The sequence below is a fragment of the Ranitomeya variabilis genome, chromosome 4, assembly GCF_051348905.1.
Source record: "Ranitomeya variabilis isolate aRanVar5 chromosome 4, aRanVar5.hap1, whole genome shotgun sequence".
NCBI lineage: Eukaryota > Metazoa > Chordata > Amphibia > Anura > Dendrobatidae > Ranitomeya > Ranitomeya variabilis.
The window spans coordinates 461,423,710-461,495,798 of record NC_135235.1 but is presented as its reverse complement, the minus strand read 5'-3'; the positions used below and the strand labels follow the sequence as shown (position 1 = coordinate 461,495,798).

Sequence of the window (72,089 nt, the reverse complement as noted above, 5' to 3'; positions counted from 1 at the left end):
AATAAAAAATCATATTTTTTCACAAAAATGATTTTTCGCCCCCAATATTTTATTTTCCCAAGGGTAAGAGAAGAAATTGGACAACAAAAGTTGCTGTGCAATTTGTCCTGAGTACGCTGAAACCAAATATGTGGGGGTAAACCACTGTTTGGGGGCATGGCAGAGCTCGGAAGGCAAGGAGCGCCGTTTGACTTTTCAATGCAAAATTGATTGGAATTGAGATGGGACACCATGTTGCGTTTGGAGAGCCACTGATGTGCCTAAACATTGAAACCCAAAAAAAGTGACACCATTTTGGAAAGTAGACCCCCTAAGGAACTTATCTAGATGTGTTGTGAGAGCTTTGAACCCCCAAGTGTTTCACTACAGTTTATAACGCAGAGCCGTGAAAATAAAAATTATTTTTTTTCTCACAAAAATTATTTTTTAGCCCCCAGTATTGTATTTTCCCAAAGGTAACAGGAGAAATTGGACCCCAAAAGTTGTTGTCCGATTTGTCCTGAGTATGCTGATACCCCATATGTGAGGGGAACCACCTTTTGGGTGCATGGCAGAGCTCGGAAGGGAAGGAGCGCCATTTGGAATGCAGACTTAGATGGATTGGTCTGCAGGCGTCACATTGCATTTGCAGAGCCCCTAATGTGCCTAAACAGTGGAAACCCCCAATTCTAACTGAAACCCTAACCCAAACACACCCCTAACCCAACCCTAATCCCAACCACTCGCCTAACCCCAACTCCAACACACCCCTAACCCTAATCCCAACCATAACCCTAATCCCCACCGTAAATGTAATCCAAACCCTAGCCCCAGCCCTAGCCCCAACCCTAGCCCTAACCCTAACCCTAGCCCTAACCCTAGCCCTAATGGGAACATGGAAATAAATACATTTTTTTTATTTTTTTATTTTTCCCTAACTAAGGGGGTGATGAAGGGGGGTTTGATTTACTTTTATAGCGGTTTTTTAGCAGATTTTTATGACTGGCAGCCGTCGCACACTAAAAGATGCTTTTTATTGCAAAAAATATTTTTTGGCGTTACCACATTTTGAGAGCTATAATTTTTCCATATTTTGGTAAACAGAGTCATGTGAGGTCTTGTTTTTCGCGGGACGAGTTGACTTTTTTATTGGTAATATTTTCGGGCACGTGACATTTTTAAATTGCTTTTTATTCCGATTTTTGTGAGGCAGTATGACCAAAAACCAGCTATTCATGAATTTCTTTTTTGGGGGGGGCGCTTATACCGTTCCACGTTTGGTAAAATTGATAAGGCAGTTTTATTCTTTGGGTCAGTACGATTACAGCGATACCTCATTTACATCATTTTTTATGTTTTGGCGCTTTTATACGATAAAAACTATTTTATAGAAAAAATAATTATTTTTGCATCGCTTTATTCTGAGGACTATAACTTTTTTACTTTTTTGATGATGACACTGTATGGTGGCTCGTTTTTTGTGGGACAAGATGACGTTTTCAGCGGTACCATTGATATTTATATCCGTCTTTTTCTATTCCCCTTTTTGTTCGGCGGTATGATAATGAAGCGTTGTTTTTTGCCTCGTTTTTTTTTTACAGTGTTCACTGAAGGGGTTAACTAGTGGGACAGTTTTATAGGTCGGGTCGTTACGGACGCGGCGATACTAAATAAGTGTACTTTTATTGTTTTTTTTTAATTTAGATAAAGGAATGTATTTATTGGAACAATATATTTTTTTTTATAATTTATTTATTTAGGATTTTTTTTTTTCTACACATGTAAAAAAATTTTTTTTTACTTTTTTACTTTGCCCCGGGGGAGACATCACAGTAAAGTGACAGATCGCTGATCTGTGTCAGATCAGCGATCTGACATGCACTGCTCCAGGCTTACAGGCTCTTGCGCTGAGCAGGCGCTGGTAAGCCACCTCCCTGCAGGACCCGGATGCAGCCCCGTGGCCATTTTGGATCCAGGACCTGCAGGGAGGAGACGCTCGGTACAAGGTGAGCACATCGCCTTATACCGAGGGTCTCAGGGAAGCCCGCAGGGAGCCCCTTAATTGCGCGATGCTTCCCTATACCCCCTGAACGCTGCGATCATGTTTGATCGCAGTGTGCTGGGGGTTAGTGTGCTGGGGGCGGTCCGTGTCCGCTCCTGGCACATAGTGCCGGATGTCAGCTGCGATAGTCAGCTGACACCCGGCCGTGATCGGACGTGCTCCCCCCGTGAGCGCTGCCGATCACTATGATTACTATCCCATCCCTGGGAATTAAGTCCCAGGTCACCTTGACAGGATAGTACATCAAATGGGATTATGGGGTTAAAATAGACTTTTCACTTGCTCAAAAAAGTTTAAACACTTTGCAAATATCCCCAAGATTCCCTTATCTTGCTCCATTTTTATATTTTGTGCTGTTTTTCTCCTTTGCAGAGATATTCACATTTGTTGCTTTTGAAGTGCAGTATGTGAAATCTCTGATTGTAGTGCAACTGGGTGTTTCTTCAAAGTATGCTGTGGGGACGTAGCTTTCACCCCTCCTTTCCAGAGTCTGCCAATCTACAGATTGACAGCCTCTGAGACTGGGACGGGTGAAAGAAATGTCCCCACAAAACAACTTTGAGGAAACATCTAGTTGCACTACAAGCAGAGTACTCCGAAAACAACAAATATGAATATCTCTAAAATGGAGTGACACAACACAGACCAGAAAAAAAGCATCAGGATAAGGGAAGCTTGGGAATTTTTACAAAGTATTTAACTTAATTTTTTTTGAGCAAGTGGAACGTACTTTTCAAAACCTTTTCTGATCAGATAGCGATGGAGCTCACATGCCAAGTAATATGGTAGTCAACAATAAGTCCTAGTGGAGCGGGCACCATCTGTAGATTGATGGAATGCTATCCAAAATACACGTAAAACATGTACAATTGAAAACGAGAGAAAAGACATGCAAAAAAGATTGCTTGCGCTTCTAAATTTGTGCTTTGTCTAAGCTGTTCTGTTTGCATTATAGTAAATATTCATATTGTTACAATTTAGGAAGTGCAATTCATCTTTTGTACATGAGTGTCTTTACTCTTCTGAAAAGTAATACGGAAGTCAATGTTCTTACTTCCACCAATTATTTTTAAAAATGGGTTTGTTATTTTTTTCATAAAAAGTTAATACCTACAAGTCAACTATATTCACATAAATAGGAGTGAGATGCAGTTACAAGAACAGACCTTGTGCAGGAGTGTCACTGTTTCTGGAAGTTTTTTAACCTTTATGTTTAATGATAGACAACTCACTTTTAAAAAACACTTACAGTTGTTCAGTTAAGCTGACCTTTTGCTCGTTTTTCTCGCCATTTTTCTCATTATCATGCAAGCTAGCTTACTAATATACTAATATATTAGTACTATACACTCCTCAACACTGAAATAGCAACAGCAAGAAACAAAAGTTGTGTAATTATGGCAATCCATAGACATGTTAATGACATGCAAATTATGAGAAAGGGAAGCAAAATTTTCAAAACATCTCGATTTATTCAGTATTGAGTATGACTGATACCAGCACCTACACACCTTGCCTTCCATCATTGAGGTTATTAATGGTTATGTGAAGAATGTTCTGCCACGCTGAATGCACTTGGGCACGCAAATCAGGTGCAGGACAGCATAGAGGGTGGCAGGACTGCTTGTCCCTCCTTTTAGTGTACAGGCACTTTTCTCCATGCACAAGCAAGTCCCCTGAAGAATCAGCTTGAATGAAACGCGTCGGGACGTACCATTTATAGGGAGAGTGCAGGGCATGTTATACAGGGGTAGCTGTGGACTGCCCTTGTAAGGGCAGGAGTCTTGGGGTTAGTGTACCGATAGCCCCATAGGGACTGATATAGGGATTGTCGTCCCTTCCCTCCGGACTATTCCTGGATCAGAGGTGGTCCGGTGCTCCTCAGCCTACACCTAGGAACGGGTGAGATTGTTCCTTTTTTATTATATGCATTTAGCCACCAGTGGCACTGGTTATGTCACATGTATCTGCTACTGGCAATGTATTATTGTTTTTACATGCAACTAGGTATATCATGATGCCGTGAGTTATTTATTTATCCTGACTTCAGCTCTTTTACAGGATATATCCTAGTGTTATCTTGATTTTTCTAGAAGTATATATATATAGATTAATCAATTAATCCTGTCTTGGGATAACTGGTCTTTATGGTCACCATACCAATTGTTAAAGACTCTTGTCTCATTTTTTACTCACTTGGGTGTTTGGTTTGGTTGTTTTGTGGCTTCAGTTAATAAAAGTTACGTTTTATTTTTTCCACAATTATATTCCCACTATGGCCCCATACTGGCAACATTTTCAGGCCCCCTTGAGACTCCACCCATGCCCCACCCCAGCTCCACCTCCACACCTCAAACCTTCCACAGTGACACCGTCCACTCTTGGAAAAACTTATCTTCTGCACCATGTCGCCAATATGATATTAACAGTTCCCATCAAACACCAGATCACATATATAGACAGCAGCTTTTGTTTTGGCCAAAAGAATTTTTAAGCCGCCACCACAACAAGGTAGAGTCTTTTGGCCGGGCTCTACTCTACTTTAATCTATCAGTTGTAACACCACATATATTCTGGTCTGGAGGAAAAGTGAGGGCAGTCAGTCTGTCAGAAAGACAGAGGAGAGAGGACGAGAGGGACCTTGCAGCAACGAGAGGTGCTGAAGCTCCTGGAAAGACCAAAAGAAGGGAAAACAGAACATATTGTAGTGAGAGTGTAGGGGAATTGAGCGCAGGAGAGTGAAGAACTGGGGAGTTAGCTGCAACTGGGCTACCTCCCTACTAAGCGCAGACACCGGTAGCCGGAAAACCGGGGTTGTCTCCACGTCTCACAGCAGAAACCGGCAGAACAGCTGGATTACAAGTCACCTGTCCGCCCTTACACCCGAGGACACAGTAGCGCATAGAGCCCGGGTCGTGATAGAGACCCTATAGAAAGGCTTGAGCTACCTGTCGTACCGGTATGTCCTACCAACCTGGAGAACAGAGAGAACACGTGACGACCTTGTGAGAGGCTTAATGCAGAAAGGGACTACAGCACAGCGCTAGAGGGAAGGCTTCTAACCTGGTAAGGGGGACTCCCAACTCACTTCCAAGCCAGCCAGACCATTGACACCTGTGATCCGGTGCCCTGGACTGTGGCTGCCTGAATTCATCAGTAAACCAGGTAAATAGACTGCAAACATGTGTCCTCCGTTTCTTGCTATACCACTCACCATCTTCATCTATACACCGGGAGCCCTGGGGATCCAGCTTCACCTGTGGGAAGCCATACCATCTTAGCTGCCATAACATCACCCTAGTGGATGCCTGTAAGCAGCGTCGGTCATCCCTGACCGTGAACTACAGGTGGCGTCACGAACAAACTTTATTCACAAAACCCCTTTTAGGGCATTCCCTTTTACTTGGGCGCCGAGGGCCACGGACCGGGTCATCGCCACAGTGACCTCCCCTTCAACAACGACCGGACCCAGTACTAAGTACCCCACGGCCCTGGTGGGCATTCCACAAACATTTCTTAAAATATCCAATACTCTTTTAGGTATATTTTAATTTATTTCTCTTTAAGGGAGTGAGTCGCATATATTTTTTTGAATGACCATTAATGCCACATACAAGGGACAAATACCTTAAAAACATGACCAGACCACATATTACCACCACATAGTGACCGAATACTACCACATACAAGGAAGAAATACCTCCACACCATGACCAGACCACATATTACCATGGCATAATGACTGAATAATACCACATACAGGGAACAAACACCAAAAACACAGGCAAAGGTGCTTACCTGTCTAAGCCTTGAATCAAATGCATTATCATGGTGCAGTGGGCCCAAGTAAAGATGGCAACTACACAGGTGCGATAATACCAATGAGACAGCCAGCCTGCAGTCAGGGATTGGCAGTTTGGCACACCAGTGCGCACAAATAATTGCATTATTCAAGGCCTAGATAGGTAAGCACCTTTGCCTGTTTTTTTGGTGTTTTTTCTAGTATAGTAGAGGCTTTTGCCTCTTTTTCCTCCTGTTGTGGTTTTCACATACAGGGAATAAATCCCACGACACTATGAACAGATCATATATTATATTATATAGTGACTGAATACTACAATACTGATCATTAATAAACAAAAATACAATACTAATGCTATTAAACACAGGAGCTCTGTACATAGTGTCAGTGTACAGCTAATACAGTGACCACCAGTGACATTATACACAGGAGCTCTGTATATATTGTCACTGTACAAATAATACAGTGATCACCAGTGACATTATACACAGGAGCTCTGTATATATTGTCACTGTACAAATAATACAGTGATCACCAGTGACATTATACACAGGAGCTCTGTAGTTAGTGTATAGTGAACACTACAGGTAATACAGTGATCACTAGTAACAGTATACACAGAAGCTCGTTATATAGTGTCAGTGTACAGATAATTCAGTGATCACTGGTGATATTATACACAGGAACTCTGTATATAGTGTCAGTGTACAGGTAATACAGTTATAAACAGTGAAAATATACACAGGAGCTCTGTATATAGTGTATAGTGTACAGGTAATACAGTGATCACCAGTGACATTATACACAGGAGCTCTGTATATAGTGTACAGTGCATAGTGTCAGTGTACAGGTAACACACTGACTCACCAGTGATATCTCTAGCTGAAGTCCTTCATCTTTGTTTTTCCTTTTCATGCAGCGCAGACCGCCATAATTTCTTCAGGCCAGGACTCATCTCTGCATAAAACAATACATAGTTACCTAGAGCACTTCTTCCAGAGCACATCCCACTTTTTCTTTTTCTTCTACGCTACACAGCTGAATACAGACGTGCACCCACCAATAATATATAATTAGTTATTATGCAATCCACCATTCCAAATATAAATTATAATCCACTACTACACCCCCACCAACTATAAATAGCCATTTTCCTCACCTAATAAATATATACATTAATTAGCCCCTGTACTCTTTCCCCCAGTTCATTACCAGTCACTGCATCCTCATCACTCCCCACTATGTGCCTCCCGCTCCACCGATTCATTATATTTACATGCCTCTTCAGCCCCAATTCATTGTCATGTCTTTTCTCTCTCCCACCCCCACCCTCTATTCATTATCAACTGCTCTCCACCCCACATTCAATACATCATTTACTCCCACCACCCTCAAAATTCTTCATTATTTGCTCTCCCCCAGGTCCTCATTTGCACTCCCCATCCTCCACCTTCAACTCAATTGCTGTACTCATCTCTCACCCTCAGTTCATCATTTGTAGTCCCCCATCCACTCCTCACTTCATTATTTGCAGTCCCCCTCACTTCATCATTTGCTGTCCTCCTTCCCCTCACTTTATCACTTGCAGTGCCTCTTCCACCCTCACTTCATCATTCGCTGTCCCTGTCCCCCTCACTTCATCATTTGCAGTCCCCTGTTCTCCCCATTTCATCTTGTGCAGTCCCCTTCCAATCATGTGCAGTTCCCCTCTCCCCTCTTTATCATGTGCAATCCCGACTGTTATGATCTGGTGGCCTAGGAGCAGCATGGACGAGCTCTGGAGTAGAAAGCCTCTATACTGACCGCAGACCCTGAACTTAACACCGCAACTATAAGTAGCCGTGGGATGTTCCTGTCACTCCCTCGACACCTCGTCACAGCCGGAGGACTAATTACCCCTAAAGAAAGAAACAGGAAAACTATCTTGCCTCAGAGAAAATCCCCAAAGGAAAGACAGCCCCCCACAAATATTGACTGTGAGAGGAGAGGGAAATTACAAACGCAGACTGAAAACAGAATTTAGCAAAGGAGGCCACGCTACCTAGAAAGAAAAGACAGGACAGAGTACTGTGCGGTCAGTATTAAAATACTACAAAAATCCACCACAGAGAATACAAAAATCTCCACACCTAACTAAAGGCATGGAGGGTAACTCTGCAACTCCAGAGCTTCCAGCTTGGCTGAATAAATCTTTACACAGACAAAGCTGGACAAGAAAAAACATAGCAATTCACGGAACTATAAAGTCCACCGCATGTGGACTGCAAAAACAAAGCCAGGACTTATCTTTGATGATTTGGACAATCAAGCAGGAGAAACCAAGCAGAGATGTGAATCCTCCAGAAAAACAATGGACAACTGGCACTCACTAAAGGGTGAAGCCAGACTAAATAGCCCCGTCCAAAGTGGAAGCACCTGATGATTGCTGTGAAGGACAAACAGCAGCACTACCACTTATAACCACCGGAGGGAGCCCAAGAGCAGAACCCACAACACAATTCACAACAGTACCCCCCCCCTTGCGGAGGGGTCACCGAACCCTCACCAGAGCCCCCAGGCCGATCCGGACGAGCCAAATGGAAGGCACGAACCAAATCGTCAGCATGAACATCGGAGGCAACAACCCAAGAATTATCCTCCTGGCCATAACCCTTCCACTTGACAAGATACTGAAGCCTCCGTCTTGAAAAACGAGAATCCAAGATTCTCCACAACATACTCCAACTCCCCATCAATCAACACCGGGGCAGGAGGATCAACAGAGGGAACCACGGGCACCACATATTTCCGCAACAAAGATCTATCAAAAACATTATGGATGGAAAAAGAGGCTGGAAGGGCCAAACGAAAAGACACTGGATTGATAATCTCAGAAATCCTATAAGGACCAATAAACCGAGGCTTGAACTTCGGGGAAGAAACCTTCATAGGAACATGACGAGAAGACAACCAGACCAAATCCCCAACCCGAAGCCGGGAACCCACACGCCGACGACGGTTGGCAAAACGCTGAGCCTCCTCCTGAGACAACACCAAATTGTCCACAACATGAGCCCAAATCTGCTGCAACCTGTCAACCACAGAGTCCACCCCAGGACAATCAGAAGACTCAACCTGCCCTGAAGAAAAACGAGGATGAAACCCAGAATTACAAAAGAATGGTGAAACCAAGGTAGCCGAACTAGCCCGATTATTAAGGGCAAACTCGGCCAATGGCAAGAAAGCCACCCAATCATCCTGATCGGCAGACACAAAGCATCTCAAATAAGTTTCCAAAGTCTGGTTAGTTCGCTCGGTTTGGCCGTTTGTCTGAGGATGAAATGCGGAAGAAAAAGACAAATCAATGCCCAGCTTAGCACAAAAGGACCGCCAAAACCTAGAAACAAACTGGGAACCTCTATCGGACATAATATTCTCCGGAATGCCATGCAAACGAACCACATGCTGAAAAAACAACAGAACCAACTCAGAAGAGGAAGGCAATTTAGGCAAAGGTACCAAATGAACCATCTTAGAAAACCGGTCACAGACCACCCAGATAACAGACATCCTCTGGGAAACAGGAAGATCCAAAATAAAATCCATAGAAATATGCGTCCAAGGCTTCTCAGGGACCGGCAAAGGCAAAAGCAACCCACTGGCGCGGGAGCAGCAAGGTTTGGCCCGCGCACAAGTCCCACAGGACTGCACAAAAGAACGCACATCCCGTGACAAAGAAGGCCACCAAAAGGACCTACTAACCAAATCTCTGGTACCAAAAATCCCAGGATGGCCAGCCAACACAGAACAGTGAACCTCAGAAATCACTTTACTAGTCCATCTGTCAGGAACAAACAGTTTCCCCGCTGGACAGCGATCAGGTTTATCAGCCTGAAACTCCTGAAGAACCCGTCGCAAATCAGGGGAGATGGCAGAAAGAATCACCCCCTCCTTCAGAATACCAACCGGCTCAAGAATCCCAGGGGAATCAGGCAAAAAACTCCTAGAGAGGGAATCAGCCTTAACATTCTTAGAACCCGGAAGATACGAGACATCAAAATCAAAACGGGAGAAAAACAGGGACCATCGGGCCTGTCTAGGATTCAGCCGTTTGGCAGACTCGAGGTAAATCAGATTCTTATGATCGGTCAAGACCACAATACGGTGCTTGGCCCACTCAAGCCAATGTCGCCACTCCTCAAATGCCCACTTCATAGCCAACAACTCACGATTGCCGACATCATAATTGCGTTCCGCAGGCGAAAACTTTCGAGAAAAGAAGGCACACGGTTTCATCAAGGAACCATCAGAATTCCTCTGAGACAAAACGGCCCCTGCCCCAATCTCAGAAGCGTCAACCTCAACCTGAAAAGGAAGAGAAACATCCGGCTGACGAAACACAGGGGCAGAAGTAAATCGGCGCTTAAGCTCCTGAAAGGCAGAAACAGCCTCAGAGGACCAATTAGCTACATCAGCGCCCTTCCTCGTCAAGTCGGACAGGGGTTTAACCACACTGGAGAAGTTGGCAATGAAACGGCGATAAAAATTAGCAAAGCCCAAAAATTTCTGAAGGCTCTTCACGGATGTGGGCTGGATCCAATCATGAATGGCCTGAACCTTAACCGGATCCATTTCTATAGATGATGGAGAAAAAATGAAGCCCAAAAAAGAAACCTTCTGTACTCCAAAGAGGCACTTAGACCCCTTCACAAACAAGGCATTATCACGAAGGACCTGAAATACCATCCTGACTTGTTTCACATGAGACTCCCAATCATCTGAAAAAATCAAAATATCATCCAAATATACAATCATGAATTTATCAAGATAATTCCGAAAAATATCATGCATGAAGGACTGAAACACAGATGGGGCATTAGAGAGTCCGAATGGCATCACAAGATATTCAAAATGGCCCTCGGGCGTATTAAACGCAGTTTTCCATTCGTCACCCTGCTTAATACGAACAAGATTATATGCCCCTCGAAGGTCAATCTTAGTAAACCAACTAGCCCCCTTAATCCTGGCAAACAAATCAGAAAGCAAAGGCAAAGGGTATTGGAATTTGACCGTGATCTTATTCAAGAGGCGATAATCAATACAGGGTCTCAAGGAGCCATCCTTCTTGGCAACAAAAAAAAAAACCTGCTCCCAATGGAGAAGAAGATGGCCGAATATGCCCCTTCTCCAAAGACTCCTTTACATAGCTCCGCATGGCGGCATGTTCAGGCACAGACAGGTTGAAAAGTCGGCCCTTAGGAAACTTAGAGCCTGGAATCAAGTCAATAGCACAATCACAGTCCCTATGCGGTGGAAGGGAACTGGACTTGGGCTCATCGAAAACATCCTGGAAATCTGACAGAAACTCAGGAATTTCAGAAGAGGGGGAGGAGGAAATTGACATCAGAGGAACGTCATCATGAACCCCCTGACAACCCCAACTAGTCACAGACATAGATTTCCAATCCAACACCAGATTATGTACCCGTAACCATGGAAACCCCAGCACAATAGCATCATGCAAATTATGCAACACCAGGAAACGACAATCCTCCTGATGGGCTGGCGCCATGCACATGGTTAACTGTGTCCAAAACTGAGGTTTATTTTTAGCCAATGATGTAGCATCAATACCCCTCAAAGGGATAGGACTCCGCAAAGGCTGTAAGGGAAAACCACAACGTCTGGCAAATTCTAAGTCCATCAAATTTAAAGCAGTGCCTGAATCCACAAATGCCATGACAGAGAATGACGATAATGAGCAGATCAGGGTCACAGATAACAGAAATTTAGGTTGTACAGTACTGATGGTAACGGAATTAGCGATTCTCTTGGCACGCTTAGGGCAATCAGAAATAACATGAGCAAAATCGCCGCAGTAAAAGCACAACCTATTCTGACGTCTGAATCCTTGGCGTTCAGCTCTAGACACAATCCTATCACACTGCATTGGCTCAGGACTCCGCTCGGAAGACAATGCCATAGTGTGCACAACTCTGCGCTCGTGCAAGCGCCGATCAATTTGAATGGCCAGAGACATAGAATCACTCAGACCTGCAGGCGTGGGGAAGCCCACCATAACATCTTTAACAGATTCAGAAAGACCCTTTCTGAAAATTGCCGCCAAAGCATCCTCATTCCACTTAGTAAGCACAGACGATTTTCTAAATTTCTGGCAATATGATTCTGCCGCTTCTTGACCCTGACACAGGGCCAACAAGGTTTTCTCAGCATGATCCACAGAATTAGGTTCATCATACAATAACCCAAGCGCCTGAAAAAAGGAGTCTACATTAAGCAAGGCCGGATTCCCAGGTTCCAGGGCAAATGCCCAATCCTGAGGGTCGCCACGCAACAGAGATATGACAATTTTTACCTGCTGGATGGGATCACCAGAGGAACGGGGCTTCAGAGCAAAAAACAGTTTACAGTTATTTTTAAAGCTCAAAAATTTGGACCTGTCCCCAAAGAACAGATCGGGGGTAGGAATTCTAGGCTCTAAAATGGGAGTCTGCACGATATAATCAGAAATACCCTGTACTCTAGCAGCAAGTTGATCCACCCGAGAAGCAAGTCCCTGAACATCCATGTCAGCACCTAACTCTTGAGCCACCCAGAGGTGAAGAGGGAAAAAAAAACACAACAGAGTACAGAAAAAAAATGGCTCAGCACTTTCTTTCCCTTCTTTTGAGATGCGGTTAACTCATTGTTGGCCAGTTGTACTGTTATGATCTGGTGGCCTAGGAGCAGCATGGATGAGCTCTGGAGTAGGTGGCCTCTATACTGACCGCAGACCCTGAACTTAACACCGCAACTATAAGTAGCCGTGGGATGTTCCTGTCACTTCCTCGACACCTCGTCACAGCCGGAGGACTAATTACCCCTAAAGAAACAGGAAAACTATCTTGCCTCAGAGAAAATCCCCAAAGGAAAGACAGCCCCCCACAAATATTGACTGTGAGAGGAGAGGGAAATTACAAACGCAGACTGAAAACAGAATTTAGCAAAGGAGGCCACGCTACCTAGAAAGAAAAGACAGGACAGAGTACTGTGCGGTCAGTATTAAAATACTACAAAAATCCACCACAGAGAATACAAAAATCTCCACACCTAACTAAAGGCATGGAGGGTAACTCTGCGACTCCAGAGCTTCCAGCTTGGCTGAATAAATCTTTACACAGACAAAGCTGGACAAGAAAAAACATAGCAATTCACTGAACTATAAAGTCCACCGCATGTGGACTGCAAAAACAAAGCCAGGACTTATCTTTGATGATTTGGACAATCCAGCAGGAGAAACCAAGCAGAGATGTGAATCCTCCAGAAAAACAATGGACAACTGGCACTCACTAAAGGGTGAAGCCAGACTAAATAGCCCCGTCCAAAGTGGAAGCACCTGATGACTGTTGTGAAGGACAAACAGCAGCACTACCACTTATAACCAACGGAGGGAGCCCAAGAGCAGAACCCACAACAGAATTCACAACACCCGACCCCTCCCTCACAACATCATTTGCAGCCCCCCTCCATCATTTGCAGCCCCCTCCATAATTTGTAGCCCCCTCCATCATTTGCAGCACCCACTTCTTCATTTGCAGCCCCTCCATCATTTGCAGCCCTCTTCATCATTTGCAGTCCCTTCACCATTTACAGCCCCCTTCACCAAATGCAGTCCCCTTCATCATGTGCAGCCCCTTCACCATTTGCAGCCCCCATTCATCATGTGCAGCCACTCCTGTTATGATCTGGTGGCCTAGGAGCAGCATGAGACGTACTCTGGAGAAGGTGGTACCTGTACTGACTGCAGGCCCTGAACTTAACACCGCAACTAGAAGTAGCCATGGAATGTACCTATCACTCCCTAGACATCTCGACACAGCCGGAGGACTAATTACCCCTAGAGATAGAAAAGGGAAAACTATCTTGCCTCAGAGAAAATTCCCAAAGGATAGACAGCCCCCCACAAATATTGACTGTGAGAAGAGAGGGAAATAACATACGCAGACTGAAATCAGAATTTAGCAAAGGAGGCCACTACTAGCTAAATAGAAAGGATAGGACAGAGTACTATGCGGTCAGTATTAAAACACTAGAAAATATCCACCACAGAAAATACAAAATCTCCACATCTAACTAAAGGCATGGAGGGTATATCTGCATCTCCAGAGATACCAGCTTAACTAAACAAATCCTTATACAGACCAAGCTGGACAAGACAAAACATGGAAAATAAGTAGAACGATCAGGCCCACAGCATGTGGACTGCAGAAAACAAAGCCAGCACTTATCTTATTGAAATGAACAGCAAGCAAGAGAGACCAGGCAGGGAAGTGAATCCTCCAGGAAACAATGGACAACTGGCACTAACTAAAGGGACAAGCAAGACTAAATAGCCCAGTCAGAATTGCAATAAGTGGACACACCTGATGAATGCTGCGATCCCAAGACAGCAGCACTACCACTTATAACCACCAGAGGGATCCCAAGAGCAGAATTCACAACAATCTCCATCATATTCAGGCCCTTCACCTTTTGCAGCCCCCCTTCATCATGTGCAGCCCCTCCATCATTTGCAGCTCCCTTCATCATGTGCACCCCCCTTTCACCATTTGAAGCCCCTTCATCATTTGCAACCCCCTTTCATCATGTGCAGCCCCCTCCATCATTTGCAGTTCACTATTTGCAGCCCCCTTCATCATGTGCAGCCCCCTCCATCATTTGCATCCTCCTTCATCATGTGCAGCCCCCTTTCACCGTTTGCAGCCCCTTCATCATGTGCAGCCCCCTCCATCATTTTCAGCCCCCTTCATGATTTGCATCACCCCTCCATCATTTTCAGCTCCTTCACCATTTGCAGCCCGTCCTTCACTATTTGCAGCCCTTTCATCATTTGCAGCCCCTTCATCATTTGCAGCCCCTTCACCATTTGAAGCCCTTCATCATTTGCAGCCCCCTTTCATCATGTGCAGCCCCCTCCATCATTTGTAGCCCCTTCACCATTTGAAGCCCCCCTCCATCATTTGCAGCCCCCGTTCACCATTTGCAGCCCCCTTCATCATGTACAGCCCCTCCATCATTTGCAGCCCCTTCGTCATTTGCAGCCCCCTTCACCATTTGCAGCCCCTATTCATCATGTGCAGCCCCCTCCATCATTTGCAGCCCCCTTCATCATGTGCAGCCCCCTTTCACCGTTAGCAGCCCCCTTTCACCGTTAGCAGCCCCTTCATCATTTGCAGCCCCTTCCATTATTTTCAGCCCCCTTTATCATTTGCAGCCCCTCCTTCACTATTTACAGCCCCTTCTTCATTTGCAGCCCCTTTCACCATTTGAAGCCCCTTCATCATTTGCAACCCCCTTTCATCATGTGCTGCCCCCTCCATCATTTGCAGCCCCCTTCACCATTTGCAGCCCCACTCAATCATTTGCAGCCCCGTTCACCATTTGCAGCCCCCCTTTATCATGTGCAGCCCCCTCCATTATTTGCAGCCTCCTTCATCATGTGCAGCCCCCTTTCACCGTTTGCAGCACCCTTTCATTATGTGCAGTCCCCTCCATCATTTTCAGCCCCCTTCATGATTTGCAGCACCCCTCCATCATTTTCAGCACCCTTCACCATTTGCAGCCCCTTCTTCACTATTTGCAGCCCCTTCATCATTTGCAGCCCCCTTCATCATTTGAAGCCCCCTTCATCATTTGCAACCCCCTTTCATCATGTGCAGCCCCCTCCATCATTTCCAGCCCCTTCACCATTTGCAGCTCCCCTCCATCATTTGCAGCCCCTGTTCACCATTTGCAGCCCCTTCTTCACTATTTGCAGCCCCTTCATCATTTGCAGCCCCTTCACCATTTGAAGCCCCCTTCATCATTTGCAACCCCCTTTCATCATGTGCAGCCCCCTCCATCATTTCCAGCCCCCTTCACCATTTGCAGCCCCCCTCCATCATTTGCAGCCCCTGTTCACCATTTGCAGCCCCCCTTCATCATGTGCAGCCCCCTCCATCATTTGCAGCCCCTTCATCATTTGCAGCCCCCTTCACCATTTGCAGCCCCTCTTCATCATGTGCAGCCCCCTCCATCATTTGCAGCCTCCTTCATCATGTGCAGCCCCCTTTCACCGTTTGCTGCCCCTTCATCATTCGCAGCCCCTCCATCATTTTCAGCCCCTTCATCATTTGCAGCCCCACTCCATCATTTGCAGTCTCCCTACATCATTTGTAGCCCCTTCATCATTTGAAGCACCCCTCCATCATTTTCAGCCCCTTCACCAGTTGCAGCCCCTCCTTTACTATTTGCAGCCTCTTCATCATTTGCTGCCCCGTTCCATCATTTGCAGTCCCCTTCATCATGTGCAGAGCCCATTCCATCATTTTCAGACTCATTCCATCATTTGCAGCCCCTTCACCATTTGCAGCACCCCTCCATCATTTTCAGCCTCTTCATCATTTCCAGCCCCCTTCATCATTTGCAGCCCCCTTCACCATTTGAAGCCCCTTCATCATTTGCAACCCCCTTCACCATTTGCAGCCCTCTCCATCATTTGCAGCCCCCTTCACCATTTGCAGCCCCTCTTCATCATGTGCAGCCCCCTCCATCATTTGCAGCCTCCTTCATCATTTGCAGCCCCCTTTCACCGTTTGCAGCCCCTTCATCATTTGCAGGCCCCTCCATCATTTTCAGCCCCCTTCATCATTTGCAGTCCCACTCCATTATTTGCAGTCTCCCTAAATCACTTGTAGCCCCCTTCATCATTTGCAGCACCCCTCCATCATTTCAGCCCCTTCACCATTTGCAGCCCCTCCTTTACTATTTGCAGCCTCGTTCATCATTTGCTGCCCCTTCATTATTTGCAGTCCCCTTCCATCATTTGCAGCCCCTTCATCATTTTCAGCCCCATTCCATCATTTTCAGCCCCTTTCACCATTTTCAGCCCCTCCTTTAGTATTTGCAACCCCCTTCATCACTTGCAGCCCCTTCACCATTTGCAGCACCCCTCCATCATTTTCAGCCCTCCTTCATCATTTGCAGCCCCACTCCATCATTTGCAGTCTCCCTACATCATTTGTAGCCCCTTCATCATTTGCAGCACCCCTCCATCATTTTCAGCCCCTTCACCATTTGCAGCCCCTCTACTATTTGCAGCCCCATTCATCATTTGCTGCCCCCTTCATTATTTGCAGTCCCCTTCCATCCTTTGCAGCCCCCTTCATCATATGCAGCACCCTACCATCATTTGCAGCCCCCTTCCATCATTTGCAGCCCCATTCCATCATTTTCAGCCCCTTTCACCATTTGCAGCCCCTCCTTTACTATTTGCAGCCCCTTCATCATTTGCAGCCACATTCCATCATTTGCAGCCCCTTCACCATTTGCAGCACCCCTCCATCATTTTCAGCCCTCCTTCATCATTTGCAGCCCCACTCCATCATTTGCAGCCTCCCTACATCATTTGCAGCATCCCTCCATCATTTTCACCCCCTTGATCATTTGCAGCCCCACTCCATCATTTGCAGTCTCCCTACATCATTTATAGCCCCCTTCATCATTTACAGCACCCCTCTATCATTTTCTACCCCTTCACCATTTGCAGCCCCTCCTTTACTATTTGCAGCCCCCTTCATTATTTTCAGCCCCTCCCATCATTTGCAGCCCCTTCATCATTTGCAGCCCCTTCACCGTTTGCAGCACTCCTCCATCATTTTCAGCCCCCTTCATCATTTGCAGCCCTACTCCATCATTTGCAGCCTCCCTACATCATTTGCAGCCCCCTTCATCATATGCAGCACCCTACCATCATTTGCAGCCCCCTTCCATCATTTGCAGCCCCTTCATCATTTGCAGCCCCATTCCATCATTTTCAGCCCCTTTCACCATTTGCAGCCCCTCCTTTACTATTTGCAGCCCCTTCATCATTTGCAGCCACATTCCATCATTTGCAGCCCCTTCACCATTTGCAGCACCCCTCCATCATTTTCAGCCCTCCTTCATCATTTGCAGCCCCACTCCATCATTTGCAGCCTCCCTACATCATTTGCAGCCCCCCTCATCATTTGCAGCACCCCTCCATAATTTTCAGCCCCCTTCACCATTTGCAGCCCCTCCTTTACCATTTGCAGCCCCCTTCACCATTTGCAGCATCCCTCCATCATTTTCACCCCCTTGATCATTTGCAGCCCCACTCCATCATTTGCAGTCTCCCTACATCATTTATAGCCCCCTTCATCATTTACAGCACCCCTCTATCATTTTCCACCCCTTCACCATTTGCAGCCCCTCCTTTACTATTTGCAGCCCCCTTCATTATTTTCAGCCCCTCCCATCATTTGCAGCCCCTTCATCATTTGCAGCCCCTTCACCGTTTGCAGCACTCCTCCATCATTTTCAGCCCCCTTCATCATTTGCAGCCCTACTCCATCATTTGCAGCCTCCGTACATCATTTGCAGCCCCCTTCATCATTTGCAGCACCCCTCCATCATTTTCATCCCCTTCACCATTTGCAGCCCCTCCACCATTTGCAGCCCCCTTCATCATATGCAGCCCCCTTCATCATGTGCAACCCCCTTCATCATGTGCAGTTCCCCTCTCATCCCTTCCTCACCCAATTAATTCATTTTCTAAAGTAAAAAAAATCATTTTTCATACTGCTGCGGTCCCCAGCAGGCGCAGCTTCGCTTCTGGTCACAGTGTCCTCGTACATGTCAGCGCATACGCAATCACGTCATCACTTATGCACTGACACCTGACCAGAAGTCCAGGGAGGGCGGAGGGAGTCTGAGCTGCGCAGCCGTCAAGGTAAGACGGACGTGCACAACTCCAAGAAAGCTCCTGGGCCCTGGCACCGACGTGTGCGTCGCATGCCCGCAGCACACAGCACATTAGTGCACGCTGGGACCCAGTGAGCAAAAGCACAAGAGGCGGGGCCCTGTGGGTCCCCCTGTGTGCCGCTGCTCATCGGACCCCATACAGTAGTAAAGGCAGTAATACCCTGATGGCGGCCCTGCTCGGCATTACGTGATTTGGAGGTGGAACTAGTGTACGGTCATTTCTCGTGTCTCATAAATTAGATGTTTTTGAACGTGACAATGCAAGTCCACATATTGCTCACACTAAGTAGCCTAAATGTGCTACCATGGCAGTGTATCTAAACTTGTCTCCCATCGAGCACATCTGGGATGACATTGGTCAGCACTTGCAAAGAGAGCTGCCAGCAGAGGATCTTGATGATTTGTGTGCCCAAGTGTATTCAACGTGGCAAAACATTTCTGACAGACATTAATCAGCTCATTATTAACATGCCAAGGCTTGTAAGTACGTGTATTTCTGCGTGTGGTGCTCATACTCGATACTGAATAAATTGAAATGCTTTGAAAATGTTGTTTCAATGTTTGCATATCATTAACATGTGTATGGACCATGTGATTTCTATAGCTCCATCAACATTTTTTTCTTGGTGTTGAAATTAAATTGTTAATTCATTACTAATACTTGTATAGTAGTATGTACCACATTATCATGATGCTGGTTAAAACTACAGTAGCACTAACTTGGTAGAGGGTACAGAGGGACCTCTTTCCTATCTATTTTTCATTATTAAAGGGATGCAGACAACGTGGTCCCAAAATGAGCTACATGAGCTGCCTCTCCAATATGTGTGCTTTTTTTAATAAAGGTCAGCCCCATGTAATGTTATGTGACACATCCAAACTACTAGGGTACATAACTTGAAGAACGCGCCAACTATTGTTGGAATTAGTGTGCTATAGAGAAATCTAAGATAAATTCTGGACTAACAAATTACATATCTAGTGTGTTCATACACTATATGGATTCAAAGTATTAGACCACTGCACCTTATACCAACAGGAGATTTTAGGAGATCCTATTCTATGTTCATAGGCATTATTATGGAGGTGGTCCCGCCTTTGAAGGTAAAACAGCTTCCAATCTCCTGGGAATGCTTTTTCTACACGATTTTGTAAAGCATCTGTGGGAATTTTTGCCCATTCATAGAGAAGAACATTTGTGGGATCAGTCAGACACTGATGTTTGAATAGAGATCCTAGCTAGTAATCTCTGTTTTAGTTCATCCCAAAGATGTTTGATGGGGTTGAGGGCAGACCTCTGTAGTGGCCAGTCAAGTTCTTTCTCACCAAAATCTGCGTCATGCTGCAACAGAAAAGGGCCTTTCCCAAACTTTTCCCATTAAGTTGAAAGCAATTGTCCAAAATATCGTGGTATGCTGAAACATTAAGGTTTCAATTTATTAGTAATAAAGGACTTAGAGCAGCTCCAGAAAAACAACCACATATCTCCTCCATTAAACTATACTTTTGGCACAGTGCAGTCAGATAGGTAACATTCTTCCGGCATTTGCCAAACACAGACTCATCCATCAGATGCCAGATAAAGAAGAGTGATTTGTCTTTTCTAGAAACACATTGCTTCAGAGTCCAGCGACATTCTTACAACTCCATGAGATGCTTGGTATTGTGCTTGGTGATGTAAGGCTTGCATTCATCCGCTCAATAATGGGTACCCATGTCATGAAGCTCCAAATGTACAGATTTTGTGCATTTGTAAATGCAAAAGGAGTTTGGAACTTTGCAGTTATTGAGTCAGCAGAGCGTTTGCATCTTCTTCTCTAAAATGCCTTCCACAGAACAATAGCAGAAGTAATAGACAGTAGTAGTTTTCTTTTACATTAGTTATAAATCAAATTATTGAACGTCAATTAGAGGAGACATTTTTTCCTATTTCTATGGATTGCCCATATTGAAGAATACCCATATCTAACACAATCAAGTTGTGAGTATAAAAATCTCTTTTGGCTAGTGGTGTGTTAAACTTATTACATCCGTCTATGCCAGGGGTGGGGAACCTCCAGCCCCTAGGCCATTTATGGCCCACAACGTCCTTTTCTCTGGCGCCCCAGGCAGATTCCCGGCGACCACAGTGCTCTGGCCGGGGATTTAAGAGCTAGGGCAACAGCCAATAATATGGCGGCCGCTCAATTGCTCATGACAGTACATGCACACAGTGTTCACTACTGAGTGCTGTGGAACGTGGAAGGAAGGATTAAGTCCTGCATCGGGACATACTTTGTGGATAGAGTCAGTTCGCTCAGTGCTCCAGTCCCTCTGCCCCTCCTGTGATGTATATACCCTGGCATCTCATGTGATGTATATGCCCCCCCCCCCCCCGGCATCTCCTGTTTTGTATATGCCCCAACCCCTCCAGTGTTGTATATGCCCCCCTGACCCTCCTGTGATATATGTGCACTCTGCCCCTCCTGTGATATAAGTGCCCCGACCCCTCCTGTGAGGTATATATGTCCCGGCATCTCCTGTGATGTACATGCCCCAACCCCTCCTGTGATGTACATGCCCCAAGACCCTCCTGTGATGTGTACCCAGTGCCTCCTGTGATGTATGTGCCCCGGCCTCTCCTGTGATGTATGTGCAGCGCCCCAGAGTCCTGGTCGTTGCAGTACTGTGGCTCCGCCGCTAAGGGGGGCTATGGTACGTCTGATGGCACTGAAGGAGTTCATCTGACCAGGTATCACATACACCAATACATTTCACAGTCGGGCCTCCAGGGGGAGCTAAGGGTGCTATTTATTAGGCTACTCCTCACCACTGTGGGAAAACTGGGGGTCAGGCAGGAAGTTAGACAGAAAGCTGACTGGGTTGGAACCAGGCAACACCTTGTGGCAGAGGGTGTTGTGGGGAAAGATTCGGTAGGGTCCCTGTCAGGTTTGGGACCCTGACAGAGGCCTGGCTACAAGAAAGAACGTCACGGGACCGTGCCTGCTCAGCATAGCGGCGGTGCCCTAAGAAAGGATTAGAAGCGAGATATATTGTGCTGAGTGAGAAACGAGATCAAAGCAAGAGGAGAAATACCAGTAGGAGTCGTGCTGTAAGACCGAGGCAACATTCTACTGAGGCGCACAACCGGCGGCCGGAACGCCGAGGAAGTATATATATCTAGCTCCAAGCAATACTTCAAACCAACGGCAGGACAGTCAGTCTCAGGCGGGCTGTCTCACATACATCACCTATGAAGACATGGGGGGCGCACTAGGAGAGGGGCGACTCTAGGGTCCCGGAAGAGCTCCGAGCCTACTCGTCATACGGGTGCCGTCCTAACCAGAACATCAGGGAGGGACGGAGGAGAAGAACATCATCCGAACGAGTTGTGAGGGAACATCAGAAACAGACACAACAGTTGTGGGGTACTATCCCATAAGCACAGCAGGGGAGGACCACAACACATAGCGCTAGCAGGAAGGCACAGATTTCCACCTGCAAGGAGAACTCTGGAGGTGCCATTGGACCGGCCGGACTTGCGCAGCCTGGTGAACCGTATTCCGGACTGAGGACCCAGAGATCTTCAGTAAAGAGGTAAAGAGACTGCAACCTGGTGTCCTCGTTATTTACTGCACCGCACCACCACCACCACTACCATCATCCATCATATCTATCACTGTACGCCCCTCGGCAGGGTCACGGACCAGGCCTAGCCACCGTGACAACCCCAGAGCAGAGACTCAGAGGCCCGGTACCGGGTACCCCTCGGCCCTGCGGCAGTGGGGGCGCTACAACTTGGAGTCACGAACAGGATCTACTTAAGCCTGAAGAATCAGGTCATGTGTGCCTTGGAACTGTGATTTATTGTGCTTGGACTGTGATTTATTGCAAAGACTGTGCTGCGCCATTTACCGCCAAAATTCGCCGCCATTACAGCGCTGAGGAGAGCGCAGGAGAAGAAGAGGGGCGTGAAGTGGGCGTGAACAAGCTGAAGAGCGCGAAAGACAATGGCCGCCCAGTCTAAATATTTCTGCACTGTGAGGACGTGTCCGTCAGCAGCGGAGATCCGCCTCCTGATCCTCAATGGAGGGCGGAGACCGAGAAAACGACACCGCCCACGAAGGAGAGAGCGGGAAAAAGACCAGGAAGCGACCCACGTGGAGGACGCCATGGCCAGCAGCTCTGAACCCAAAAGTGGGGTTGAAGCGGAAGTCTCCCCCAACTACCCGGATGAGCACAGCAGCCCGTTCTCCGTGGACAGCACCGAACCCCTGCAGGTCGAGATGGAGAACTTGCTCGACCAGCTCCTTCAGCTGAATGTGAGGGCCCAGGCTCCGCACCAGGCGGCGCCGGACCGCAGTCTCCTAGCATCAGATCCGATACTGCTGCCAGGGTCCTCGCTGACATCGCCAGAAGAACCCGCCGCGGAGGAGGAGCCCGCATCGGCTGGTGAGTCCGCCGACCCTGTCCCGCCGGCCGAGGGCTTACTAGTAGGCCCCGTTGCGGCACCCCCTCTCCCTGGGACCCATAGACTTCAGCGCCTGTTGCCATGGGAGGAGCCCACGGGTATGGAACACCGCCTGAAAGCCCCGCTTCGACCCACTGCTCTGCTGTGTGAAGTCCGTGCAGAGCGCACAGTGTGCCGCTGGGAGAACCCAGGGTCCAACCTTATGGGGTTCCCCGGGGTGAAGACCCAGGAGGGAGAGATGGTACAGGCCCTAAGCTGGGAGGAATACCAGGTCCAGCTAGAGCAGCAATGGCAGGAGAAACAGAAAGAATATCAGGCCGGGCTAGAGGCCTACCACCGGAAAGATTTGGCTGTCAAGGATCGGGCCCGCAAGAACCCCACCGCTCACCAGGCCCCGCGCAGGCAGGGCGCCGTCGTCACCTTCAGGCTCCGCGGAGGTTGGGGCTTCATCAAGGAGCCGGGCCTGTATGCGGAAGTGTTTGTTAATCGGAGGGATGTTGAATCTCACCTGAGGGAGGGTCACCCGGACCGGGACCTCCACCCAGGGGATGAAGTTACCTACACTCTGCACTTTGGGGAGAAGGGATGGTTCGCGTTAAATGTCCACAAGAAGAAGCTGGTGGAACCCTCGACTAAGGTGCCGGAGAAGATCTCTCCCGTAGCCAAGGTGCCCCCTTGTGGTCGACCCACGATCACCACTGAGACCACCATGGTCACCCCAACGGGCACGATCGTGAAGACTACGACTTGCCGCGTTATAACCTCCACCGCTGTTGTGGCCACGCAGGTGCCTCCTCAGGTGACCCGCGTGTCTACTGCCCCGGAACTGAAGACTGTGGGCACGCAGACCCCCAGCTGGGATAGCAGACCCCCTTATGCAGTACCGGGCGGTTCGCAATACCCAAAGGGGTTGCCTCTGCCGGTGCTGCCTCCTGAATGGTTCGAATAAAGATCTTAAAACTCTGAATATGTACATAGTTCTTTAAACTGTTTGTTTCCCTGCTTTTTGCTGCTAAACCCGTCTAGGGTTAACTCTTAAAGGGATCCCTTTGTTGACCCGGGATCCCTATTGCTTTTTGGTTATTTCTATTCTCTTCTTTGTTATCAAGAACTGCCGCAATCATGAACAGTGCATGATACAAACTGCTTGTAAATAGTTTGCATCTTCTTAAAGGTGCTCCCTACTGGTTTTACTTAAAGAAGGACTCTTTGTGAAGATACCGCACCGGAGCCTTTGCTGAGTATGGACTGGTAGCTTGAGAAGATGTGCTACCTCATAAAGACTTGGTCCCCTCTTAAAGGGGATGTTCACTTGTTGCACTTAAAGAATGGTATTGCTTCCAGACTGATAGATAGCAATAATGTCTTGACAAAAAGGAAAGTGATGATGATGCTTACATGTAAAAGTTATGTGTATTCAACTAGTTGATTGTAAGAAATGTTTGATAATGTTGATAGAAGAATGAGGACAGAAAAGTGAACCCGTACGAGGTTAGTCAGCGAGTCCTTTTTGGAGCCATATGGGGATGGCTCAGTGATTTCAAACTGAAAGTAAATGTTATGTTCTATACTGTGTATAGTAGTTGAAAAGGCAGTAGGCCCGGGCTGAAAGGGGCGGTCCTGTAAAGAAAGGAGAGGCAGTAGGTCTGGAGCATCTAGGACAGGCGGTCCTGCAGATTTAAAGAAGGAGTATGAAGTTAATTGCCTTATAATGTGTTATAAGAAGGTCTTTAGTGGATTTAGAGTGTACATCCTTAAAGGCAATGTTAAGTTATTGTTCAACAATTTTGCACTTAGTAGAATACCCGGTTGGGTAAAAGAAAGTTAGTTATAGCATGTTGCTATAATATTTAACCATGTTTTGTAACGTTTAAGTGCCCTCACCTCCCATAAAGGGAAGCCTGTTAAATATGCTTACTGTTATTGCACTCACAAAAATTGTATGTCTTTTTGCTAACCTGTATTGTTGTTTTCTTCCCAGTCCCGGAGTACTGGATTTAACCGGGGGGGAGTGCAGCGCCCCAGAGTCCTGGTCGTTGCAGTACTGTGGCTCCGCCGCTAAGGGGGGCTATGGTACGTCTGATGGCACTGAAGGAGTTCATCTGACCAGGTATCACATACACCAATACATTTCACAGTCGGGCCTCCAGGGGGAGCTAAGGATGCTATTTATTAGGCCACTCCTCACCACTGTGGGAAAACTGGGGGTCAGGCAGGAAGTTAGACAGAAAGCTGACTGGGTTGGAACCAGGCAACACCTTGTGGCAGAGGGTGTTGTGGGGAAAGATTCGGTAGGGTCCCTGTGAGGTTTGGGACCCTGACAGAGGCCTGGCTACAAGAAAGAACGTCACGGGACCGTGCCTGCTCAGCATAGCGGCGGTGCCCTAAGAAAGGATTAGAAGCGAGATATATTGTGCTGAGTGAGAAACGAGATCAAAGCAAGAGGAGAAATACCAGTAGGAGTCTTGCTGTAAGACCGAGGCAACATTCTACTGAGGCGCACAACCGGCAGCCGGAACGCAGAGGAAGTATATATATCTAGCTCCAAGCAATACTTCAAACCAACGGCAGGACAGTCAGTCTCAGGCGGGCTGTCTCACATACATCACCTATGAAGACATGGGGGGCGCACTAGGAGAGGGGCGACTCTAGGGTCCCGGAAGAGCTTCGAGCCTACTCGTCATACGGGTGCCGTCCTAACCAGAACATCAGGGAGGGACGGAGGAGAAGAACATCATCCAAACGAGTTGTGAGGGAACATCAGAAACAGACACAACAGTTGTGGGGTACTATCCCGTAAGCACAGCAGAGGAGGACCACAACACATAGCGCTAGCAGGAAGGCACAGATTTCCACCTGCAAGGAGAACTCTGGAGGTGCCATTGGACCGGCCGGACTTGCGCAGCCTGGTGAACCGTATTCCGGACTGAGGACCCAGAGATCTTCAGTAAAGAGGTAAAGAGACTGCAACCTGGTGTCCTCGTTATTTACTGCACCGCACCACCACCACCACTACCATCATCCATCATATCTATCACTGTACGCCCCTCGGCAGGGTCACGGACCGGGCCTAGCCACCGTGACAACCCCAGAGCAGAGACTCAGGTACCCCTCGGCCCTGCGGCAGTGGGGACGCTACATATGTTCCCCTAGACTTTCCTGTGATGTATATGACCCCAGATGCTCCTGTGATTTATGTGCCTCAGCACTTCCTGTGATGAACATGTCCCCAGTGTCTCCTGTGATGTATGAGCCCCCAGCATCTCATGTGATGTATGTGCCTCAGCACCTCCTGTGATGAACATGTCCCCAGTGTCTCCTGTGATGTACATGCCCCAGCATCTCATGTGATGTATATGCCCCAGCCCCAACATTTCCTGTGATGTACAAGCCCCAGTGTCTCCTGTATATACTCTGTGATGTATATGCTGCAGCCCGAGTGTGTCCTATGTGTTGTATATAGAGCAGCCTCAGTGCCTCCCATGTGGTGTGTATACTGCATGCCGCCCACTGCTCGAGTTCTCTAAATGCTACATGATCATAGATTTCCCCCTGTGAGGAGACACAGTGGAATTTGCCTCTGTGTGCAGAGCTTACTGCTGTGACTTCTTTTAAAAATTTATCACAAAGGGTCTACTCTTTTCCAAATCTTAAAAAAAAAAACAGTTACGAGAAGCAACATCATCAACACCACCTAACATCACACGCAGCACCATACAGAAGCTGCTCCAGCCATCACATTAGGGGTGACATAATTAAATGTTTAACCAAGTATAGCAGAATAAATTTCCAGTTGCTTTTATACGGATGGTATAAATATCCAAATGGTCACAGACAGAAAAAAGGTTCCCCACCCCTACTTTACGTTCTCTGGCATGATAATGAGGATGATGGATGGTGCTTGGGCTTGTGGGAGGGGGAGACTAAGTATTAATAACCTTGCCTCACCTGGTAAAGATTAGATTTTGTCAGAGGCAGATACAACGACACTGCAAGATGAAAACCATTCGGTGTGTGACACTCCTCCTGATTCTCTCAGTGTGGGTGCACAAGAGGACAGCACAGACAACAGGTGAGTCCCGGGAAATAGAAGCATTCGTAGCAGGATCTCTCCCTATAGCATTAATCTCAGGCAAACACTGGGGCTACGCAGATGTGGGTACTGCACGAAGTGGCATCTGTGGTTCACAGTCTTACCCTTTGGATTGCAGCTGTAGCTCGATAGTTAAATCTCGATCTGTATGGCTATGTTCCCACAATGAGTAGTCGGTGAGTTTTTGCTGTTGCAGATTTTCTGCACCTATTACCTAAACTAGGTTATTTTAGTTTTTTCATTACGTTTTTGAGTGCATTTCTTTTCTTTTTCATCTCTTTTTTTAGATCATGTTTGCAATAAAGCTGCTTTGGTTTTTTTTTATACCTCCAGGTATTTGGTTTCAACAATTGTTTATTGATACTGTCAAGTGTGGATTACATGTTTTTAGTGCATTTCCACAGCGTAAACACACTAAAAACGCGTATGGAGATTTTCTAAATCTAATGCAATTCTATAGGGATATTCTGTACATCAGGGATCCCCAACCTGTAGCTCGGGAGCCACATGTGGCTCGCGGTCCCATGAATTGTGGCTCGCGGCTGTCTGCCAGCTTGGTGCATTAGCTCCAGATCTAACAAACAGGTATGAAGATCACATTTTAAAATTATGAATGTTGTGAGCAGCCCTGCACAGAAGAGCAGATGTGGATGCACATATACTGGTCTTTCGTTTAGATATAGTTTAAGAATGGTAAGCTGAGAACTGGATGATACTACCTGGGAGAGGAGGTGCTTGAAGCTATATGCAACCATGTTTTGGGAGTGATTGATGGGAGAATACTGAAGGGGTATTGTGATAACCCCTGGATCTTGGTATTATGCTTTGGGGTGATTTATGTGGAAAAGCTTTGATTATCATCATACCCATAATGGGGGCTTTGGTTGCCATTATTGTAAGGGAGTCGAGACTTGGATGTGGCTCGCGACCCTCTCCCAGAGCTGAATGTGGCTCGCGACCCTCTCTCAGAACTGAATGTGGCTCTCAAGGTCAGAAAGGTTGGGGACCATTGCTGTACATAATACCCGAAAGAGAAATTAACATGTTGTGGATTTCATAAACCCACCGCAGTTTATGCAGCGTAAAAGATAAGCACAGTGTGCATGAGATTTCTATAAATCCCATATACTTTGCAGGAACTGTAAGACGCTGCTTTTGTTGCTCAGGGAAAATACACAGTGTCAAAAACTCATCTTCGGAACAACCTACGGACTTCAGACCCCTTTAAATTTTCATTCCTTGCTTCATTGCAGAAATTTGGTAAATTTAAAAAAGGTTCATTTTTTTCACTCTGCACCCCATCTTGACTGAAAAAAGCAGAAATGTAGAAATTTTTGCAAAGTAAATAAAAAAGAAAAACTGAAATATCACATGGTCATAAGTATTCAGGCCCTTTGCTCAGACACTTATATTTAAGTCACATGCTGTCCATTTCCTTGTGATCCTCCTTGAGATGGTTCTACTCCTTCATTGGAGTCCAGCGGTGTTTAATTAAACTGATAGGACTTGATTTGGACAGGCACACACCTGTCTATATAAGACCTCACAGCTCACAGTGCATGTCAGACTGAGTGAGAATCATGAGGTCAAATGAAGTGGCCAAGCAGCTCAGAGACAGAATTGTGGCAAGGCACAGATCTGGCAAGGTAATAACAGAATTTCTGCAGTACTCAAGGTTCCTAAGAGCACAGTGACCTCCATAATCCTTAAATGGAAGAAGTTTGGGACCACCAGAAGTCTTCCTAGACCTGGCCATCCAGCCAAACTGAGCAATCGTGGGAGAAGAGCCTTGATGAGAGAGGTAAAGAAGAACCCTAAGATCACTGTGGCTAAGCTCCAGAGATGCAGTAGGGAGATGGGAGAAAGTTCCACAAAGTCAACTATCACTTCAGCCCTCCACCAGTTGGGCCTTTATGGCAGAGTGGCCAAACGGAAGCCTCTCCTCAGTGCAAGACATATGAAAGCCCGCATAGAGTTTGCTAAAAAACAGATGATAAACTCCCAGACTATGCGAAATAAGATTCTCTGGTCTGATGAGACAAAGATAGACCTTTTAGGTGATAATTCTAAGCGGCATGTATGGAGAAAACCAGGCACTGATCATCACATGCTCAATACAATCCCAACAGTGAAACATGATGGTGGCAGCATCATGCTATGGGGGTGTTTTTCAGCTGCAGGGACAGGATGACTGGTTGTCATTGAAGGAAACATGAATGTGGCCAAGTACACAGATATCCTGGATGAAAAACTCTTCCAGAGTGCTCTGGACCTCAGACTTGGCTGAAGGTTCACCTTCCAACAAGACAATAACCCTAAGCACACAGCTAAAATAACAAAGGAGTGGCTTCAGAACAACTGTGTGACCATTCTTTGCTGGCCCAGCCAGAACCCTGACCTAAACCCAATTGACCATCTCTGGAGAGACCTGAAAATGGCTGTAAACCAAAGGTCACCATCCAGCCTGATGGGACTGGAGAGGATCTGCAAGGAAGAATGGCAGAGGATCCCCAAATCCAGGTGTGGAAAACTTGTTGCATCATTCCCAAGAAGACTCAAGGCTGTACTAGCTCAAAAGGGTGCTTGTACTCAATACTGAGCAAAGGGTCTGAATACTTATGACCATGTGATATTTCAGTTTTTCTTTTTTAATAAATTTGCAAAAATTACTACATTTCTGTTTTTTTCAGTCTAGATGGGGTGCAAAGTGTACATTAATGAGGAAAAAATGAACTTATTGAGTTTACCAAATGGCTGCAATGAAACAAAGAGTGAACAATGTAAAGGGGTCTGAATACTTTCTGTACCTACTATATCAGTATTTTTCATCAGTGTCTGTATACAAAACCAGGAGTGGAACTGACAAAGAAAAAGTACACTGGAAAGACTGACGCCTGTTTTGTGTTGTAGAGACACTTCTGGCTTTAGCATACAAATACTGATCAAATACTGACATATGAATAAGCCCTTGGGTTAAGTGACTCTGAACTGCCGAGAGTACCCCTCCTGATCAGTAGATGGAGCTCTAGCTTTCAAGACTTACTGTAACTCTCGCACCCATGGATGGCATATCCCCAACCCCCACAACTACACCACTAATGGCACATACTTTTTTGTGCCGTGACTCATGCAACTTACTAGTATACTATGTGTGGGTTTTTTTTCGCTCTCTTTGGTCACATTCTCTGCTTACTGCCTTTGAATAGAACTCTTCTAGACAGTGTTTTATCTGTGCATTCTCTCTCTTCCATCTCTTTGGCATATCTCTATTTTTCCCAGATAAACATTTTGGTTGGAATTTATTAAGGCTATAATCACAGTTTTTTGGTGTCAAAAAGTAGCAAAGTTTTTCTGGTGCCGGTTTTGTACTAAAAAGTGTAACTTTTAGCATTTTTACACTGCAAAATTTAAATAAATTTATATAATTTATACAATGTGATTTTCTGGATTTTATTTTTGATATTCTATCTCTCAATGTTAAAATTAAGCTACCTCTAAAATTATAGGCTGTTCATGTCTTTGTCAGTGGGGAAACGTACAAAATCAGCAAGGGATCAAATACTTATTTCCCCACTGTATATACTGTGACCCAGGGAACACAACTTGGCATGGAGTCAGCTCTTCTCAAGCATTACCTTCTTGAATAGAAGCGGCAGTAAATATACTGTGACGACAATCACTTAAACTTTAAGTGTGTTTACTTTTCCAATAAAGTACATGTGATGCCAGTCAAGATGCCAGCCTGTTTGCTTTGCATGTTAAGCACTTTAGAACCCATTGATGCATGTTAGCAACCAAAAAAGTATGTTTGTAAAAGACAAGGCTGTTAAAGGGTTAGTCCACCTGTGTGCCCAATTTTTTACTTAAAGGGAACCTGTCATAAGGATTGTGCACTGGAAATACGGTAACTAAAAAAGAACCTATACACCTTTGATGTCTTTGAACTCGTAATGACCTGGAGAATCATAGTGGCAGGTCAGTTTCAGCATTTAGTGAACATGGTAAAAAATAATAACAAAATACAACTGTGGAATTGCACTTTTTTTGCAATTTCACCACAATTTTTCCCATTTTCCAGTACACAATATGTTAAGACCAATGGTGTCCTTCAAAGGTACAACTTGACCCACAAAAAATAAGCCCTCACATGGCCATATTGACTGAAAAATAAAAAAAAGTTATGGCTCTAGGAAGAAGGGGAGCAAAAAAACGGAAATTCAAAAACTGAAATACCCCTGGTCATTAAGGGATTAAAGTTATAAAAAAAAATCCCCAAAAGTGGACAACCTCTTTAACCCGAGACAGGTGCTGTAGCAGCTGAGGTAGTATACCAGAATATACACTGCTCAAAAAAATAAAGGGAACACTTAAGCAAAAGAATATAACTACAAGTAAACCAAACTTCTGTGGAGTCAAACTGTCCACTTAGGAAGCAACACTGTTTGACAATCAATTTCACATGCTGTTGTGCAAATGGAATAGACAATAGATGGAAATTATTGGCAATTATCAAGACACACTCAATAAAGGAGTGGTTATGCAGGTGGGGACCTCAGACCACATCTCAGTACCAATGCTTTCTGGCTGATGTCTTGGTCACTTTTGAATGTTGGTTGTGCTTTCACACTCGTAGTAGCATGTGACGGACTCTACAACCCACACAAGTGGCTCAGGTACTGAAGCTCATCCAGGATGGCACATCAATGCGAGCTGCAGCAAAGGTTTGCTGTGTCTGTCAGCGTAGTGTCCAGAGGCTGGATGCACTACCAGGAGATAGGCCAGTACACCAGGAGACATGGAGGGGGCCGTAGGAGGGCAACAACCCAGCAGCAGGACCGCTACCTCAGCCTTTGTGCAAGGAGGAACAGGAGGAGCACTGCCAGAGCCCTGCAAAATGACCTCCAGCAGGCCACAAATAAGCATGTATCTGCACAAATGGTTAGAAACCAACTCCATGAGGTTGGTCTGAGTGCTCACAGCCCAACACCATGCAGGACGCTTGGCATTTGCCACAAAACACCAGGATTGGCAAATTCCCCACTGGTGCCCTGCGCTCTTCACAGAAGAAAGTAGGTTCACACTAAGCACATGTGATAGACGTGATAGAGTCTGGAGACTCCGTGCAGAGCGATTTGCTGCCTGCAACAGCATGACCGGTTTGGCAGTGGGTCAGTAATGGTGTGAGGTGGCATTTCTTTGGAGGGTTGCACAGCACTCCATATGCTCGCCAGAGGTAGCCTGACTGCCATTAGGTACCGAGATGAGATCCTCAGACCCCTTGTGAGACCATATGCTGGTGCAGTTGGCCAAGGGTTCCTCCTAATGCAGGACAATGCCAGACCTCATGTGGCTGAGTGTGTCAGGAGTAGTGTTGAGCGATACCGTCCGATACTTGAAAGTATCGGTATCGGAAAGTATCGGCCGATACCGGCAAAGTATCGGATCCAATCCGATACCGATACCCGATACCAATACAAGTCAATGGGACTCAAGTATCGGACGGTATTCCTGATGGTTCCCAGGGTCTGAAGGAGAGGAAACTCTCCTTCAGGCCCTGGGAACCATATTAATGTGTAAAAGAAAGAATTAAAATAAAAAATATCGCTATACTCACCTGTCCGACGCAGCCGGGACCTCAGCGAGGGAAGCGGCAGCGTTGTTTGTTTAAAATTTGCGCTTTTACTTGGTTACGTGAAGTCCCGGCTTGTGATTGGTCAGGGCGGCCATGTTGCCGGGACGCGGACCAATCACAGCAAGCCGTGACGAAATTACGTCACGGCTTGCTGTGATTGGTCCGCGTCCCGGCAACATGGCCGCCATTAACCAATCACAAGCCGTGACGTCACGGGAGGCTGGACATGCGCATATTTTGAAAAGCGCGCGTGTCCAGCCTCCAGTGACGTCCCGGCTTGTGATTGGTTAATGGCGGCCATGTTGCCGGGACGTCACTGGAGGCTGGACACGCGCGCTTTTCAAAATACGCGCATGTCCAGCCTCCCGTGACGTCCCGGCTTGTGATTGGTTAATGGCGGCCATGTTGCCGGGACGTCACTGGAGGCTGGACACGCGCGCTTTTCAAAATACGCGCATGTCCAGCCTCCCGTGACGTCCCGGCTTGTGATTGGTTAATGGCGGTCATGTTGCCGGGACGTCACTGGAGGCTGGACACGCGCGCTTTTCAAAATACGCGCATGTCCAGCCTCCCGTGACGTCACGGCTTGTGATTGGTTAATGGCGGCCATGTTGCCGGGACGCGGACCAATCACAGCAAGCCGTGACGTAATTTCGTCACGGCTTGCTGTGATTGGTCCGCGTCCCGGCAACATGGCCGCCCTGACCAATCACAAGCCGGGACTTCACGTAACCAAGTAAAAGCGCGAAATTTAAACAAACAACGCTGCCGGTTCCCTCGCTGAGGTCCCGGCTGCGTCGGACAGGTGAGTATAGCGATATTTTTTATTTTAATTCTCTTTTTTACACATTATTACATTAATGTTGTTGCGATACCCGATACCCGATACCACAAAAGTATCGGATCTCGGTATCGGAAATTCCGATACAGCAAGTATCGGCCGATACCCGATACTTGCAGTATCGGAATGCTCAACACTAGTCAGGAGTTCCAGCAAGATGAAGGCATTGAAGCTATGGACTGGCTTGCCCGTTCCCCAGACTTGAATCCGATTGCACACATCTGGGACATCATGTCTTGCACCATACACCGTCATGTTGCACCACAGACTGTCCAGTAGTTGGCAGATGCTTTAGTCCAGGTCTGGGAGAAGATCCCTCAGGAGACCATCCGCCGCCTCATCAGGAGCAGGCCCAGGCGGTGTAGGGAGGTCATACAGGCGCTTGGTGGCCACACACACTACTGAGCATCATTTCTTTGTCTTGAGACATTTACACTGAAGTTGGATCAGCCTGCAATTTGATTTTCCCTTTGATTTAGAGTATCATTCCAAATTCAGACCTCCATGGGATATTAATTTTGATTTACATTACATTTTTATGTTTTACTCTACTCAACGCATTCCCCTATGTAATGAATAAAGATTTGCAACTGGAATATTTCATTCAGTGATATCTAGGATGTGGGATTTTAGTGTTCCCTTTATTTTTTTGATCAGTGTATCTGTGCTTCTATGGGTTCTCCGAGGCAGGCATGAATTTCTGCCGAATATTGACATTGGCTTATAAGTACACAAGTCCATGCTGGAACAGACATATCACCATTTATTGCTATTTGCTTTTTATATACACTGTGTGCAGAATTATTACGCAAGTTGTATATTAGAGGATTATTTTTATTATTGATCAACAACTATATTCTCAATCAACCCAAAAGACTCATAAATATCAAAGCTTAATATTTTTGGAAGTTGGAGTGGTTTTTTTTAGATTTGGCTATCTTAGGAGGATATCTGTTTGTGCAGGTAACTATTACTGTGCAGAATTATTAGGCAACTTAATAAAAACCAAATATATTCCCATCTCACTTGTTTATTTTCATCAGGTAAACCAATATAACTGCACAAAATTTAGAAATAAACATTTCTGACATGTAAAAACAACCCCCACCCCCAAAAAAATTAGTGACCAATATAGCCGCTTTTCTTTATGATGACACTCAACAGCCTTCCATCCATAGATTCTGTCAGTTGCTTGATCTGTTTACGATCAACATTGCGTGCAGCAGCCACCACAGCCTCCCAGGCACTGTTCCGAGAGGTGTACTGTTTTCCCTGCCTGTATATCTCACATTTTATGAGGGACCACAGGTTCTCTATGGGGTTCAGATCAGGTGAACAAGGGGGCCATGCCATTATTTTTTCTTCTTTGAGACCTTTACTGGCCAGCCACGCTGTGGAGTAGTTGGAGGCATGTGATGTAGCATTATCCTGCATGAAAATCATGTTTTTCTTGAACAATACCGACTTCTTCCTGTATCACTGCTTGAAGAATTTGTCTTCCAGAAACTGGCAGTAGGTCTGGGAGTTGAGCTTCACTCCATCCTCAACCCGAAAAGGTCCTACAAGTTCATCTTTGATGATACCAGCCCATACCAGTACCCCACCTCCACCTTGCTGGCGTCTGAGTCAGAGTGCTGCTCTCTACCCTTTACAGATCCAGTCTCTGGCCCATCCATCAGGCCCATCAAGAGTCACTCATTTCATCAGTCCATAAAACCTTTGAAAAGTCAGTCTTAAGATATTTCTTGGCCCAGTCTTGACGTTTTATCTTATGTTTCTTGTTCAAAGGTGGTCGTTTTTTCAACCTTCCTTACCTAGTCCCCGAGTATCGCACACCTTGTGCTTTTTGTTGTAACGCTACAGCTCTGAAATATGGCAAAACTGGTGGCACATGGCATCTTGGCATGTTCATGCTTGATTTTCCTCAATTCATGGGCAGTTATTTTGCGCCTTTTTTGCCCAACACGCTTCTTGCGACCCTGTTGGCTATTTACCATGAAACGCTTGATTGTTCAGTGATCACGCTTCAAAAGTTTGGCAATTTCAAGACTGCTGCATCCCTCTGCAAGACATCTCACAATTTTGGACTTTTCAGAGCCCGTCAAATCTCACTTCTGACCCTTTTTGCCAAAGGAAAGGAAGTTGCCTAATAATTAAGCACACCTTATATAGACAACACCCCTCCTCATTACAGAGATGCACATCACCTGATTTACTTAATTGGTAGTTGGCTCTCAAGCCTGAACATCTTGGAGTAGGACATGTATAAAAAGTATCATGTGATCAAAATACAACTTGCCTAATAATTCTGCTTACAGTGTATTACATTTATTATACTTTGGGCTTTCGAGAGTACATAAGGAACATTACATTTGTGGAGAAGACCTTCTCTGTTAATTGTGTTTCCTGGGAAAAATGGCACAAACTCACAAATTCGAGCTTTGTCTGATTTGCTCATCTCCTCTGAAGACCTTGTACTTCTGAGCACTCCACGTAGGAGCAGATCTGGAATATGACAATACCGATTGATTATTCTTAAATCTTTAGCAGTTACTATGCTATGTTACAAATCCCCTCTATAAGTTGTAAAGCGCTGCGGAATATGTTGGCGCTATATAAATAAAAATTATTATTATTATTATGTCATTTTTTTCTCATCCTGTTTTTTTTCACTTTGTGGACTATTTCCAACAACTTTAGATGGTTCTGTGATAAAGCCTCAATTAGCAGTTTCAGGAGTGCTCAATCCCTCTGTGGGACTTAACAATTTTTCATATTTCAGAGTTACAGTTAGGTCCATATATATTTGGACAGACAACATTTTTCTAATTTTGGTTACAGACATTACCACAATGAATTTTAAACAAAACAATTCAGATGCAGTTGAAGTTCAGACTTTCAGCTTTCATTTGAGGGTATCCATATTAAAATCGGATGAAGGGTTTAGGAGTTTCAACTCCTTAAGGCTACGTTCACACGATCAGGATTTCCATCCTTTTTTTTTCCTGCCCGTTTTTGGAAAACGGCAGCTAAATTCCGCAGTGAATTTGAGCTGCGTTTTCTGATCCTTTTTCTTCAGCGTTTTCCACTGCGGGTTTCCAATAGCAGTTTCCTATTGGAGCTGCTGGAAAACCGGTGCGGAATCCGCTGAAAGAATTGACATGCTACTTCTTTTTTCCGCTGGAAAATCCGCGCGGATTTTCCAGCGGAAAAACGGATCGTTAGCACAGCGGTTTTGGTTTTCCATTGGGTTACATTGTACTGTAACCAACATGGAAAACTGATCCGGATCCGCAGCTGAAAATCCGCTACGGATCCGGATCAAAATCCGGATCGTGTGAACGTAGCCTAACATGTGCCACCCTGTTTTTAAAGGGACCAAAAGTAATTGGACAATTGACTCCAAGGCTATTTCATGGGCAGGTGTGGGCAATCCCTTCGTTATGTCATTCTCAATTAAGCAGATAAAGGGCCTGGAGTTGATTTGAGGTGTGGTGTTTGCATTTGGAAGGTTTTGCTGTGAAGTAAACATGCGGTCAAAGGAGTTCTCCTTGCAGGTGAATCAAGCCATCCTTAAGCTGCAAAAACAGAAAAAACCCATCCGAGAAATTGCTACAATATTAGGAGTGGCAAAATCTACAGTTTGGTACATCCTGAGAAAGAAAGAAAGCACTGGTGAACTCATCAATGCAAAAAGACCTGGGCGCCCACGGAAGACAACAGTGGTGGATGATCGCAGAATAATCTCCATGGTGAGGAGAAATCCATTCACAACAGCCAACCAAGTGAACAACACCCTCCAGGAGGTCGGCGTATCAATATCCAAATCTACCATAAAGAGAAGACTGCATGAAAGTAAATACAGAGGGTTCACTGCACGGTGCAAGCCACTCATAAGCATCAAGAATAAAAAGGCTAGACTGGACTTTGCTAAAAAACATCTAAAAAAGCCAGCACAGTTCTGGAAGAACATTCTTTGGACAGATGAAACCAAGATCAACCTCTACCAGAATGATGGAAAGAGAAAAGTATGGCGAAGGCTTGGCACAGCTCATGATCCAAAGCATACCACATCATCTGTAAAACACGGCGGAGGCAGTGTGATGGCTTGGGCATGCATGGCTGCCAGTGGCACTGGGTCACTAGTGTTTATTGATGATGTGACACAGGACAGAAGCAGCCGAATTAATTCTGAGGTATTCCGAGACATACTGTGTGCTCAGATCCAGCCAAATGCAGCCAAACTGATTGGTCGTCGTTTCATACTACAGATGGACAATGACCCAAAACATAAAGCCAAAGCAACCCAGGAGTTTATTAAAGCAAAGAAGTGGAATATTCTTAAATGGCCAAGTCAGTCACCTGATCCCAACCCAATTGAGCATGCATTTCACTTGTTAAAGACTAAACTTCAGACAGAAAGGCCCACAAACAAACAGCAACTGAAAACCACCGCAGTGAAGGCCTGGCAGAGCATCAAAAAGGAGGAAACACAGCGTCTGGTGATGTCCATGAGTTCAAGACTTCAGGCAGTCATTGCCAACAGAGGGTTTTCAACCAAGTACTAGAAATGAACATTTTATTTAAAATTATTGAATCTGTCCAATTACTTTTGGTCCCTTTAAAAACAGGGTGGCACATGTTAAGGAGTTGAAACTCCTAAACTCTTCATCCAATTTTAATGTGGATACCCTCAAATGAAAGCTGAAAGTCTGAACTTCAACTGCATCTGAATTGTTTTGTTTAAAATTCATTGTGGTAATGTTTATAACCAAAATTGGAAAAATGTTGTCTCTGTCCAAATATATATGGACCTAACTGTAGATAAACCTCTTTTTTGGCCCATTTTACCTGAGGAAAACAAGCTGCCTAATAATTCTGCACACCTTGATAAAGGGTGGTGATATCCTTAGGCCTCACCTTCCCTCATTACACAAATATGCATCATTTGATCGGCTTGATCCAATAAACAATTAAGGTTATACAGCTTGAAGATGGAAAATCTGAATAAAAATGATATGGTCAAAATACCCACTTGCCTAATAATTGTGCACAAGGTGTCCGTGTGCCTGTGCCTCGTATTGCAGATCTGTCCCATGATGGGATCCTTTGCTCTTTGTGGTAGCATTCTTTGTCCGAACACTGTTGCAACCAAAAAACCATTTAGTAAGAAATATTTCAACTATGGCAAAGGGGATGAAAAGGACACTGCAACCAATCATCGTACCAATCTGCTACATGCTTGTTCCATAGCCATCGACATCGCAAAATAAAAGTTATGAAATGTCCTATAAATGTCTGTTCTGGTCCTGATCTCGGCTTTTACTAGAGATGAATCTGTGCTGCACTTTATGTACATGCTCAGTAGTGAAGTGCTGTGGAGTCATAGTGGAGATGAATCTGTGTTGCACTTTGTACATGCTCAGTAGTGACCAGTGCTGTGGAGTCGTAGCGGAGATGAATCTGTGTTGCACTTTGTACATGCTCAGTAGTGAAGTGCTGTGGAGTCATAGTGGAGATGAATCTGTGTTGCACTTTATGTTCATGCTCAGTAGTAAACAGTGCTGTGGAGTCGTAGCGGAGATGAATCTGTGCTGCACTGTATGTACATGCTCAGTAGTGACCAGTGCTGTGGAGTCGTAGCGGAGATGAATCTGTGCTGCACTGTATGTACATCCTCAGTAGTGATCAGTGCTGTGGAGTCGTAGCGGAGATGAATCTGTGCTGCACTGTATGTACATGCTCAGTAGTGACCAGTGCTGTGGGGTCGTAGTGGAGAGGAATCTGTGCTGCACTTTATGTACATGCTCAGTAGGGACCAGTGCTGTGGAGTTGTACGTGCTGCACTGTATGTACATGCTCAGTAGTGACCAGTGCTGTGGAGTCGTAGCGGAGATGAATCTGTGCTGCACTGTATGTACATGCTCAGTAGTGACCAGTGCTGTGGAGTCGTAGCGGAGATGAATCTGTGCTGCACTGTATGTACATGCTCAGTAGTGACCAGTGCTGTGGGGTCGTAGTGGAGAGGAATCTGTGCTGCACTTTATGTACATGCTCAGTAGGGACCAGTGCTGTGGAGTTGTACGTGCTGCACTGTATGTACATGCTCAGTAGTGACCAGTGCTGTGGAGTCGTAGTGGAGATGAATCTGTGCTGCACTTTATGTACATGCTCAGTAGTGACCAGTGCTGTGGGGTCAGGAGTCAGGGAAATTGAGGAGTCAGAGGTTTGGCTTACTGACATCACATCCCTAAGCCTGGACTATATAGCTGCACTGCTCACCGTTGTCTCTGAACATACACTATTTGCTTTATTCTTGCCAGCTCTATCAGACACTTCAGGCTGTCCTGAGACACCAGATGGCGTGCTGGAGATCTGTAACCATGAATGTGACCAGGATGACGAATGCGCAGAGGATATGAAGTGCTGTCCTAATAATTGTATGATGAATTCCTGCAGAAAGATAGGTAATACAATGGTGACTGTGTGTGTCTAGAAGTTTCTTGGGGTAAACACAACTTACAATTTTTGTCTCTTTCTGCCTACAGTTATTCCTACTACAATGCCAACTCCAGTTTCTGGAAATGAAACTACAGAAACATTAACGGCCTCCGCAAACACTGACATTGTCACTAAATAATATGATGTTACTTGTCCCAAACCTAAATGTAAAATAAAGGAATGCTGTAATACTCGAGAATAAACCTGCTACAGAGTACGATTAGTTGCAAAAAGGTTAAGGGGAAGCAATCATCAGAAAATGAGCTATTATTTAAATCAGGTTTTTGGGTTATTTTTTTTTTTAATATCACATTCTTTTTAATTAACCCCTTTACCCCCAAGGGTGGTTTGCACGTTAATGACCAGGCCAATTTTTACAATTCAACAGATCCCGGTGATTCTGACATTGTTTTCTCATGACATATTGTACTTCAGGATAGTGGTAAAAATTCTTTGATATTACCTGCGTTTATTTGTGAAAAAAATGGAAATTTGGCAAAAATTTAGAAAATTTCACAATTTTCCAACTTTGAATTTTTATGCGTTTGATCGCAGTGTGCCGGGGGCGGTCCGTGACCGCTCCTGGCACATAGTGCCAGATGTCAGCTGCGATAGTCAGCTGACACCCGGCCGCGCTCCCCCCGTGAGCGCTGCCGATCGCATATGACGTACTATCCTGTTGGTGGTCATACGGGCCCACCCACCTCGACGGGATAGTACGTCTAATGTCCGAAAGGGGTTAAAAAACAGCTGACCCTGCTCCCCTCCCATCGCAATGACCTTTGCACACGCTCATTAGATGCTTCAATACAAAAGGTAGGGTCTGATCATTGAGGCTAATGTACATGTGTGTTTCCTGAAACAAAAGGAAGCTAAAGTCTGAAAAAGCCCCAGAGGCCAGAGTAAAGATTGCAAAAATTCTATGTTTTAGTACATTTAGCAATTTGTTACCATCTTTTCAGTTAGCCATTAAAAGGTATCAACCATTGAGGACTCTCACTTCTAAATATGTTTTAGTACTGATTGTAATATGGGTAAAATACATTGCCAACATTATTTAAAAATGAATATAAGCATAAAAACTTCATTTAAACAAGGTAATTTTCTGACATTAAATCCCCTTTAGAAAAAAAACTTTAAGGCTATGTGTACATGTTCAGGATTTTCTGCAGAATTTTCCTGAACAAAACCGGACTTTTTCTGCAGGAAATCAGCATGCGTTTTATTTGCGTTTGACACTTTTTTTGTGCGTTTTTTCCAGAGCTTCCCAATGCATTAAATAGCGGGAAAACCGCGAAAAATATGTAAAATGAATGAACATGCTGCGTTTTTACCGCGATGCGTTTTTTTCTTGGAAAAAAATGCATCATGTGCACAAAAATTGCAGAATGCATTAAAAATGATGGGATGCTTAATGTATGCGTTTAAGCGTTTTTATAGCGAAAAATCCTGAACGTGTGCACACAGCCTAATAGAGGTACATTTTAATGCCATTTTCCAGAGGGTGCCAATGGATGTCTGGAGTGGGCAGGCATGGGGACTTCCAGAAAAAGTAGTCCTTATCAGCTACAGTGTGGAATCACGATAAAGTCTTACAACAGAAATATCCCTCAATTGGTTTTCCTATTGCTACTACAATCCATAGTGATCCCCTTACAGCAAACAAAAGATGCACAAGAGGTGCTCAATGGCTACAATTACATGAAAAGATATTTTAGCACACAAATATTACAATGTAAAATATCGGTTTTACCCTTTAATGAATAGGGTAACGATCTCAACAGATCAAAGCACATTATTTCCCAAAAGCTCCAACCTACAGCTTATGTTCACACGTGTTTCTCCGAAAGATGGGCTAGGGTTTATTTTTAGGGGGTGTCTTTTTTTTCCATGAACAACAATCCACATTTATTCTTGAACAAAATAAACATTTATTGCAATATAATCATCTCATCACACACACTGCACAGGCACGTGTATATACACTGCGTATACACACACACGCGGCACATATGGTACATTCAGCCTGTCTCCTCCACTTCAGTTCCTATAGACTCCTGCAGTTACAGGACCTTTGGTGACATCATAGTCACATGAACATGATGTCACCAAAGGTCCATAAGCAGTCTTAACCTCAATAGAATGCTGGGGGCCACTAAGTGAGTGGGTGCCCTGAGAAATTACCCATTTTTGCCTCCCCCTTCCCCCAGCCCTGTATACCAGTCTCATCTTTAGTTCCTCAAAACTATTGCAGTCAAAGGACTTTTTGTGACATCATGGTCTTATGACTAATTCCCTCCACGCCCATCCTGACTAACTAGGGATTATTTTTTGAGTAGGACTTATATTTCAAATATACTCCGAAAAGCCTGTAAAATCATGCTAGGGCTTATTTTTGGGGTAGGTGTTATTTTCAGGGAAATACGATAGATCTATAACCTACTTAAAAAGTTGAGTAATTATGTAAATGTGATGTATTATTTGTGTAGTACTGATCCTCCGTTGCAGCCTGTTTTATACTCCAGAGCTGCAGTCACAATTCTGCTGGTTGCTACTGGAAGCATTAAGCAAGCACGTCAACACACAAACACATTTATCAATGTTGCCAAGCTCTGATTATACCTTGGGGCAATATTATTACCTTCTTCAGATTCTGTGCAGTACATTGGAATGATTTCTCAGAATATACAGAGTGGAGCCAGCAAGGCATCAAAGTCTGTAGAACTGTGATTACAGCTCTGGACTATATTAGATTGCAATTATAAACCATACAAATTAATGCATTTCCAAAGCTACACAACTTCCTTGAGGTGGAAATCACAGTTAAACACTTCCCATGGTTGGTGTCCACAGGTCGGGACCAGGTCCTTTGTCTGCCCTTATTCACACAATGAGGACAACTCTGACACATGGTAAGGCTATTAATATTGGACAGTGTAGGACCATCCCAAACAGGGTCACCTTGCCGACGGTTGGATTGCTTTTTTTGATCAAAAACAGTATTACTAGGAACCCCGAGTTATTTCGATGCACTGTTGCGTTTTACTTAGTATGGGCAGGGATTCATTTTGCTTCTTGTAGGTTTTGGGCGCTTTATGGCCAATGTGAACATGCGTTTATGTGCTGCATGTATACCAACTTAAACCAAGCTCAGTTTTTGTGTTACAACTTATGCATAGATTAATTCTATAAACAAGCTGTAAAATGGTGTTTACATTGTCAATGTCTTATAAATCATTAGTTCAAATGACTATATAATAAACCTTTTAATATAGCTCAGAAAAATCTGCTTTGTTGGCCACTTATGAGCCACTTCTCTGTTTTCCCCAACTCCTGAACTCAGCATTCGCTCTGAAAAACAGCTAAAATCCATCTTATTGAAGTCTATGGAGCAAGGTGGGGGAAGAGCAATTGAGGCAGAGAGACAGATCCTGCTGCTGAAATATAGCGAGTGCTTTATCTCATCCCAGTGCTGGATTCACAGCTACAATGCTGTATAATGTATTTCATGCTGAAGCTGCTTCTGAACACGTGATACATAGATAAAGGAACACCGGAATCCCTCATGTCTAGGTGTGCAGTGTATGAGAAACATCACAGCAGCTTATCTCTACTTAATGGCTCACAAATTATAAGGCATATGCTGGCCAGGAATAGTGATTTTTTCGTCCTATACACACATAACCTATTTTGAAAAGTTGCCATAAGAACATAAGCTCTTTTACATTCCAATCACATCCAGCTCCTCACGAATTATAATTGTACATCTCTAACACTAGATATGGGCTCATAAGAACAGGTAAGAAATATGGCAGTGACCATTCCCAGAAGACCACACCTGTCATGGCAGGCAAATGTCCAATTTTCACAAGGAGGAGGGCATGATATTCCCCGAGTATAACTCTAAAAACTTAGGAGCAGGATCAGTGTAAACCAAATAAATAGGTAAATTAAAAGTGTTTTTGTGGCAGTTAGGCAGCCGGTCCCACACTTGGAGAAGCAATGAATGAGAAGCACAGAGAAGCCAGCTCTCAGGGTACCCGTGTACTTTATATGTCCCAGTGTGTGCCCCCAGCTATTTGGAGGCAGACAATAGTTCACCACTCTTCACACGTAGGCGAATATAGTACACGATCTGTTCTTGTTCCATTATTTTTAAAGGTGAACCTCGACTAATGGCTACACATCAAGTTCTGCATTAGTTCAGAAGTCACGTCTCCTCATCCTCTTCATCGTCACCCCCCCGAAGGAGAAGTTCCATGTCTGTGCTTAGAGACGCTCTGTGTTCTGTAGGAACAGCAAGAAAATAATTAGAATGAGGTAGAATCTGTGATAACAAATACATTTAAACCAGACACATGTAACCATTACCTTTAGAATGGGTGGTCCTTAAAGCAACATGCAAGGCAATGCCAGAGATGCAGACGGCAAATCCCAACCAGTTGAGCAGGGTCAATTTATCACCAAAGAGACGCGTCGCCAATAACAAAACGCAGAGCTCCTGAGAACAAAATGTCAGACAGTGGTAGAGAATAAGGCTAATGAGCGGGAGTGATCTAATAATGCAGCACAGCACTGGAAGAGCACAATGTTCATAAGAGCGCTCATTCCCAATCACTGGCCATCGTAAATATGGCAATGGTCAGTCAATGAACGAGTATGGTGCTTGCTGATCACTTCTTATGTGGGGCCCACAAATAAGTTCTCAGCAGTATATCTTCTTGTGTAAACAGGCAACGAGCTGCCGACAACATACCAATGTACGAGGGCCAGAGATCACACTACATACTTTACAGGAGAGGAAAAATTCTCCCCATAGGAATTTTGAGAAGTATTTTTAGCCAAGAAGGAGAACACAACTTCCAGTATTTCATATTTATAAAACATAAGTATGAATAACTTTAGGAACTCACATTTATGCAGGAAAAATATCAACATCTTATAACAATGATTCAGAGCATGGATAGAGTTAAAAGAGTTGTCTGGTCAAAAAAAGGTTCTGTGGATAAGTGATAACTTGCTGATTGATGGATGTCCGACCACTGGGACAAGCACCGCCTGGCATAACGGAGAATATTCATCCATATTAGAATGGGTCAGCAGTGCGTATGCTCGATCTGCGGCGCATGCTTTCCCTACAGGACTGATGAGGACTGCACTCAGCTTTTTACAACAGCGGCTCCATTTTGTAATGGGGATAAAAGTTCTCCATTCTGCCGATCGGTTGATAGGTGACAATTTGTTTTCACCGAACATCCCCTTCAAGTCCCCCTAAACACATTACATAGCCTCAGATGTGCAATCATTTGGCTGACAGCTCTGACCCCTCACTCTCACACACAGGAACAATTGGCTGAGCGCTGCGATGAGTAGTATGGTGGAGGTTTATATTCATGGAGCACAAAACGGATCAGCCACTGGAATTCAGCAGAACAGATGCTTCCCTCCGTGACACCTTCTGCTGAGAGAGAGTTGGGAAGCCCCATAAACAGACTGTTGGCTGTTCCCACAGACTTTAGTCTTAAAGGGGTTGCCCACTACTAGGACAACCCTTCTCCATCTAAATGTTTGGCCCCCGATAAAATAAAAAGCTTATACTCACCTCCCGTGCCGATGCCGTTTCAGCAGTGCCGATACACGTGCTCCTGGTGCTCTTGTGCGGTTGCATGACACGTGGTGCTTATAAGCACTGGCGTCTGTGTCCGCCTTCGTACGAACTGAGCGTATAGAGGAAGCCTGAGATCAACTGCAGCCCTGGCTTCATCTTCATGTTCACTTCGACAGAAGGTGGTGACATTGACGCCAGCACTGACTGAGTGCCGGAGACCACACGTCATAAACTACAGAAGCTTTATGTGCAACATATTAACAACATCAGAATAGGAAGACCTGTACCTTGAAGATGCCAGCGATGGAAAGGGTGAGACTGGATGTTTTTGAAACCAGTAGAAATTCTGAATATCCAAGGCCAAATGCAAGCAATCCTCCTATACCAAGGGTAGCTAATAAAAGCAGAAGGCTGTGGACATCTTGATAGCGAAAAAGCTGTGTTGAAGTGGATACGTGCAGACCTCAAAAAGAGAAAAGGCACGAATAGTTTTTAGCACTGGATTGTGAGACTTTATACATACAAGTATGGAACTCATGGACTAACCACTCTAAAATCTGACAAGAGGATACATCAATGCTTAATAAGTCATGTTTTCCATTCAGAAGTCTAAGAAAGTAGGGTGAAAACCATCATAAAAGCTTTCATAGTCATTTATTATGAACTAACTGACACAAAAACAAATACGATTAAGAATCAGACGGAGAACTTTAAAAAAACTTGAGAAAAGACATAACAATTCACAATTACTATTGTGTTTCAGCTGTTTACTGCGTATCCGGTAGGAGCAATTCTGAATCTACCCCAACACCATTACTCAACAACCACTAGTCTTCCAACAACATAGTATATTCTTAAAAATGTACCTTCAATGCCAACGAATAATGGAAATAGGCTGAGGAACATGAGGGGCTGTAAATGAAACATGGTGTCTATAGGATTCTGTAAACCTAGAAGATAAAGCAGTAAAAACAGCATGTTTAAATAGTCCCGGCAGTAGGTGCGTGTAAGCAGCCCCGACAAGAAGCACATATAAAAATCCACTAGAATTTCCCTGCACCACAATACTACTTTATTCAACAAAATGTAGAGAATCTTATTTAGAATTTTTCTTTTATTTGGGCAAGTGATGATGGACTCATCGTGACATATTGAGGGGCTAGACCGCCCTACCAAACCAGGATTGTAAGAAAATGGTGATGGAAGTACGTATTAAAATGACACCATGATGTGCCCAGCAAATGTGTTAGGGTTTGCACCTGTTCCGGCTCATTGATAGTTTTCTGCATACTTTTTTCAAGATATAACTAATTTCTATCACTAGCAAATACTCAGTAGATAAAAGAATTTTCTTTACCAATTCCTTATGGTCAGGTTGTTAATAGTTAGCAATACCTCTATGGACATCTTTAGCTAGACTTCACACGCTGCACGGTCGGATGGGAAAATGTGGAGATGCTATTCCATGGATGACACTTACCGAGCTCTGCTTTCTGCATGAGGATCTGGGTAAGGGTCCATCTGATGCCCCCCAGACAGGACGCAGCAAGAACCAGAGAAAAGCCTCTGGCATCAAACTGTGTTGACTTGAATGTGAACATGAAGAGGCCTCCAGAAATCAACAGCACCACTAGGATCAGAGCTGGTTTCTACAAGAGATAGAGTACATTGCAAAACATAAGCATTTCGAAAAGTTCTCAATTCTGGACACCGCGGTAAACTTGTGCAGAGACGGCAACAACCATGTTCAGCCGCAAATGCCTTCAATATCAGAATAAAACGTGGCAGCTGTCACCCACTTCACCGGTTCCACACATGGGGTCCCAAGGTGTATACGTCCTAAATTTTTTATTGATTCTGCATGCGAACAACGTGACTACAGGGAAAGAACATTTGTCCCCTGTCACATATTAGTCATGAACTCCTTGTCCGTAACCTCCATGATCTCCACATGCACATATACCCATTTGTAAATCTCTGCAGGCTATGGTCTCTATACCATGTTTCTACAATTGGGTCCCATGCACACAGCAAAGAGGCAAACATGGTTTCCTTCCTTAAATCGGCACCGCATCTCTCTCATTTTCACATTCTTTGGGTCCAATGGGTTGGACCATAAAACAGTGCCATATTTTAGCATTATGCCTTGACTTTGAAGAACAGGGAAGAAACCCATTAAGCAATCTGTCTGTGCATTCTTGGGAATCTTTAAACAGTCATCTGACACTTGTCATATATCCTTTATAAAATTGTCTCCTTTTTTCTACTACAGATAGTTGAATTTGTAGTTTTTTGTGCTAAATTCAGAATTAAAATCCTATTTAATTAAAACAAATATTTGCATTTAGTGAAACTGCTTCTTAAAAGGGTTGTCCTGGATTTTCACACTGATGCCCTAACTTTGGGATAGGTCAAAAATACGTACGCTACTTACCTGGTAGCAGTGTTTTTTCAGGAGCCATGACAGCACAACGAGAGAGAGGGGATCCGCCCTTCAGGGACAGGAAACCTCAGGCATAAAAAGGGCGGCACCTCACTCCCCCGCCAGTTGGTTTACAGAGTACGAGCGGACCTTTTAGGTTAGTAATACACAACAATATTAAATATGGTACAATTCACCCAGTGAGTAAACTTAGGAATTACTACAGGAAGTGTCGATCCCAATAAAGAAAAGGGTAGGGAATATAAGGGTGCTGTCATGGCTCCTGAAAAAACACTGCTACCAGGTAAGTAGCGTACGTATTTATTCAGTCGCCATGACAGCACAACGAGAGACTTTCAGAGAAGTTAAAAAGTGACTAGGGAGGGACTACTGCCTCCAGCACCCTTCTCCCGAATGTGAGGTCGGAGGAGTCACCTAGATCTAATCTATAGTGCTTAAGAAAGGTGGATGGAGAAGACCATGTGGCCGCCTTACAAATGTCTTCAATCGACACGTCAGCTCTCTCAGCCCAGGATGTGGCTACCGCTCGAGTGGAATGAGCCTTTATACCTTCCGGAATTTCCACGCCACCTGCGGTATAAGCAAGAGATATCGCCTCCCTAATCCATCTGGATAGTGTATTTTTCGATACTCTAAGCCCTTTCCTAACTCCCTGGTAGGATACAAATAAGGAGTGATCTTTTTTCCAGGTGTCTGTTACTGAAATGTATCTGAGAAGACACCTACGTACGTCTAAACAATGAAACCGATGTTCCTTATCATTAGAGGGATTAGAACAGAAAGAAGGTAGGACCACCTCTTGGGATCTATTAAATTTTGAGGCAACCTTTGGAAGATAAAGGGGGTCAGGTCTCATAATCACTCTATCTTCCCTAAACTGCATATATGGAGGCTGTCTCGACAATGCTTGTAGGTCACTAACCCTTCTCGCAGACGTGAGGGCAACTAAGAGGGCTGTTTTGACCGACAGGATTTTGATTGGAACAGTATCAATAGGTTCGAACGGGCCTTGTGTTAGAGCTGAGAGCACGAGATTTAGGTCCCATGGGACTATTCTTTGTTTAATAACTGGTCTGGATCTGGTAACAGCTTTGAAGAATCTAGATATCCAGTGATTATTGGCTAAGTCAGTATTATATAGCGCCCCCAGGGCTGAAACCTGAACTCTGAGGGTACTGGTGGCTAAACCCATCTCTAGGCCCCTTTGTAAAAATTCTAAAATTTGCGTAATATTAGGTTTTTGATCAATTTGTGCCCCCGAACTTGAAAGGAATCTTCTCCAGACCCTGACATAGATGTTAGTCGTGGAGGCTTTCCTACTTTTTAGCAGTGTATTGATAAGATTTTTAGAGAATCCCTTCCCCTTCAGAAGTGACCTCTCAAATTCCACGCTGTTAGGTGTAAGTTGGTTACTCGTGGGTGTAGGACTGGACCCTGGGAGAGGAGGTCTGGTATCTCTGGTAGGATCCATGGCTGGGAAATGGACATGTTTCTCAGCCATGGGAACCACGATCTTCTGGGCCAGAACGGGGCTATCAGAATCACTCGGGCCCTGTCTTCCCGAATTTTCCTCAGAACTAAAGGAATCAGATTTAGAGGGGGAAAAGCATAGGCGAGCCTGAAGTTCCAGGAGATTGAGAGAGCATCGACTGCGTATGGGTTGTCCCCTGGACTTAGGGAACAGAAGTGATGTAGTTTTCTGTTTCCACGATTGGCAAAGAGATCTATTTCCGGACATCCCCATAACTGTACGATCTGATTGAAGACAGCCGGTTTCAGAGACCAGTCCCCTTGTTTGAGCTCGTTGCGGCTTAAATAATCGGCCCTGGTATTTAGTTTTCCCTTTATGTGGAGCGCTGTAAGGGAGAGCAGGTGATTCTCGGCCATCTGAAAAATACGATTTGCAACATCCATTAATGATCTAGACCGCGTACCTCCCTGGTGGTTAATATAGGCAACGGTCACTTGGTTGTCAGAGAGTAGTCTGACATGTCTACCCTGTAGAGGTATAAGAAACTCGTTTAAGGCACGTTCTACCGCCAACAATTCTTTTAGATTGGAGGATGACGCTCGCTCAGGCTGGGACCACAATCCCTGCACGCAATTATCTTCCCAGTGAGCCCCCCAACCCGTGGGGCTAGCATCAGTTGTCACTACTCGCGTGACCCGATTTGACCAGGGTACTCCTCGACGAAGATTTGGAATGTGTGTCCACCAAACTAGTGAATCAGTGGCCTCAACCGATAGAGAAAATTTGTTATCTAGGCTAGCGCCCAGCCGACGAAAATTATGTAGCACATCCCACTGCAGAGTCCTAGTGTGAAATTGTGCCCAGAGTACTGCCGGAAAACACGAAGTAAGAGAACCCAAAAGTGACATCGCCCCCCTTAAGGAGATTACAGGATTATTAATTGCTCTGGTGACCAGTCGGTGAATACTGTGGACTTTCGAGTCCGGCAGGCGACATTCCTGCTGAACCGAGTCTACAATAAGACCCAAAAACTCCTGTGATGTTACGGGCTGAAGACGCGATTTTTTGAGATTAATAACCCATCCTAAGCTATGTAATGCTGTTATCACTTTTCCCAACTGGTCTTTACAGTGTGACTCTGAACGTCCCACAATTAACAAGTCATCTAAGTATGGAATTATTAGTATGTTTTGTTCGTGAAGGTGTGCCATAACCTCTACCATGATCTTAGTGAAAACCCGGGGTGCAACTGCAACACCAAAAGGGAGTGCTCGATACTGAAAGTGCTGTACCGTGCCGGCAAGAGAAACCGCCACCCTGAGAAAGCGCTGATGATTTACATGTATTGGGACATGGTAATAGGCGTCTTTCAGATCTAAGACGACCATAAAGCAATTGTGAAAAAGTAGCTTTATTGCTGTTTTCACAGATTCCATTTTAAAGGATGGGATCAGCAAGAATTCATTCAGGCCTTTAAGGTTGATGATGGTGCGATACGACCCATCTGGCTTTTTAATCAGGAATAAAGGGGAGTCAAACCCCTTACCTCGTTCCTCTGTGGGTACCTTAATCAGAACCCCCTTTTTTTGGAGATCATGGACTTCTGACTCCAAAGCCAATTGTTCTGCGGAAGAAGAACGGATAGGAGTTAATTTGAATTTGTCCTGAGGCATCTGATGGAACTGCAACTCTAAGCCCTCTTTGATGATACTGAGGATCCATGGACTATTGGTGATCTTCAACCAGGCTGGATAGAAGGCTAGAAGCCTACCACCCACCTGGTCCGCCAGTCATTGAGGTTTTTTGGAGTCTCGAGAGGAGTTAAACATATAACCTCTACCTCTTCGTCTGCTGTTGTAATATCTGGTCGAATCTCTATTCGGCTCCCTCTCGGATCTTCGGCGATAAGACCATCCTCTGGTGTAATCCTTCCTGTAAAAGGGTCTTCCCAAAAAAGGGAATCGTTTTTTACTGTCACCAGCCTTCTCAAGCAGCTCATCTAGCACTGGACCAAACAAATGAACCCCCTCACAGGGGATGCCACATAATTTTGACCTGGCCTGCAAATCTCCTGGCCAACATTTTATCCAGAGTGCTCTGCGGGCTGCATTGGATAAGGCTGAGGATCTTGCGGCCAGCCTGACGGAATCCGCTGATGCATCGGAAAGGAAGGCTGCCGCATCCTGAATTATGGACATAGATGACAGGATCTCACTTCTAGGAGTTTTATCTTTAAGTTGGTCTTCCAGGTGGCCTAGCCACACCATCAACGACCGGGCCGTGCAGGTGGCCGCAATTGCTGGTCTCAGAGATCCCGCAGATGTCTCCCAAGCTCCTTTAAGGAACACATCAGCTTTCCTATCAAGCGGGTCTTTCAAGTTGCCTAAATCCTCAAATGGGAGAGACGATTTTTTGCACGCCTTGGCCACCGCAGCATCTAATTTTGGGACCTTGTCCCAAGAAGACGAAGCCTCTTCCTCAAAAGGATACCTTCTTTTGAAAGCTGGTGGTAGTGACCCCTTCCTTTCGGGCTTTTTCCACTCCTTCGTAATCAGTGACTTGATTTTTTCTACTACCGGAAAAAACCTTTTGGATTTACGGTCTATGCCTTTAAACATGATGTCCTGAATAGAACTTTCAGACTGAGTTTCCTCAATCCCCATGGTGTTGTTAACAGCTTTCACTAGATGATTAACCCTATCTAGCGAGAGACAGGCTCGGCTGGACTCTATTCCTTCAGAGGATGATGAAGACGGAAGTGAATCCGAGCTCACACCGCCTGACTCAGAATCCACATCTGACACTGGGGATGAAATTTCTTTCCTTCTTTTGGTGACCTTTTTTTGAGAGCTGGAATTCATGGAATCTCTGACCTCCTGTCTAACCAGGTCCCTAAGAGTAGACGTTAGGTCAGGGGCCTCCTCCTCCAATAGATGCTGTATGCAGGATTTGCACAGCTTCTTTTTATGTCCCTCTGGAAGTGGTTCCGTACATATGGCGCACTCCCTATGCTTGGATTTGGAGGTACATTTTCTCCCCTAATAAGGAGAGAGGGAATACAAGGAGGGACAGCAATCAGAAGGCATACTTTCACGTAGCTCACTTACCCGTCCCTGTAGCGAATGGTACCGTAATTGGGGGGTCCTTATCAGCCGGAGGTTCCTTACGGCCTGAGGACTTTGATGATCTCTGAGCCGATCTAGCTCCACCAGCGCGACTACTGCCACTAGACCGCTGCTGGGAGCTGACCTGAGGCTCTTCCAATTCATGCTGCTGCTGCTGCTGCTGCTGCTGCCGCGATGCTCCGTCCGACGAATCCATTGCAGAAATGAAGAATCAGGAGCAGCTTGCAGCTCACACGAGCTCCTTAATAAACCCCCACGGTACCACCCCCTGATGGGGGACAGCAGGGAATCCAGGTGGTGCGAATTGCACTAAGTGCAAATAGGGCACGCTCCCCAGGGCCCCCCCGCAACGCCCCTGAGATCCGGCGCCATCCGGACGACAGGGCGCCGCCATTACTCGGGGACGGCACTACTGCGCATGCCCCGTCGCGTCATCAAGCCGTGCCGCCCGTCGCAACATCCGGAAACGTCACTTCCGGCTGCGACTGCAGCAACGCCGGCCGACACGCGCGAGGAGACGCCAGTACCGCCCGGAGTAGACAGCGCGCCCGTGGAATAGCGCACAGATCCCCTGAGGCACCGGCAGGCACGACCCCAGGAAAGCAGCCCCAATACTCACCAGGTACATGCGGCCCACAATAGAAGTCGGCTACCCCCAGAGGCCGCTTCTCTCTGCTGTCACCGACACAGACAGTGCCCCTGCCGTGTGGTGCTTCCACAACCTGATTAGACCGAGGTAGGGGACCCCCGCTACCTGCATCGGTCTGTCAGACGTGGGATCTCTTCTTTTAATCTTCAACCCTCTTCATAGGGTCTGCCTGAAGAGGTTCCCCGTCAGGGACAGGAAACCAACTGGCGGGGGAGTGAGGTGCCGCCCTTTTTATGCCTGAGGTTTCCTGTCCCTGAAGGGCGGATCCCCTCTCTCTCGTTGTGCTGTCATGGCGACTGAATAAATATCCGATTGCATGGGTGAGAGATGCGGCACCTATTGATTTGGGGGGCAGGAGTGCAGTTCCCAGAAGAGGACACTATACAGTTGAAGGAGATGTGCTGTGCTCTTCTGACTGCCACTGGCATCAGGAACAGCGGGGGTACCAGATATTTTTGACCTATCCTAAAGGTTAGGCCATCTATGTAAAAGTCCTAGACAATCCCTTTAAGCATGCAAAGTTACAAAATAAGGACATTCCATAAAGGATCCACAATTTTGACTACTACTACTTATACGGCATTTATAAACACAGCCAACCCAAATCCTACAGACTCATGGACATCGATGAGGACATGTGCAACCACCTCTTTATCCAAAATAAGTCTGAATTTTGTGGCAGAAGATGGGTGGTGGAATCCCATTATTCCAAGTCGAGAAAAAACCTTTAGGCTATGTGCACACATATTTTTGAGGTCTGCGGATTTTTCCGCAGTGGATTTGAGAAATCCGCAGGTAAAAGGCACTGCGTTTTACCTGTGGATTTACTGCGGATTTTGTGCGGATTCCACCTGCGGATTCCTATTGTGGAGCAAGTGTAAACCGCTGCGGAATCCGCACAAAGAATTGACATGCTGCGGAATGTAAACCGCTGCGTTTCCGCACGTTTTTTTCCGCAGCATGGGCACAGCGGTTTCTGTTTTCCATAGGTTTACATTGTACTGTCAACTCATGGAAAACTGCTGCGGATCCGCAGCAAAATCCGCAACGTGTGCACATAGACTTAGGCTCTGCTCCCACGGTGAGCCTTTGATGCTGTGTCAAAAACGCAGCTTCTTCCGATTCCAGAAAAAGTGGAGGGGATTTATAGAAATCTCATGCCCACTGTGTTTTTTTTTAATTTTTTTTTTTAACACAGTGTCAGACTTATAGTGTGTGTTTCAAATCTACATCAGGTCAATATCTTTTGCAAGTGCCCTGATTTTTAGGCACAGATTTTTCCCACAGAAATTCATTAGATGCAGAAAATCTGCAGGTAAAAAAAATGGAGTCCTCAGTGGAAACGCATCAAAAACGCATGTAATCCACACATCAACAAAATATTGTCAATACTAGGAAGTGTGAAAAACAAAGCAACTTTATTTAAAATATGACACATCAACAAGAGAAAAGAACTCATATAAAAAAAAAAAAAAAACACACTAAAAATGCAATTAAGCAAAATTACTTAACAAGGTGCAGAAATTATGCAGAATTATCTGCAACATCAAAAACTCACCAAATACTCATTGTGGGAACATGGCCACGTGCACATGTTCAGTATTTGGTGAGTTTTTTACCTCAGTATTTGTAAGCCAAAACCAGGAGTGGAACAGTCCAGAGGAAAAGTATAATAGAAACACGTCACCACTTCTGGATTTATCACCCACTCCTGGTTTCAGCTAACAGATTCTGAGGTAAAAAACTCACCAAATACTGAACGTGTGAACATGGCCTAACTTAAACAGGTTTTAATCTTCAAAAGACCCTGGAGATACCCCCACTACATACAGTTTGTTGCGTGGTACTTTTCCATTAAATGCTTTAGTCTCACCCTTTACCCTAATTATGGCCTTTAATTAGCGAGTTACATGACTAGAGAATCACGACATATTAGGAAACATACAGTAAATTAATTATTTTGGCAAATTACTAGTTTTATTATGTAATATAGATGACACATAAGTCATGGAACCATACAAACCCAGGCAAACACCATCTCCACCCAGCCTGAGTCACTCACCAATTCCTCTAACTTGAAGAGCAGTGAGAAGAAGAGGATGAAGAGAACGGCAGAAGACTTGGTCATGGTGTACCTGGTGAGCACATAAATGGTATGTTACAAATATCATGTTTCCATCATGACTTGATTCACACCATTACACAATTTGCCCAAACTCACAGAGACACAGTGATGTACAGGAAGCTCCAATTGGAAAGTCCAATGTCCAGAGCGGTGGCCAGAGCTGAAAACAGGAAAAAAGACAACTTTGGTAACTAAAATAGTAAAACTAGTGCTGCATGGGCTGTATACCACTTTTGTCCACAGGCTGTATCCACTATTGCAGCCACATTCAGACTACTCCCTTTGGGCATGGAGACGTTTACTAACTATAGAAAATCATGTGCCAAGGGCGTAATTTAAAGGAGGAATAAAGCAATGAAACCCCAAACAAGTGCATTGCAGGAATGTGGATAAAGGGTGTTTGTCCGGTCACACAATATTGATGACTATCCATCAATAGGTCAACAATATCGAATCGGTGGGGGTCCGCCGCCTTGAACCTTCACCAATTAAGCTCTTACTTGCTCTAGTGGCCAGATGTAAATGATTTGAATGGAGTTACACTGCACCACTCCATCTAATATGTAGTGGATATTGTCAGGGACTGCAGAACAGAACCTATTCATAATATGGGGTGGGCCATCTACTGTGAGCGAGCAAAATGCATTTCTGGGGACTACAAGCATAAGCTCCTGAGATGGTGGTTTCTGTGCCAACTGTACAAGCTATACAATATGGATAAAATGCTAAGACCCCTATTATACACATCTTGAATGGGACTAAATGAAAAACCCGAATACAATGAATAAGTGATGTGTCTCAATACTTTGCTTTTATCCATATATAGTGTATATACTATGTCAGCTGATGCTAAACTATTTTGTAACATATCTGTCAATTTTCTGATAAGACCACATAGCACTGTAGAAAGAAGTCAATCTGTCAAAATAATTATATAGCCATCAAAAATAGATAATATAATAATGAAAACAATTAGGGTAAGTTCATACAGGACGCTCGCTTTTGTTGTTTTTTTTTTCTGCAGCAAAACCTGATCTTCTTGGCAGGAAAGAAGCTGCGTCAAAAACGCAGGTTTAGGTGCGTTTTTTTTTCTCTTTGTCCATGCTAATGTCCTTGGATTTTCAGCAGCAAAAACGCAGCAAATAATGATGTGAAGGACACCCTGTTCCTCCCACGTCACCAATCCGTGACGTCACTACACAGGCACAGCTCTCCGGCGCCCCCTTTGTCTCTCAGGTCAGTAAGGGAACTGCACCTGGAGCAAATGGCCGCTGGGGAGACCGCCCTGTTACCCACGCTGGGTATTCTAAGATTCGCAATCAGAGTAAAAGGATCAGCCCAAAATTAATTTATGATTTAATTGCCTTAAGGGCGCACTAGGTAATTACAAGAAATATACAATCAAAATATATCAAGAGTTACAGTCAGAGCACAATATAACAATAATAATACAAGGCTTAAAGGTATAAAGCTGGAGGTCAATTTACCAGGTTGAAGGTCGCTTGTGGAAGCCAGGGGGCTCTGCGCTCCACAGGTAGACAGCTTAGTTGCTGGGCAGCCCCCAGAAAGCGTGTGCTTGCCCCCTCTGACTGGCCTGCCCTCTTTCGTAGTTCCTCAGTTAGTCATCTTCTTCTGTGTGTGTGTGTGTGACTCTCCAAGTGTCCTCAGCTCTTAAACCTTGCTGTGTCCCTCCGCCTGTAGCTGGGTGGGCTTAGCAATCTCCACCCCTCTGCCTCCCTGCAAGATTTATTCCAATTTCTAATAAATAGGATAACTTCTCTCAGGATGATCGGAACAGCACACGGGCAGTACCAGCGCCTGTGGTTTGTTCTACCGGGATCAAACCTGGACCCATTCGGTCCCTGTGGGAGGCTGATCTCTATATCTCAGGTTTCAGACCTCCCACGGACACGGGAGTCGCACTGTTAGATGCGCAATTTCTTTAGGGCGAGGGGAATATTTTTTATGAGCCAGTACCTCGGACGATGCGTCCATAATTCACGATTCTATGTTGGAGACGGTTCGACTGGACGACCATAATAAATGTGTATCCTGTGGCCACTTGACATGCGTGCTTTAATTAAGCCCCCAAGCACCTCTAGGTCCCCTGCTGGTGTGGCTTCCTCACTCAGGCTTTGAAATGCTATCTGCCTGCCACATTGTGCTCAGCCCATTACCATACTAATAGGAACTTTATTCATTAGAAAAGGTGGGGGCCAGGAGCACTCCTCTCTGCAGACCTGTGACCAGGAGACAAAATGGAGTCACGCCAATCTCTGTTAGTATGCCCTTCCAAGATGGCGGCTGTTCCCTCATCACAAATGATACCTGCGTTTTTGCTGCGTTTTTTTCAACATCCATTCAAGTCAATGGGTGAAAAAAACGCAGCAAAAACGCTGAAAGTAGTGACATGCTCTATGTCCAAAAAACGCAGCAAAGCACAAAATACTGATCATACAAAAAAAAAAATCTCGAACCATGTCCGCTGTGGTCTCCCATTCTCCTCCAGCTGCAGTGGAACCTGCTCAGCAGAGACACTGATCCCAGCATCTAGCTCAAGTAGATACTGTGCGTTTGGTTACAGCTGCCATTCCAGGCTCAGCCCCTGTAGCCAGCACTGATTAGCGGCGAGCAGACGTTCCAGGTACTAAGTTCTGCTTTTCTTCTACTGAGCATGCCCACGGGACGACCTCTCATTGGTGGTCGAGGGTCACATTCTCAGGTCCTGTAGCAGCTCCGATTGGAGCACTAGGAAGGTCCTGGAAGGCTACAGATATAAAAGGTTCTAATGGCTGTTCAGCCATGCGCTAGTCTAAAGCAGAAATTGTGTGTGTGTGGATGTGTGACTGAATCTGGTGAAAGCTCCTTAATCATACCCATCCCTAGTGTGGTTGAATGTTCTTGGGTGATTGAGCTACCTAGCGCCAGAGTGTGCCATCCAGCACTAGGCACGAGTACACAGCGTCAATTAGCAACGACCACCAGTGCGACGCCTTGCGCAACTAGTGCGCTTTCCTGGCCCTAGTTAGGGTGGATAGTGGCAACCGCCAGAGTGGCGTTGTACGCACTCAGTGTGGTAAATCATTATTTAGGCTTTTTCCTGGCACCGCAGTTGCGGCGCCGAGCGCTAGTGGTCTAGAGGGACTCTAACCCCGTGTCCTTGGGGCAGAGTCCTGTGACCCAATACTAGCGTTCTCTCTGCGGTATTGAGGCCCTGTGACCCAACAGGGTTCGCTTCCTTAAATACCGGGTGAAGCTAACCCGTGTGTGTACACATTATACCGCCATATACTGTCCGCCATTACCGAGCTGCAGGTGTCATATCTGCACGGTGGACCCCGGGCTGCGAACGCACCTTATACCATCCTTATAAATATTTGGTGCGTTCCGCCAGCCCTAACACAATGTGTGTGCATGAGATTTCTGAAATCTCATAGGCTTTGCTGGTATTGTAAAAAGCAGCTGAAAATTTGTATAAAAAAATTCCTTATCTAAGAACTGGCCCAATATTTATGGACATAACTGTTTATCACTCATGGTAATTCTGTTTCATGTCACCGGTCTTATCCATGTTTTTTTCTTTTTTTTCTGTGCTATGTTGTGCATAAATATGTGATTCTTCAGAATTTCTTCTTTGCCTGATGAAGAGACCTGTGCAGTCTCAAAAGCTTGCAATTTGTTACCATCTTTTCAGTTAGCCATTAAAAGGTATCAATCACTGAGGACTCTCCATTCTAAATATTTTTCTATAAAAAAAAAAAACACGCAGCAAAAACGCCCTGTGTGAACTTACACTTAAATACAATGCTCAAAAAAAATAAAGGGAACACTAAAATCCCACATCCTAGATATCACTGAATGAAATATTCCAGTTGTAAGGCTATGTGCACACGTTGCAGATTTGGGTGCAGAATTTTCTGCACAAAATCAGCATCTCCTGGCAGAAAAAGCAGCTGCGTTTTTTATGCGTTTTTGTAATCTAAATAAAGATGTATTATTGAACAAAAAAAAATGATTTGTGATGTAATTTATAGTCCAACCTCCTCTTTTACATTTGCCCAACCCACACACCATTACACACACACACAGATAGATATAAATATAGATAGACATAAATATAGATAGATAGAAGGAATGAGATGGATAGATAGACCTATAGATAGATATATACATAGATCGATAGATATCTATTTATATAGATCTATCTATCAACTATCTATCTCATTCCTTCTATCTATTATATCTCTCTCATTCCTTCTATCTATAGATAGATAGATAGATGGAATGGGATAGATAGATATGGGATAAATAGAAAGAATGAGATACATAGATATATCTATTCATATCTATCTATAGATATATCTATGGATAGATGTAGATAGATATATGGATAGATATATCTATGTATCTATCCATATATCTATCTACATCTATTCATAGATATATCTATAGATAGATATATGAATAGATATATCTATCTCATTCAATCTATCTATCTATAGATAGATAGAAGGAATGAGATGGATAGATAGATCTATCCATAGATACAGTACAGACCAAAAGTTTGGACACACCTTCTCATTTAAAGATTTTTCTGTATTTTCATGACTATGAAATTTGTACATTCACACTGAAGGCATCAAAACTATGAATTAACACATGTGGAATTATATACTTAACAAAAAAGTGTGAAACAACTGAAATTATGTCTTATATTCTAGGTTCTTCAAAGTAGTCACCTTTTGCTTTGATGACCGCTTTGCACACTCTTGATGAGCTTCAAGAGGTAGTCACCGGAAATGGTTTTCACTTCACAGGTGTGCCCTGTCAGGTTTAATAAGTGGGATTTACTTACTTACTTACTGAATAGACTGTTAGAATTTGTATTATGGCAAGAAAAAAGCAGCTAAGTAAAGAAAAACGAGTGGCCATCATTACTTTAAGAAATGAAGGTCAGTAAGACCGCCCCAGGAAAGGAAGACCAAGAGTCACCTCTGCTTCTGAGGATAAGTTTATCTGAGTCACCAGCCTCAGAAATCGCAGGTTAACAGCAGCTCAGATTAGAGACCAGGTCAATGCCAGACAGAGTTCTAGCAGGAGACACATCTCTACAACAACTGTTAGAGCTCATTTCCACTTGCAAGAGAAAAAACGGTCCGTAATCTGGACCGAAAAAACGGATGTAGCGTATGCGATTGTCATGCGAGTGTTATGCGAGTGCAATGCAATTTTTAATCGCACCATCCGTTTTACATCCGTATGACATCCGTTTTTTTTCTCTGCAACTATTTTTATACAGTCATTTACAGGACCATTTACAGTGTTCTATGCCTCAGAATGGTAATGTTTCCGTAAAAAACGGACGGAGTACGGATGGTCCGAGACTCGCAGCATGCTGCGATTTTTTTCTCAGTCCGATTTCAGCTGAGAAAAAAAAATCGCAAATGAAAAGACACCTATTGAATAATATTGGTCCAAGTGCAATCCGATTTTTTATCGGATTGCACTCGTCCGTTTTCCTCGCAAGTGGAAATGAGCTCTTAAGAGGAGACTTTGTGCAGCAGGCCTTCATGGTAAAATAGCTGCTAGGAAACCACTGCTAAAGACAGGCAACAGGCAGAAGAGACTTGTTTGGGCTAAAGAACACAAGGAATGGACATTAGACCAGTGGAAATCTGTGCTTTGGTCTGATGAGTCCAAATTTGAGATATTTGGTTCCAACCACCGTGTCTTTGTGCGACGCAGAAAAGGTGAACGGATGGACTCTACATGCCTGGTTCACACGGTGAAGCATGGAGGAGGTGTGATGGTGTGGGGGTGCTTTGCTGGTGACACTGTTAGGGTACTGTCACACTATACGATTTACCAATGATCACGACCAGCGATACGACCTGGCCGTGGTCGTTGGTAAGTGGTTGTGTGGTCGCTGGGGAGCTGTCACACAGTCAGCTCTCCAGCGACCAACGATGCCGAAGGCCCCGGGTAACCAGGGTAAACATTGGGTTACTAAGCGCAGGGCCGCGCTTAGTAACCCGATGTTTACCGTGGTTACCAGCGTAAAAGTAAAAAAAACCAAACAGTACATACTTACATTCCGGTGTCTGTCCCCCGGCGTTCTGCTTCTCTGCACTGTGTCTGCCAGCCGGAAAGCACAGCGGTGACGTCACCGCTGTGCTCGCTTTCCGGCCGTCCGGCGCTCACAGTGCAGAGAAGCAGAACGCCGGGGGACAGACACCGGAATGTAAGTATGTACTGTTTGGTTTTTTTTACTTTTACGCTGGTAACCACGGTAAACATCGGGTTACTAAGCGCGGCCCTGCGCTTAGTAACCCGATGTTTACCCTGGTTACAAGCGAACGCATCGCTGGATCGCTGTCACACACACAACGATCCAGCGATGACAGCGGGAGATCCAGCAACGAAAGAAAGTTCCAAACGATCTGCTACGACGTACGATTCTCAGCAGGATCCCTGATCGCTGCTGCGTGTCAGACACTGCGATATCGTATGGATATCGCTGGAACGTCACGGATCGTACCGTCGTAGCGACCAAAGTGCCACTGTGTGACAGTACCCTTAGGGTATGTGTCCACGTTCAGGAAACGCTGCGTTTTTGACGCAGCGTTGAGCAGCATGCATAAAAAACGCAGCGTCCAGATGTTACAGCATAGTGGAGGGGATTTCATGAAATCCTGTCTCCACTATGCAGTAAAAGACGCATGCAGCACACCCGAGAAAACTCACATGCGGCGCGTCTTTTAGGAACGCAGCATGTCCTTACATTGCAGAAAAAACTCAAGGACACCGCAGGTGACCTGCCAGTGACCTCAGGTGCAGATTTGGTCAGGATTTTACCTGCATAAAATCCTGAAGCAATCCTGAACGTGGACACATACCCTTAGGGATTTATTCAAAATTGAAGGCATACTGAACCAGCATGGTGAAAACAGCATCTTGCAGCGGAATGCTATTCCATCCGGTTTGCATTTAGTTGGACCATCATTTATTTTTCAACAGGACAATGACCCCAAACACACCTCCAAGTGTAAGGGCTATTTGACCAAGAAGGAGAGTGATGAGGTACTACGCCAGATGACATAGATATATGGATAGTTAGATAGATATATGGATAGATATAGATATGTCTATCCATATATCTATCTACATCTATCCACAGATATATAATAGCAAGGCCGATGTTTATTAATGAACATGTTTAATTTAAAAAAAAAAAAAGGGTAAAAAATGGCGTGGACTCCCGCGCAATTTTCTGCGTCAGAGGGGAAAGCCGACGGCCGTGGACCAATATTTGTAGCTTGGAAGGGGGTAATACCCATGGCCCCTTCCCAGGCAATGAATATCAGCCCGCAGCTGTCTGTGAAGCCTTTACTGGCTATTAAAATAGGGGCACCCCCCAAAAAAAATGAAATAGGGTCCCCCTATATTTTATAGTCAGAAAGGCTACGCAGACAGCTGCAGGCTGATATTCATAGCCTAAAGTGGGGCCATGGATATTTGACCCCCCCAGCTACAAATACCAGCCCCCCCAGAAATGGCGCATTCCAGCACTTAGCCCCTCTCTTCCCACTCCCCTGTAGCGGTGGGATATGGGGTAATAAGGGGTTAATGTCACCTTGTAAGGTGACATTAAGCCCGGTTAATAATGGAGAGGCGTCAATAAGACGCCTATCCATTATTAATCCTATAGTAGTGAAAGAGTTAAAAAAAATAAAGACACAGCTAGAAAAAAGTATTTTAATATTCTTAATTTCACCATACCTACAATCACGCCTAATTCCTGTGACGCCCTCGATCGCCTGCAAAAAATTAAAAATAATAAACCAACCGTATACTCCCTTTCCGCCGTAGTCCAATTAATAACGAGGGTCCCACGACGATCTCCCCTATAGAACAGTGACATCGGGTGATGTCACTGCTCTATAGGGCCTCCAGTGACACACTGACAGACAATGGCTCCTGCAGTGCATAACTGAAGAGGTTACCGGAGTTCAAGGTCTCACTTTATGGCAATGCTGTGTGGGAATTTTCCCACACAGTAGTGCCACAATTGAGAGTAGGAACTATTTCTCACAGCGGTGGAGGAATACAGTGCGTAAGGATACCTTCCGTCATTGTATTGCCGGAGCCCCTGGAGAGCGGTCCCATCAGCTGATGTGGCAGCTGTTCACGGGAGATCGTCGTGGGACACTCGTATTAATTGGATATCTGCAGACACTGGGAGTATATTGTTTGTTTATTATTTTAATATTTTTTTACAGGTGAGCAAGGGCTTCGGGATCAAGGTGAATGGTGATTATGTACTCTATGGTGTATGTACTATATGGGGCAGTCCTACTCTACGTATTTTATATTCGCTGTGCCATTACAGTCTCCTAAATGTATTACAAGAAAGACCACATTAAATGCAAACTGTACCTGAAGCATTTCTGAATCACTCTCATGGCGCCAGGAATGGCGAGTGCAGATGAAGGCCGACCAGGTCCGGGTAAGATGTTCTGACCATAAGGAGCACTGGCTTCTCCCCCTTTTCTCTAATTTTACATTGGTTTGTGGCTGACCACCACTGTTGCCAGGCGCTGGGTTATGTACACCATTCTTTCTGTGTTCACTCTGATAGATAGGCTGCTGTACACACACACTGCAGCCCTTCCCCGCCCCAGGCTCTGTTTGATTGTGCAGCTGTGTTTAAGCCTGTCTCACCCTTCATCTGTGGTGCTGGTTAGGCAGTGTGGAGGTTGGACCTGAAATGTCCGGACATCTTAGGCTACTTTCACACTGGCGTTAACTGCAATACGTCGCAATGCGTCGTTTTGCCGAAAAAACGCATCCTGCAAAAGTGCTTGCAGGATGCGTTTTTTTTTGCATTGACTTACATTAGCGACGCATTTGCGACGCATTGCCACACGTCGCAACCGTCGTGCGACGGTTGCGCCGTGTTGTGGCGGACCGTCAGGACCAAAAAACGTTACATGTAACGTTTTTTGCTCCCGACGGTCCGCTTTTTCCGACCGCGCATGCGCGGCCGGAACTCCGCCCCCACCTCCACGCACTTCCCCGCACCTCACAATGGGGCAGCGGATGCGCTGGAAAAATGCATCCGCTGCCCCCGTTGTGCGGCGGAGACAACGCTAGCGTCGGGGACCTCGGCCCGACGCACTGCGACGGACCGAGCCCGACGCTAGTGTGAAAGTAGCCTTACCCAGACCTGGTCGGCCTTTATCTGCGCTCGCCCTTTCTGGCGCCATGGGAGCGATTCAGAAACGCTTCAGGTACAGTTTGCATTTAATGTGGTCTTGCTTTTAATACATTTAGGAGGCCGTAATGGCACAGCGAATATAAAAAACGTACAATAGGACTTCCCCATTATGAGAATGCCTTGGTGTGGCGGGGTAGCTTTAAGAATTGATCAATTGTTTGCTAAATGTCTCATTCTGAAATACAGTTAGAAATCAGTATGTGCATGTGCACTTTATGTATCGCGTTCTGACCATAAGCAGAGCTGGCTTCTCCCCCTTTTCTGTAATTAGCCGGATGATGGGACTACTACTGTCCCATCATTGGCTAATTTGTCAATCACTGTCACTGTAGCAGGCATAGCCCGATGGAACTTGTAGTCCCATCGGACGATGCCTGCACACACACACACACAACCCCCCAAAGACCCCCCGGACAGCCCCGCACACACCCGAACAGCGCCGCACAGCCCGCAGACCCCGCCCGCACACACAGTCACCGCCCACACACTTCCCTCCTCCCGATCTGCAGCGTTTCTCGCACCCACATCCGCAGCTAAACCACAGATTTTTTTTACATCTGTGGTTTTGCGGCAAATGTGCCTGATTCAGTGCAAGTCTATGGGTGCAGAAACGCTGCAGTTCCGCACAAAAGAAGTGACATGCTGCGGAAAAAAAAAAAAAGCTGTATTCGGTGGGGATTTTTCCACAGCATGTGCACATCAAGTCTGCGGTTCCCATAGACTGACATTGGTTGTGCACTACACTGCGGATTTAATGCAATTCCACGCGGCAAAAAAGCTGCGGTTCCGCAATCAAATCCGCAACGTGTGCACATAGCCTAAATCTTTATTCATTACATAGTGGAATGTGTTGAGAACAATAAAACCTAAAAATGATCAATGTAAATCACAACTAATATCCAACGGAGGTCTGGAGTTGGAATGATGCTCAAAAATCAAAGTGGAAAATTAAGTTACAGGCTGATCCAACTTCAGTGGAAATGCCTCAAGACAAGGAAATGATGCTCAGTAGTGTGTGGCCTCCACGTGCCTGTATGACCTCCCTACAATGCATGGGCATGCTCCTGATGAGGCGGCGGGTGCTCTCCTAAAGAGATCTCCTCTCAGACCTGGGCTAAAGCATCTGCCAACTCCTGGACAATCTGTGGTGCAACGTGACGTTGGTGTTTAGTGCAAGACATGATGTCCCAGATGTGTTCAATCGGATTTAGGTCTAGGGAACGGGCGGGGCAGTCCATAGCTTCAATGCCTTCATCTTGCAGGAACTGCTGACACACTCCAGCCACATGAGGTCTGGCATTGTCCTGCATTAGGAGGAACCCAGGGCCAACCGCACCAGCATATGGTCTCACAAGGGGTCTGAGGATCTCATCTCAGTACCTAATGGCAGTCAGGCTACCTCTGGCGAGCACATGGAGGGCTGTGCAGCATGCCAAAGAAATGCCACCCCACACCATTACTGACCCACTGCTAAATAAGTCATGCTGAAGGATGTTGCAGGCAGCAGAGCGCTCTCCACAGCATCTCCAGATTCTGTCACATGTGCTCAGTGTGAACCTGCTTTCATCTGTGCACAGGGCGCGAGTGGCAAATTTGCCAATCCTCGTGTTCTGTGGCAAATGCCAAAAGTCCTGCACGGTGTTGGGCTGTGAGCACAACCCCCATCTGTGGATGTCTGGCACTCAGACCATCCTCATGGAGTCGGTATCTAACCGTTTTTGCCGACACATGCACATTTGTGGCCTGCTGGAGGTCATTTTGCAGGGCTCTAGCAGTGCTCCTCCTGTTCCTACTTGCACATAGGCTGAGGTAGCGGTCCTGCTGCTGGGTTGTTGCCCTCCTACGGCCCCCCTCCATGTCTCCTGGTGTACTGGCCTGTCTCCTGGTAGCACCTCCAGCCTCTGGACACTACGCGGCCAGACACAGCAAACCTTCTTACCACAGCTCGCATTGATGTGCCATCCTGGATGAGCTGCACTACCTAAGCCACTTGTGTGGGTTGTAGAGTCCGTCTCATGCTAGCACGAGTGTGAAAGCACAACCAACATTCAAAAGTGACCAAAACATCAGCCAGAAAGCATTGGTACTGAGATGTGGTCCCCACCTGCAGAGCCACTCCTTTATTGAGTGTGTCTTGATAATTGCCAATAATTTCCATCTGTTGTCTATTCCATATGCACAACAGCATGTGAAATTGATTGCCAAACAGTGTTGCTTCCTAAGAGGACAGTTTGATTTACTTGAAGTTAGTTATATTCTGTTGTTTAAGTGTTCCCTTTATTTTTTTGAGAAGTATTTGATCAGATACATATTTCTAGAAATAGCACAGAATATTGTGAGGGTACCTGTGGGGGCCACCTTTTTGAGGTAGTCTGACCATGGCAGGATAACTCGTGTCCGTCCACTGACACACGTCATCAGCGTCCTACTTAATGCAGACAAAATGAAGATCATCAGGAGATGAACAAGGGTCATGAACAGAGGGAAGTGAAATTGCTGTAATAAAGCAAAGAATGGAACAGGTGTTATTTGGGATATGGATAAATGTATAACAATAGAATAAGGCTTAATGTCTTCATTTTAATATCTGTATAATACATGCAAAACTAAAAAGATTTCTGCCTTATTGAAATCACGCAAGTGCAAATGGGACTTGGACTACTGTATGAGCAAGGACTGTCCGTTGTACGATGGCTAGTAATCCCCCAAAAATGGATGCAGTTAGTTAATTTGGTTCTACATGGCTGGCAGAAGCGAGTTCCAATAAAGAAGCACTCCTCCCATCAAAATTTTTATCCTCAACATATTGCAATCATATTACCGTATATAGAACTGTATGCTTAAAAATGACTAATTTTGCCCTTCTACGTAGCTAATTATTTTCTTCTTCCAGTAGGTCTATGACATAATGTGATTAAAAACTGATGACCTGAATCCTAAGATCTGTGTAGAAACAGGAGGTCAACTTTCCCTGTAGGAGTCAAAGGTCACTGCAAAAGTCTATAGTAGGAGGAGGAGCGGGGCAGGAGTTGCAGATAGGGATGATAAATACAGGGAGAAGAGACTTCTCTGCTCTGTGTAGAAACAAGAAAAGAGAAGAATTAGCGGGCAGAAAGGCAAAACGAGCAACTGGAAGTACACAGTGCTGTATAATATGATGATTGCAATATATTAAAAGAATAGAAACTTTAATGGGAGTAGTGCTTCTTACGGGGCTGTCCGGTCACAACATATTGATGACCTATCAATAGAGTAGGTCATCAATATCCGACATCCTGAACACTCGCTATTATTTGTTCTGGAGGTAGCCGGACGTAAAAACTTTGAACAGAGCTAGACCGCACCGTTCCAGTGTGTAGGTGCCACAGAACATCTCCTATTCCTTCGGTGGCCAGTGTCATTCGTGTGTTTAATAAAGGCTTGGAGCTTGTACCAGCTTGAGTTGTTGGGTGCCTGACGCCCACCAATCTGATACTGATGACCCTTCCAACAGATAGGTCCTAATTATTCTACAACAGTATAACAACTAATTAATTAGTACTTGCTATCAGGTGGGTCCTGCACTTTTCTGAGCTTTGATCAATGCATTCTCCCATATGGCAGGGTGGTAACACAATTCCCCTACCTTTAGCAGCCACTTGTTGTAAAAGGTGATGCCAATAGAGAAGGAGTAGTAGAAAAGAACCAGGCCCACAGTGAGAAGACTCTTCCATATTACAGCCCAGCAAGGTAACGCCATCATCTCATCATCAGTTTTTTGCATTCAGATATCTGCATCCAAAGGGGAACTGTGAAAAAAAGACCATGAAGATGTACTAATCACACTGCGCCCACCTGTCTGCAGCAAAGAATAATCAGTGATCTACTAAACAGACCCCGAAACCCATGGCAACCAACCAGTGAGCACATCTTATAATTCTAGTGCAGTTTAGCAAATGTAAGCTAATCTAGGATTGGCTGCTAGGAAATACTTCTCCCACCCTCACAGTAACCACTGATCGCATGATTTACAGTAGCAGGACCTGATGTAACAGCCATTATCACCATTGTGACTTAAAGAGAATGCATCATCAGAAAATGATTTTGCAATTTTCACAGTGACCACAGGGGTTATTTTAGACTCATTCTTCTCGTCCTTTCAGGAACAGTTTTCAGCAGACTCCTCATCATCAGAGACAGGCTTACAATGACAGCTATTACCTCCACACACACTAATAACATGGGTCCACTAATCACTATAGGTGATGATACTGCTCTCTCTGCTCCTCCTCACTTCACAATGACCCTGACTCCAGAGATGTGTCATTGAGATTACTCTTCTTAGATTTAGCATGAAGCAGAGCTGAGAAAGCTAACCCCACCCACACCAGGCTCTGTATGAGTGTCTACAGAGAGCTGCTGATCACAGGAGGGGGCAGAGTTGGACCAGGAGGCACATACCAGCTAGTCACAGCAAGGATAATCTCCTAGTGATAAAATATTCTTTGTAAGTGAACAGCACAAAGCTCGATAAGTGACACATTGAAATCTGTGCTTTGACCTCTACCTCAATCTGTCCTCAGATTACATAGACAGATCAATAGATAGGATTGCCCCCCAAAAAACATAAATACTACAGTCCTATGCAAACGTTTTAGGCAGGTGTGGGAAAAAATGCTGCACAGTGAGAATGCATTGAAAAAGTTTATTTATAGCATTTAACAAAACGTAAAGTGAATGAACAAAAGAGAAATCTAAATGACATCAATACTTGGTGTGACCACTCTTCTCGGTATAGTGGTTCTGAAGGACCTTGGCAGGAAGGTTGTCCCAAACATCTTGGAGAACCAACCACAGATCCTCTGCAGACGTAGGCTTGTGTAAATCTTCCAGTCTCTTTATGCAATTACACATGGACTTGATTGTGCTGAGATCAGGGCTCTGTAGGGGCCATATTAACACTTCCAGGACTCTGTGTTCTTCTTTATGCTAAAAGTGGCTCTTAATCACATTGGCTGCATGTTTGGGGTCATTGTCCTGCTGCAGAATAAATGCGGCCCCAATCAGATGCCTCCATGATGATATTGCACAATGGATATGTCTGTGTTTCTCAGAATTGAGGATAACAAAACTTGGGTAATGTTGAGGACAGATCCTTACCCATCAGGTAACACCATCAGGGAGGCGTCTGATGGGCTCCCAGTGTATGCTGCAGCAGGACAACAACCCCAGGCATACAATGAGTGAAAGCAGTCTTACTTTTGCAGAACCCCAGCCTAAAAATTCTGCACAATACTGCGCATTTAATACAAAAATCTGATCTACCTGAGAACAAGGCCCTAAAGTCTCCTAAATCTGATGCTGGTGACCCCGATTCTCCCCAGAAAGAGATCAACAACCTGAAAAAAGCAATATGTGAGCAGCATTAAACGGGCGGTCTACTTTCAGGAAAGTGAACACTAAGGCTTTACAATACCTACAATAATTAACAGACAAGATACTCGATCACATTGGTTCCAGCACTGGCTCCCTGCTGCTGCACCTTGGGGTTCGGTTGCAGCATGGATGTAGGGTGAGGATTCCTGCTCTAGAAGAAACTGAACACATTTTTGAATGAAAGAGGGCACATTCCTGATCAATCTGTATGTGCAAAAGTACAACTCCTAGGCTATTCTGACAGTGGCACGCTGTCAATGTCAGTGTGGGAGTTGTAGATTGCAACAGCTGGAGAGCAGGTTGCAGACCAATGACACTGGCAGGTGTAAGCACCACAGCCCCATAACAATGTGACACCATAGCTGTGATCACCACAGCCCCATAACTATGTGACACCACAGCCCCATAACTATGTGACACCACAGCCCCATAACTATGTGACACCACAGCCCCATAACTATGTGACACCACAGCCCCATAACTATGTGACACCACAGCCCCATAACTATGTGACACCACAGCCCCATAACTATGTGACAACACAGCCCCATAACTATGTGACAACACAGCCCCATAACAATGTGACACCATAGCTGTGATCACCACAGCCCCATAACTATGTGACACCATAGCTGTGATCACCACAGCCCCAAATCTATGTGACACCACAGCCCCATAACTATGTGACAACACAGCCCCATAACTATGTGACAACACAGCCCCATAACTATGTGACAACACAGCCCCATAACTATGTGACACCAGTGCCCCCATAACTATGTGAGACCACAGCTGTGAGCACCAGTGCCCCCATAACTATGTGAGACCACAGCTGTGAGCACCAGTGCCCCCATAACTATGTGACACCACAGCTGTGAGCACCAGTGCCCCCATAACTATGTGACACCACAGCTGTGAGCACCAGTGCCCAGGTCACCAAGCTCTGTGTCCTCTTTCCTAAAGGTTATACCTATGAAGCTGTCCTCCCACTGTGCTGTCCCCATACTCGGAGTCCCCTCCCCCATCCCAAGCACAGGGGGCTGATGACTTACCCCAGATGTGTCCACACGTGTCTCCCCTGCAGTCCCAGACCTAAGTAACCTCATCCCTGCAGTCAGTGCTTCCTATCTGCAGCCCTCATTACTGACAGCATTACATCTGGCATATGACCGCTCACTGATTGGATTGCAAGCTCTTTGTCACAAGTGTCCATCACTGCTCAGGGCTGACGCGCGGACCAGCATCACGGGGTCTCCACACTGCACTGAGCCCCTGGACAGCTCCGCCCCGCCGTCCACTGCTACTCAAGGTTCGCTCGCTCCTTAGCCAAGACGTGGCTTATGGCGCGGTGCATTCTGGGAACGCTCCGTGATGTCACACTCGCGTCCTGTCCGATCCGCCATGTTGGTAGTGGCACCAGACACACAGCCCCATCTCTCTAGTTTTGCGGTGATTGTTTTCCGCTTCCTCATCTTCTGCTGTGGACTAAAATCGTAGAAATTACTTTACTGATGCAGTCTGTGACTACGCCATCCAGAGTCAGGACATGTGGGGAACCTTAGCTGGCCTGCCACAATATGGAGACCTCACCTACCTCAGCATCAGACCCTACAGTTTACACTTCCAGAAATTAAAGTCATATTTTAGAAATAAAGTAGCAAACTACCTCAGTTCTGGAGGAAATAAGCTATTCACTCAGTAGTTCATGCTTAGCGTAGACTATAAGATGTCGCCTCTAAGCAGACGGTCACCTGCCTCCGCTCCTCCATGGCTGTATCCATGGGCGGACATACCGCCTGTTCAACCTGTGCAGCT

At 45.3% G+C, this 72,089-nt stretch overlaps 1 protein-coding gene and 1 long non-coding RNA gene across 7 annotated transcripts; one reads left to right on the top strand and one right to left on the bottom strand.

Annotated features, from left to right (window-relative positions):
* The first annotated feature begins 27,026 nt into the window (after window positions 1-27,026).
* On the top strand, window positions 27,027-40,364 carry LOC143765215 (uncharacterized). The gene is made up of 3 exons (XR_013213341.1): window positions 27,027-27,166; window positions 39,984-40,127; window positions 40,209-40,364. It is a non-coding gene; the product is annotated as an uncharacterized LOC143765215 (long non-coding RNA).
* Window positions 40,365-41,168: 804 nt separating this feature from the next.
* SLC35H1 (solute carrier family 35 member H1) lies at window positions 41,169-71,647 on the bottom strand. 6 transcript variants are annotated; one of them, XM_077251658.1, is made up of 11 exons: window positions 71,327-71,616; window positions 70,319-70,435; window positions 68,485-68,647; window positions 67,205-67,355; window positions 55,679-55,742; window positions 55,520-55,592; window positions 47,250-47,418; window positions 46,636-46,719; window positions 46,057-46,232; window positions 44,533-44,662; window positions 41,169-44,448 (listed from the first exon to the last, which is right to left on the bottom strand). In XM_077251658.1, the coding sequence occupies exons 3-11, from the start codon at window positions 68,620-68,622 to the stop codon at window positions 44,372-44,374; spliced, it is 1,062 nt and encodes a 353-aa protein (XP_077107773.1). In that variant the 5' UTR covers window positions 68,623-68,647; window positions 70,319-70,435; window positions 71,327-71,616; the 3' UTR covers window positions 41,169-44,371. The 6 variants fall into 6 exon arrangements, with proteins under 6 accessions (XP_077107773.1, XP_077107771.1, XP_077107772.1 ...); XM_077251656.1 differs by having other exon boundaries at window positions 71,452-71,609; XM_077251657.1 differs by lacking the exon at window positions 70,319-70,435 and having other exon boundaries at window positions 71,327-71,647.
* Between the last annotated feature and the right edge of the window lie 442 nt (window positions 71,648-72,089).

What these genes read in the sequence shown, in the direction of transcription:
- SLC35H1 (XM_077251657.1), bottom strand. Translation starts at nt 68,622, where the DNA reads ATGCAAAAAACTGATGATGAGATGATGGCGTTACCTTGCTGGGCTGTA. An exon ending in TCTTCAAGTTAGAGGAATTG is followed by an intron (nt 47,419 to 55,519) that starts GTGAGTGACTCA and finishes TATCTCTTGTAG; the next exon opens with AAACCAGCTCTGATCCTAGT. An exon ending in CATGCAGAAAGCAGAGCTCG is followed by an intron (nt 46,720 to 47,249) that starts GTAAGTGTCATC and finishes TTTATCTTCTAG; the next exon opens with GTTTACAGAATCCTATAGAC.